Source organism: Ammospiza caudacuta, chromosome 4, assembly GCF_027887145.1.
Source record: "Ammospiza caudacuta isolate bAmmCau1 chromosome 4, bAmmCau1.pri, whole genome shotgun sequence".
Lineage (NCBI taxonomy): Eukaryota > Metazoa > Chordata > Aves > Passeriformes > Passerellidae > Ammospiza > Ammospiza caudacuta.
Window position 1 is genome coordinate 10,475,051 of NC_080596.1, and position 63,256 is coordinate 10,538,306.

Sequence of the window (63,256 nt, forward strand, 5' to 3'; positions counted from 1 at the left end):
GGAAGTCTGGGCAGCATACCCATACTTGCCCTCTCCCTCCTCTCCCGGTATTGGCAAACAGCCCAAGGCACAGTGAGGAACAAAGTTATGAAAACTGTTTGACAGTCTAAGCTGGTACCTTAGGCAGTTGTAAATAATTTTCTTCTGGTTCTGCATCTCCCAGTGTATTTCTTGCTGTAAGGACCATAATTCATGAGCAGGAACAATTGAATCCACGCTGCACCAAATTATTTTCTGCTTTTGTCATAAAGACAGTTCTGGTAACTTTTCAGGTTGATTTATGGCTCTTCCTTATATATTAAAATTCTTATACAACATAAGAAGTTCTAGCTTGCAGTTTTGGCTCATGAAAAACAAAACTTAGCTGAATTTTTTCAGGTAATATGCAAAACTGCTGGCCTGCTTAATTCAATACAGTTCCTATTAGAATTATGTGAAGAAGAGCATAGAAGAGTCTTCATGCAAGTCTCTTCTGTTAATGTTATCTTTTTCTTTTGTTGAAATTATAGCAGAAATTGTGCAGTTAAGTTTGGTTTCAACTCACATATTTGTGGTTTTTGATTCTTAAAAGCTTTTTATTAGTTATCCTCTCTATGACATACATGGCTCTTTTCCTATTTTATTTTATTTATATTTTATTTAGTTATGGAGAGTAATCTGGTGATTACATTTTTGGTTTTTGGGTTGTTTTCTTTTTTAAAGAATCTTTCATCTGCCTCTAATGTTGCTGAACAGAAGGTTTTTATGCACTTCTTGCCCATGAAAAAGTGCACTGTTGATCCAAAGTGTTGCTGAGTGTGTATTTTCTTGCCATATAAGTAATATTTCTTTGGTAACTGCTACTAAGGCTGAATGTCTTGCTTCTGCCTTAGTTTTGGTCTCTTCCCTCTGACTGCTAAATGCATGTGCATGCATCCTATGGAGATAATCAGGATTTAAGTGACAAAGTACTGATGATGTAGTATGGGGTTCTGTTCAAGCATTTGCCTTCCTGAGGAAAGCAGGCAGCATCAGGCATTGGCTGCGTGGTGTAAAACTGGACATGAAGAGCTGTAGCATGATCTGAAAAACACATGCTGTAAAGCTATAGGAGCTGTAGTGGACTCAGTGTATTACTGGAACAGTAGAACCTTACAAAAATTACAGGGAAAAAAGTGAGGCAAAGTAGACTGACTCCCTAATGAACGGGGTAATGTTAAATTTGGGGGATTATCATTCTGATGCCCTGTGCAAAATATGTTTGGTATCAAAATTGGTAATGTGGAGAGATAGAAATCTTTTTAAATTATATATGCACATTTCATACATATGAAATTTCACAGAGTTTTGAAAGGCAAATTATTGTTTATTTAGAGGGGAAGATAACTTCTTTGCACTGTAATGAAATGCAGTAAACTTCAACACAAATACTAATCATAGTGTTTAAAGAAGGATCAAGTATATGTGGAAAAAGCTTACTGGAAAAAACCAAATTAATTTGGAAGACTTCATGCAGAAAAAGCATATGGAAACTTTTGAACTAGTATCCAAAGCACAGGGTTTATCTGCATAGAAGGTAATTGGATACTACAGTGTCTGACAGGTTGGAATGATTTCCTTACCCTTTCAAGAAGGTTTACTAAGAGAGAGCTGGAGTATAAGAGTGATTTAGCTGATTGAATTGCTGTATTTCCTTGATACCTTATAGTTTTCTTATTAGCATGGGAGTCATAGAGATTTTTGTGTGCCATGTGATGGAGATAATATTTACTTAATAAATTTTACTTTTAAATATACCATAGAATTGCATAGCCCCAGAGGAAAAGTAGTGACATTGAAAGTCTCATAGGAAATTTGGACTTGGATTCTTTCCTTCTGTTCCATTTTGTAAGAACTATACTTGTTACATCAACAGCACAAATGCAGACTGTAACCCTGCTTGCCATTAACTGCAAATCAAGTGGTTTTTACACAAGTTGTGGTGTGATTTAGTGACTTGGGATAATGTGGGATTTATGGTCAACTTTCTCAGCCTCAACGAGAGTGAAATACCTAGAAAAGAGGAAGGATGGATTTGTGGTGTAAGTATGAAATTGAAAAACAGAAGATCTGTTCCTGATTCGATGACAGATTATTTGATTTGTGGAAAAGTAATTTTTCTGTTCCTTAATTTCTGCTTTTGTAAGTGGCAGTGTTATTGACTGATTCTGCTGAATAGAGGACTTGATTTATTAACATTCATAATGTGCTTTAAGACAAGGAGGAAGCCAATATTAGGAAAGTGGACTCAAAAGAACTTATTTAATACCTTCCTCAAAGAAAAGTTAGTTGGCAGTAGAATACCCTGAAAGCAAAATCTTCTATTGATGTTCAATTCATAGGTATGTGTAACAATGAAGATAAATGTTAAATTTATTTCTGTGTGATTTCTGTCATATCTACCATATTCTATCATCTACCATATTTACCAACGTCTGTCAGCCTAAAATATCTGCCACTTGTATCTTTACAGCTCTTTTTTTTTTTTTAATTTATTTTTTAATATTACCTGTCCAGATGATGCCAGGGAGTATTCTGGAAACTGTTTCTGTTCTGTTAGTTTTCTCCCTCAGGAATGGTTATAGCAACAAAGAACATAAAAAAACCTGGAGTTCATTCTGCAGCAGAAGTTTGGAACACTGAGACTGCTGGGCACAGCCTACCCCAGGTGAAGTAAAAGTAAGTAGTGCTGTTAGAGAGGAGCAGGTCCCAAGCACACAAGGTTCATTTCACTAGACAAAACTGCAAATAAGCTTGTCTTCCACAGAACTGGCTTTCCTGTTGTTTACACATGTTTTTAGATGTTCCTTATGTTACCAGTTACATGTATGGCTCATGACAGTGATTCTTGATTCTTTAATGGAGTATACACTGCAAATATACTCTACACTGTACTGTTGTGGATTTTTGAAACATCACTACTGTCCTGAGCAGTGCATTGAACACGTTTCCCCATGTGTAGTTAAACTGCAGTGTGCCAGATGTCACTCTGTCACACTTTCTGTCCCAGAAGCAGCAGTTGCCCTTACCACCTTTACCCTCCCTGTGGCAGAATTAGCAAGCCCCTCTCTCAAAGCATTTCTTCACTCTCTGCTGCCTTATCACCAGGATTTGCATTTGTGCGCAGTCAGATATGCCTTCATCACTTATGGTGCAGGATACAGCAATAGAATATGTATCTGGGACTTGATTCCCTCAGAAATTATAGATAATTCAGAACCTAATGGGCTTGCTAATGGCATGGTCAGATGCAAGCTTTTTCAGCTGCAAGTATTTTCAACTCTTCCTCTGCTTTCAACACAGTGTATCTTATCAAGTTTAGGGTCTTGATTTGCATAGAAGGGTCTCAATCTGAGCTCAATATACCTCTGAGACTAGAAGCCTGGGATGAGGATCATGACTAATAGTGTGGCTATTTTGGCACAAGACATAAAGATAATTATGGAGGAATGGAGAAGAGTAAAAAAAAAAAAACAGGAAGGATCACTATGCTTGCATTAAATGAACACTTTTGCAGTCAAATTCACCTTCCTATGAGATTTGCCTTTTTATATAGAAGGATAGCAGCATAGCTATCCAAAATACTATCTTTGTCTGTGTTTCTGCTTCACTGTTGCTGATTTGCAGCTAAAAACCTGACTGTCATGTTATGTTTAACCAAGTGTCTAACCAGTAGCTTTAAAGAAACCTGCTTGGACACTTGTTCTAATCAATCATCTGAGTGCTTGATGCACAGCTGCTGGACTTCTATTGTTAGTTAAGTCTTGCCGGACATCAGGTCAGCCCACCCCATGGCATCAGCATTTTGCCAGACTTTCATACTGCTTCATTAAACATAAGGCACAAAACTGCTTTTTATTGTTATACTGCCAACAACTTCTCTATCTCCAGCTTCTATAGAGTATCTTGAGGCATACCCACACAACTTAACACACCTTTAACTCATCAAGAGATCTGGTTCTTTGACAGCTCACTCAGTAATCCTACTGTCATGGATATGAGAAACTGTCTTAACTGCTAGGAGAACACCACTAGTCATGGTGAACCATTGCCAAAACAAATGAATTCATAAGTGAGTGAATGTTCAGTTCCACTGATGGGTATGGAAGTGTAATATGTGATCTTTCAGTGATTGGTTAACTGTTTTTTTGGGTTGATGTTCCAAAACAAATTGTAAAGGCAGCAGAAGTCAACCAAGGGCAGACAATCTTAATTAGAGCAGGCACCATGTCTGACCAGCATGCTAGTATTAACATACAAGAGAGCCAAACAGGCTGCTGAGGAAGTCTTAAATACTCAGTGCAGTCTGGAGAGATTAAATGATCTTACTGCCATCTGTGAGTGAACATGCTTTAAAGGAATAGTGTGTGCTTTAAAGTTGGTGTGTGCATTCAGTACCATTATGCAGCATTGCGTTAAAGGAATTGATTTTACGACATGTCCCTTCGGACATGAGAGGGAAAGTGTCAGGTTGCCCTAGACCTTAATTCAGAATGATGTTCAAATGTTGTTTTTGGCACTTGTCCTGGACTTGGCAGTGGTGTAATCTGTGTACATTTTTCCCCCTACAAGTTGGAAAGGCACATGCAGATGCTGTTACCAAAGAGAGATCCCTGTGTCTATCACAAATAGGTTGTATCCCCTTTTGCCTATTAAATCTTGACAGTGATTTCACTATGCATGGTCTGTTACACCACATCACACATCCAAGTGAAAGAAAACAATTATCAATCAGTCAAGAGCTGGCAATCAGCTCTGTATTTCAGCAAGGATCTAACACAAGCCAGATGCTCTTCTGTCTTCCCCAAACAGCACTGTGTCACTGCATTCACTGCTTGGCTGTCAGCTTCTTCTGTGAATGGAGGGAACCAGGCTTGGTCCTCAGTGCAGTTTTTGTATCTGAGTCCTCTGGAGGGCTTGCATTTTATCTGAGCACAGGCACAAGCACCTTGCAGAATCATTCCCTTCTAGCTTCTAAAGTGTTTTTTCTCTGTGTCTGAAAAGTTCTGGGCTGATCCTGTGGACAGAAAGTTTATCTTGGGGATTGTATGGTCACGAAAAGATGAAAAAAAGAGGGGAAGGAGCATTTGAGGGGGTCTTCTGCTCAAATGTGAGCAGAAAGTGCTAAAATAATTCTGAGAAAAGGTGTAATTTTTGAAGGCTTACTAGCACAATCTGTATCTTGTACAAAAAATGGCCACCTTTGTGCAGTATAACTTGAATTATCTGTGAAGTGTTTTGAGGGTGGAAAATGCTCTGCAAAGAACTACCAGCTGAAATCTGAAACTTTAAGTCGTGGTTGGCATACAACTGCTTTCTGAAGGGTTTGGCTTTGTGTTATAGCACAATCCAGAGAAAATCCTTGTTTTCTGCTTCTAAGCTACAGCCAGACTCTTGTAGGGACAGCTGATGAGCTTTAGCCTTGATGTGGGCACAATTTAAACAAATGCTGCAACCCAGACCCAGTGCTTGACCCCAGCTGTCTGTAATCAGAGAGATTTCAGAACAACTCTGACCCTAAACTGGTGACAGGCTGCTATTAGAAGTGTCCTTTGCTAAGTCCCAAAGCTGTAGTTCATAGAAACCAAACAAAAATAAGGGCTGTATTTTAACATGTTAGTGGTGAGTACAAATGCAGTCATTGCTGTCAGTAGTGGTGCAAGCACATCGCATGCTGTGAGGTTAGTGCTTAAACTTGTCACTTGTTCTTCTGCACAAGGGCTCGACACCTGATGTCACACCTGAGAGCTATTAATAGGAGTGTTTGAGACAGAAGAAACCACATCCACCTTGTAAGTGTTTAAAAGAAGCTTTGTTGTTGGGAAGGTTTTGTTGGTAAAAGAAGGCCAAATCATAACTTTCTTGCCTTTAGACGGGAGCTTTGCCGAGAGGAGGGCGTAACCATCTTCCTTCAGGAAGTTCGAGATACAAAAACTCATGACAAGGAAGCCCACCCTTCCCAGTGCCCCCAGACCGGTTCGTGCCTCGCTGTCCGCAGCGGCTGGGGCTCGTTGCGGCTCTCCGCCGCCCCAGGTGTCCCACGCTCGCCAGGTGCCCCTGGCAGGGGAGGCGGCCCCGGGCGGGCCGCGGGCGCCTCTGCCGGGGTCGGGCGGCGCTGCCGCTCCCCGCGCCGCGCCTCCTCCGCCTGGCAGCCAGGCGGGCGGGCAGGGACCGGGAGAGGGAGAGAGAAAGGGAGGGTGCCGAGCTCGCCGCCGCCCCGGAGCTGTGGCAGCGCGGCCGGCCTGGGCGGCAGCCGGACCCCCGCCCGCCCGGCAGCGGGAGCGCCTCGGCCACGCCGCCCGCCCGGGCCCCCGCCGGCCATGGAGCTCTCCCTGCGGCTGCTCCTGGCGTCCTGCCTCTCGCTGGGGGCGGCCGGGGAATTTGACAGAAGGTAGGCGCGGGGAGAGCGTAGGCGGCCGGCCGGGCAGGGCGAGCTCGGCGTTCCCTCGGGGCGAGCGGAGCTAGCCCTGGCTCTCCCCTTTTCGATGTGGGGCGCTGCGGAGGTCCCGGGGCTCCCGCCTGGCACTGGCTCCCGGCGAGGCGGGGCGGCCGGAGCCCTCGGCGGGAGGCGTGAGGCGCTCCCCGGTGCGGGCCGGGCGGGCCGCAGGTGGAGGGAGGCGCGGGGCGCCGGTGCCGCTGCCGGGGCTCCCGCACGGCGCTGCCGACCCCAGCCGCCCGCCCTGCCCAGCGCCGCCGAACTCGGGCTTAGGTACGAGATAAGTTCATTGCTCTGGCGGGGCCGCGTCCGGCAAGAATTAAAAACAAAGCGCATCGCGTGCTGTACAGATAAAATTAGTTTATTGACGCCCGGAGGCACTCCCAGCGTACAGCGGCGTAGATCGCGGCTCAAGTTCTGACACGAAGCTCGGGGCGCGTGTGCCCCGTCCTGTCGTGTCAGGTGTCGCGACCGGCAGCGCTGCAGGGAGCGGGCACTGCGCCCTGCGGGACAAGCGGCCAGCGCGACCCCCGCCCTCCCCAGGGATTCTCTTTGTTTTTAATCGCATCTGTTCAAACGCAGCGCTCACGGGATTTCAGCCTGTCCTTTAAAGACATTACTGATTGGTGTCAATAGTTTGTAACTGCTTGAGGCCGTGGTATCTTTTCCTTGGAACAAGGGAAAACTACAGCGCACCTTTTATATTTAATTTCTGTTTAACAGGCCAAGAAGCTTTTTTTTCCCCCCTTTTCATGTTTCAGTGAGAAAATTTGCCATATATTGTGAACGAAAACAAAGCCTAAACTTTATGGTGGCCTTTATTCCATACTACAGGTTCCGTTTCAGACTTCTGAACTTCTGTTCAGTGCCAGCCTGGGAGTGGCAGCAGTGAGCATACTGCAAAGCGTGTCAGCTTTTTCAGGCTTTGCTCTGTTATCCAAACTATAATTTCTCCCTTCACCTATTGTTGTTTGCATTTTTTGAAGTGAACAGAGTATTAATGATAGAAATTAATACTCTGTGAGGGTGAGCTGAGAGTAGTTACTCTCTTCAAAAAAAGTTAAAAAAAATATATACCTCTGCAGGAGAGGTTTTTGCTGTTCTTTGTCCTTTGGGTTTTTTTGGTTGGTTGGTAAATTTTTTTTTTTTTTCTTACCCTAGGGTGATTTGAGCTTTTAAAATGTTTGATGGTTTGAACATTTAAAATGTTTCACCAGACTTTGTTGAACTGTCTTGTGCAGGTGGCCCAGACAAATGGTGCCGTCTGCAGGACTGTGTCGCTTCGGAAGCAGAATTGACTGCTGCTGGGGCTGGGCCCGGGTGGCCTGGGGACAGTGCCAACGTGAGTATCACTGCTGCTGGGGCTTCTAGTCACTTGTAGAGAAGGCTTGTACACACCTAGTCGTGTCTTTCACGTGTCCACACACATCCTTACCATGCAGGGCTAGGCTTTTGCACGTGTGCGCCTGCCTGACTTAGAAGGATGCTGTCATGTTAAAATTTTGTCTGTTTTTAACAGTGCTAAAAATGATTGCAGTCAAATAAGGTAAAGTGGAATTAGGGCAATGAGAATTTGGAAATTTCTTTTTGGTTTCTGCTTTGTTTTGTACTCTGATCTTATGACGTGCTGTAACTACACTGTGTGGTGTTGCAGGCACTGCAGGGTGATCATATTTCCATCCAAGAAGGAAACCAAAATTACTGATATTTCACTTAGAACATTGATGGAAATGTTCCAATTAAGTATTAAGCTCAAGTATTCTTTCAGTAAACCTAAACTAAGGGAATAAATCTGCCTGACAGCATCCTTTTACTGGGTCACACGTGAAAAGACACATCTCTGAGATTTTCACATCTATCTAGACTCTTTGATATGACTGCAGGATAAACCAGTAGATAAGTCTTCATCATAAGCTACATCTACAGTAGGAATTCTGTGGAGGAAGCTAGTACTGTGTAAAAATTAAAATTGTTAGGAGTGACATAGAGACCTCAGCTTGTTAAAATTACAACCTTTGATACTGGGGATGCTTACTCATGTGTTTAACACTCATACATGAGGGACATCCTGAAGTTTTTGGAGGAGCAAGCCTATAAACACTGGTCCTTAGCTTTTTTAATTTTATTTTTTTTTTATTTAGACACAAACGTATGCAGATGAGCAAATTTTCTGTCAAGCCATTTTCAAAATAAAACAGGTATTAAATGCTGTAAATTCCTAGTCTGCAGGGCAAATATTTGGCAAAAGATAGGAAAGGCATTGGAAATGCAACTCTCAGCAAAGGTTTTGTTCAAATCTGTAAGCAGCAAGACTGGTTTCTCTCTTCCTAAGTATGTTAGAGGCCCATAAGGTTTAATAGATATATAAGATGATTAGTAAAAAACTATGGAAAATACTTCTGCAATACAACATCCCTGATACTGTTTCTTTGATGCAGAGTTCTCAGGTTGATACCTCTCAGGCCATACAATGAACAATTTTGATTTTTAGGACTCTAGTAACAAGTAGTCCTTTCCTTGGTATGAATTTTATGAAGATGGAAGAAGACTATTTAGTAGTTTGATTGAGGTTACTCCAGAGGCAATAGGATCTATGTCCACCTTTTGCGATGCAGTTTTATTTGGTAATCATTGTGTGTTTAAATGTTTGAGGCTATGAAGGCTCAACTGGAAAATATAAATAACTGCTTTGTTTAAAAAAAAAACCCAAACAAAGACCAAAATAGTCCAGACTACTGTGTCACTTTTCTTAGACAAGTTGTCTTCCATATTGCGACCATAAATTACAGTTTATGTTTAGGTGAAAGTCAGTTTCTCATTATTACCAAATCTGATTTGAGTTTGTGTTTTTATGATATTGGGAGACAGAAGTTGCATAAATTTATACTATCAAAAGATTCATAATTAAAAATTGGAAACGAGACAAAAGTAATAATACACAGAAGGTATAATTTATTTGTTGTTCTTTGAATTCTGTCAGTAAGTTAATTTTTAGTGCTAGCTTTTCCAGATACTATAAATGCTTTTTTCTTTTCCTTAAGGCTAAAGGTAGGTAAATTGTCACCTCCTTCCATTGCATTTTAGTCCATTATCCACAAATTTGTCTCCATGCACACTTAGAATACATGTAGATAGGTATTTGCTGGGATCATCTCCAGTATTTGGGACCAGACTTTCAAAAGAAAACATTTATCGCTTAGGTGTCAAAAAGCATTTTCCCTCTTTTTATTTCTTACACACCGATAATTTTTTGAATTGCTGGGTCAGAAGAGTCTCAAATATTTAGGTGAAAATATTACTGAAACCATCAGCAGCTCCTTCTCTCTTCTAAACTGGAGACAAACTATTGGCAAAATAAAACATGAAATTCTGCCCCAGTTACGGGTGGTGAAAATTCCAGACATATCACAAAGCAGGAGATTACACTAAATGAGTCTCTCTAGTGCTTGCAGCCAAATAGAAAATCTGTAGTCAACTCTCCACCTTGGGAATGTGGCACCCAGTATGTAGGATTAACCTGGCACAGAAGGCAACATTCCTGGCCTCAAAAGAAAACTTGGGTATTTTACTGTACAAAGGAATATCACTGAAATTTTTCCAAAAAGTCGAGTACGTGATAATTTCTTCTGCTTTCTCTCTGGTCAAAGGTAAAGCTCTTAGCCCTGTCCCCAAAACGAGTGGCATAGATAGATGTCAGACTTTCTCCACTAGATGTACGTTTTCTTTGGTGTTTTAGTAGAAGTTCTTTTTGCACAAGGAAAACAAGTATAGAGTCAGGCTTAAAAATTAGCAGTGAGACCCAACATTTATAAATGTGTCCAAAAATGAAGCTTGAAATATTTAGGCAATAATGCTGAGCTCTTTATTAGTGAGTTGGAACTGCTGTTTTTCAAACCAACTTGAGCCATCTTTGGTATGCCTGCAACTGCTACAGCACCTTTGGACTCTCACCTGCTTACTCATGCATAATTTACCACACGAGCACTAATTATCTCTAAATTTATCCTTCTGACAACAAACGTAAGGGTTGAGACATGCTGGAGCCAGAGTGGAGCAGGCACACAGATACATGATAGGGTGGTCATAGTCCAGAGACCTCTGAACTGTGATGAGCCAAGGGCACATGGTCACTGATATACCTGGACATGTTTTCTGCTGTCCAGCTGAGCTGCTCCCCCAAGCACGTGTGGGTGTGCCCTCTGCCCACAGCTATTGAGAAAAAAATGTGTTTATTTAAACCAGCAGTGTGATTTAAGGTAGTGGTTTAGTTGTGACAAATGCTTAAGCCTGGATATGTCAGCTCTAGCAGAGCAGGAGTGTGGTGCAGCTTACGAGTGTCATTAAGGCCTTAAGGCTTGGTGACTCCATGCTCCTGATCTTCCATCCATAATCCATCCAGAGAGCTGCAAATGGAAACTGAACTGTGTTAGTTAAACTTGGTTTTGTGAAGTGTGAAGTTATTCCTTTTATGTCCTTTGATTGGCAAGGGAGTGCATGTGGAGCATAATCGTGCTTAGTGCTGCTTAGCAACGCCACTCAGCATAACTCAGCTGTCTTCTGCTCTTATAAACATGTAGGAAGAAGTTGAAATAGGGCCCTCCTTTAATTTACACTTCTTTCTTTACAACATCCTCTCTCCTCTTTACACCAACCAAGACTTGTGCACGTAGGTCTGATTTGTGTGTAAGCTTCCTTCCAGAGTCTGTCAGTGTCAGCTGTAACATCTCAGCCAGTAAAAGTATTCACTCTGCAGTGACAAGCAATTCCCTTCCCAAATGCCCTTTCAAATTCCAGTAAATGTGCTTAGAAGTTGTCCTTCAAACTGAAAGAATCAAGAACTTTGAATCAGGTTGGATTTTTTTTTCTTTCTTGTGGGTTTTGAATACCCAATTGAGATCCATGTTGAGGCAGCTAAATGCATTTTGAGATTGATAAAAATATGGGCGTGTTTTCAAAGGGTCTGAACAAATGTAACTCAAATTCATTGGCATTTCTTAGTCCTTATAAATTGAAAGTCCATCCATGCTTGTTTAGTGGCTCAGATTTAGAACTGTGCGTATCTTCCATCATTAACATAACTAAGTAGCTTTTCTTACATTTTGATTTGGTATTTAAAAGATTAGTTAATTCAACCTGGTGTATTGAAAGGCTAAATTGTAAGCAACAGAAATTATGTTTAAACACCAACTATTGGTGCTCCCATGAAGTGCCCATGTCATTGATAGGGTTGAATTTTTACACTGAGGAACTCACTGCATCAGTGGTCTAAAGTTAGATCTTAAATATCCCACTTGAAATTAGTCCAAAAATCCCATGTTGTTGCCTAGCCTGCTGGATTTAGTTGCACTTTAATTAGCAGGAGTGGGAGTAATAGCTGTAAGTGGGAATAATCACACAAAAGCCTACCTCTCTGAAAGATGGTATGTTGATAAAGTACCTGATGAAATATATGTAAAAATAGGGTTGTTGTTGTCTTGGTTTGTGTCTTACTGTTGTGCACGCAGCTGAGCCAAAGTAAAAGTGAGGGTAGAAGGAGTTGCTTCTAGATTTCTTTTCTCAGAGCAAGGGAGGTGACTTCCTGTGACACAGTATTTTTGCTGAAAGCAGGTATCAATAGTGCATTTTTAATTCCTAAATGCTTTTGCATTGTAAGGCAACAGCATCTGTGGTACTGAATGTGTTGTCCTAACCCAGAGCCCATTCAAGGGATTTTAAAGGACACAGGGACAACCAAGTCAGGACATAGGTCCTTGCACACATCTTGCAGAAATGCAAAAAAAATCCTTGTGGGTATTTTTGCCACTCATCTATCTAGATTCTCTCAAAACTGTTCTTAAAACTAATGGTCCGTCTGCCTCTTTTTTAGCTGGCTTACAAATATCTCTATAGTTCTTTCAGAAGCTATAAGAATAATTTCTGTCTCTGTGTGTGTCTTTCATGAACAAAATATACCTGCTTTGAACCTGGCTGTGTGTCTGTAGTTGATTTGGCTGTGTGTCTGTAGTTGACTACATATAACACCAGTTATATGTAGTCAAGGTACACTACAGATGTGAAGATTGTTTCAGAATTTTAGCTGCAGTTTAACAGCACAAAACTGGAAAAAGATAACATTTTAACATAGATTTTAAAAGTTCAGGAGTTTTAGAAGAAAAGCAATAGGAAGTTGCTTGGATTCTCATTCTGCATTACAGTTTGGACAACTCCTTTGCTGGAGCTGATGGCAAAAATGGTTCCTTTTGCTGTGTTAATATAGATAGATACAGAAGAGAAGACCACATCTGCAGCTTCTATAAACAAATGCAGATCTACTGTCTGACCCTCTGCTGACTGGAGTCTATGTGACTGTTGGAGTCAGCAGATTTTGTCTGACGGATGGAAAGTTTGACCAACAAAAGATGTTTAACAGAAATTAAATTTAACTGAACGTGGGTTTGGTAAGCAGTGATATTTGATGACTTCACCCATTTCTATGTGTAATTCTCCTTAAACAGTAAGAATATCCATGCAGTCTGTCTCCAGAAGAGGTGGTGAAGATGAGTGTGCTCTTTAAGAGAGCCCATTGGTTGTAACTCCATCTGGTTATCTCCTCATGCTGAGGTTTGAGTGTTTTGTACCTGGGAAGCAAACCCAGAGTAGGTCAACAAAGTAGTTTTCCACCACAATTAAAGGCCTAGGGACAGAACAGTCAAGGATGTATAAAGTCAAACCATCAGTTTACACCTCCCCTTAGGTTAGCAGCGTTAAAGAAGTGTTAATTGAAGGGTGTCAGGCTGGCATTTAGATTCAGCCAAACCTGGTAGAAAGCATATGATTTCAGGAAGTTCTAAAGAGCACTTGCAAGAGAGAGGAGCTTGTACAAGTTGATGTATAGCAGATGCAGGCATAGCTGAGTGCTTTGCTGGGAACTGTGCATGCTGCTGCCTTCTCACAACCCTTGGGAAGGCTCTTGCAGTGTCTGTGCTGCTGCTGCTGTCCTGATGAGCTCAAAGGCTGTGTACCTGTTCTGTGCAATCTCTTACAGGGGTGTGAGGTGGTGGGAGGGGGAGGAAGCAGTGTCTGTGCTCTCATTGATGCCTAGAAGGAGATTTTGTATTGGTAAAAATGAACTTGAAGATGATTTACCCATATAAATCATCCAACACATCAATGGGAGAAGAGGCCATGGGCAGCTTAGGATTTCTGTTTCCTGCATGTAGCATTGCTTTCAGTGGAAATGGCAATTCTGTATAGTCCAAGATGCACAAAATAAAACCATGATTTTGTCAATAATGACCTGTGAAAATAAGGGTTTCTAGGAGGCTGATCCACTAAAAGAAACATCCCTAAAGTCAGTAAGAGTTTTGCTACTGAATTTGGGGTTGCAGGATCACAGTCTGAATTAATGCTTTGTGTTGACAGTGTTTAATAAATACTGATATGGAGCATGTCTGCTTCCTATAAAATGACTAATGTTTTTGTGCATCCCTGGTACCTTTCAAAGCAAAGGCATTTTATGCAGAATTGCAATACTGCTTTACACTGCTATTCAAGAATAAAAATGAGGTTTTGCTATTTTTATTCAATTTTTTTTTCTCAGTTTAGATCCTTTATGCCTTTAAAGCATGACTTGACTGTGTTAAAGATACAGTATCCTTTTCCATTTCCCTACTGTATTCCTCATGCACTTCATATGTAGATTAGTAGTTTTGCAGCCTGCTTTTTTCTAAGGAAATGTCATCAGTAATCAATTTGACAATTGCAACTGTAGTACATTCGTAATTGCATCTTCTCTGAAAGCCCAGCAACAACCTGAGGAGCTTTCTTTCACTGTAACCAAGGCTAAGGGACTTCCTAGTTAAAACCAATTTAAACAAGTATAAGTTGCAATCATAGAAAAGCCTGAAGTGTTGGTCACACACTACTTAAAATACAAAGAGCTGCTGTTGCTCAAGTCCCAGCCTGCTATCACAAGGCTGTGTAGCCTAACAAGCCATGCTGCTAACATTAAATTTATAGGCAAATAAATTTATTTCAAATAGCCTGAAACATATATCTGTGTTTTCATCTTATTTAAGTTTTGTAGCATATCTTGTTTCATGTGGTAGCAAGAGCTGAAAAGGTTTCTTTTAAAGTAAGTATTACTTTTCATTTAGATGACATTACATTTTTAAATGTTATAAAAATTACCAGTAAATTTGTGTGCCAACATGTTTATTGGTTGCAGATGTTCAGATACATATAAATGGGTGTAATTTTAATTGCTCTCAAATTAGCATCCAGATGCTAGGCCTTTGTGTTTGAGCTGTGGAGACAGTGTTAAACTAAAAATATATACTCACACTTAAATGAAAGGATACTGTGTCTTTAAGAAAAGCATTTGTGCTCTGTTGATGGAAATGTTGAACCTGAACCATGAAACGTGGGAATTTTTACAACTACTTACTGTATGAAGTTTGACAAAGTGTAGTTCCTTAGTTGATTGAATAAGAATAGCATCACATCATTATATTTAATTACTCTTATGTATCAGAATGTGTTTGTTAAATCTCATAAAGAGATACTGATGTAGAATATTTCCATTTTTAAATGTGTACTAGAATTTTTTTTTATTTCAGAAAAGCTCTGAATGTTGAATGTATGTAATTCTCCAGGAATGTAACAAGTTGATAAAAACCACAGCCAAGTCCATCCTCCTTACAGAGAAAAAAAAAAAAAAAAAAAAAAGCTGGAATTTCTCTTTTGGATTTGTTTTGCAGCGTTCTACGTCTTAAGGCAGAGAATAGCCAGCCTAAGGTGCCAGCCCAAAGGTTAGCTGAACATATTTCTTGAAATAATTTTGGCAAATTTATGACTTGGAGTTATGGCCTTGAAGTCATAAGTTTACATGAAAATTTTAATATGTGACAAGAAGGTAATTTTTTGTTGTTTTTCATTTTTTAAGCATTTGATTTGGGGAAGATGAGGAGGGAAAGAAATTAACAGGGCTATTTTATCCTAGACACCTGTACAATGATATACTTATTTTCTAAAATATGACACTTTTTCCCTTTTCACTCCTTTATTTTACCCTCAAGCCCTGTGCAGTATTTTTCCATTTCTTCAAGTTGTTTGTACTACCAGCAATGCATTTACAAGCTGTCAGATCTAGGAGGCCTAATTTGCTTTCATGGCATTGAATCATGTGCAGTGAGAGGCTATTTTGGAATGGCTGAGGCACTTATTGCCCCCCACTGCCTGCTTTGCACTTCCACTACAGGTTCTCCTTCCCAGAACATGGAAACTTTACAGCCCTTGGTCTCCAGCAGTGTAGAACCTGGCAAAATGAAATCAACATAGTTTACATTGGTACCCAGGGCTGTAGTCTGCTGCTGCTTAGGAACTGATGTGTCTTGTTTGTTCCTGGCCCACTGGGGAGGTTCCAGAGGACTGGAAGCTGGCCAATGTGACCAGTTCACAAAAAGGGTGGGAAGGAGGATCCTGGTAATCACAGGCCTGTCAGCCTGACCTCAGTACCTGGTAAGGTTCTGGAACAGTTTATACTGAGAGTCATCACACAGCACTTGCAGGATGGCCAGGGTGTCAGACCCAGCCAGCAGGGCTCTAGGAGGGATGGGTTGTGTTTGACCAACCTGGTCTCCTTGTATGAGCAGGTGACCCTCCTGGTGGATGCAGGAAAGGCTGTGGATGTTGTCTGGTTGGACTTCAGCAGGGCCTCTGGCACTGTCTCCTACAGCACACTCCTGGAAAAGCTGCAGCCCCTGGCTTGGACAGGAGCACTCTTCGCTGGTTCAGAACTGGCTGGATGGCTGGGCCCAGAGAGTGGTGGGGCATGGTGCTGCATCCAGCTGGGGGCCTGTCACCAGTGGTGTCCCTCAGGGGTCTGTGCTGGGGCCAGTTCTGTTCAATATCTTCATTGATGATGTGGATGAGGGGATTGAGTCTTTCATTAGTAATTTGGGGCTGACACTAAGCTGGGAGTGTGTGTCGATCTGTTGGAAGGTAGGAGGGCTCTGCAGAGAGACCTGGAGAGGTTGGATGGATGGATGGGTGGAATCCAATGGGATGAAGTTTAACATGTCCAAGTGCCGAGTCCTGCATTTTGGCCACAACAACCCCCTGCAGCATTATAGGCTGGGGACGGTGTGGCTGGACAGTGCCAGGCAGAAAGGGACCTGGGGGTGCTGGTTGGCAGCCAGCTGGACATGAGCCAGCAGAGTGCCCTGGTGGCCAGGGAGGCCAAGGGTGTCCTGGGCTGTGCCAGGGATAGTGTGGCCAGCAGGAGCAGGGAGGTCACTCTTCCCCTGTGCTGGGCACTGGTGAGGCCACACCTCGAGTGCTGTGTCCGGTTCTGGCCCCTCAGTTTGGGAAGGACATTGAGATGCTGGAGCGCATCCGGAGGAGGCAGCGAGGCTGGAGAGGGGCTTGGAGCACAGACCCTGTGAGGAGCAACTGAGGGAGCTGGGGGTGTTTAGCCTGGAGAAAAGGAGACTCAGAGGTGACCTTGTCGCTCTCTGCAGCTCCCTGAGAGGTGGCTGTGTCAGGTGGGGTTGGTCTCTTTCTCCAGGCAGCGCTGACAGAACGAGAGGACACAGCCTTAAGCTGTGCCAAGGGAAATATAGGTTGGATATTAGGAGAAAGTTTTCACAGAAAGAGTGATAAAGTACTGGAGTGGTCTGCTTGGGGAAGTGGTGGAGTCACCATCCCTGGATGTGTTTAACAAAAGACTGGATGTGGCATCCAGTGCCATGGTTTAGTTGAGGTGTTGGGGCAGGGGTTGGACTCCATGATATTGAAGCTATCTTCCAACCTAGAGATTCTGTGATTCTTTTTGCACTCCCGGTGGGAGAGGCATGAGTCTCAGACAGGAAGGAGCAAAGCAGTCAGCCATTCATCTCTGTGAAATCAGCATTGTTACTGTGATACAGAAGTTACACTGCTGAAGCCAGTGGATGTTTTATATTCGAATAAACAAAATATCAGTAGGACCCAGTTGGTCTTCTGTCACCACACAGAGACACTCATGCTATCCCATTTCTACCTGTTGGAATTCTGTGAACACATAGAAGAATTCAGGCAACAAACAGGCGTTTGAGATGATAAGCACCATTCTTCAGGCAGTTTTAGTGAACCACTTGAAATGCAAACACGAAGCTTGACAAAGCATGAAATATTTCTTGCTTTTCTAATTTTGCGTGTGTTAGATCAGATTTCTGCTGATTTTTAAGAAAGAGTACTTAAGTGTATAAACATTAGATCAACTTCTACTGACTTCATTAAATCCTATTGATTTCAGTGTTACCCATGCTAAAGTTATGCATGCTCTGTAGTGTTGTTCTGAATATCAAGGCATTCATAAGTCAGAGTCTGGATTTGTCTGTGTGGTTTAGAGACACATTTGGCAGCAGTCATATTCAAGGCAAGAATTCACTGCAGTGAATGGCCCACACTGGTTGCAGTTTGTCAAGTTAATGTGCTGTTACCAGAATCAAAAGTGCAAATTGAGTAACTGATTTACTCGGGTAAGTGTTAGAGTTGTGCATGAAAAATAAGGAGCCACTTACTTAATGGAATGTATGTTTCAGATAAAATGTATGAACATTTTGACAGCATGAATGTCACAAAAAAGGGCAAATCATTTCTGGAAAAATATTCAGGCATTAGATATTACCGTTTTGTCTGATGTTATTGACAGTTTCTAGTTACAGAAGCTGGTCAAGGACATTTATTATCTTCCCTCAAAAAATAGATTAGGAAGTGTTGTGCAGATGAAATTATCTGAAAATTAATACCCAGTTGTCCTAGTCAGGCTTATTAATCTCTGCAGAGATATATTCTGTGACTATTAATTCACTTACTTGGGAAGCAAGCACTTTTTCAGAAGCAATTCCCTAATGTGAGTTATGGGTATGATGTGTTTTTACCACCTTCTAGTAACTTTGAGGTGGGATAAGCTTTATGCATTCTCTTACAGTTGTGAGTAATTGAAGTATATAGTTGAACAAAAAAGAAATATGCATCTCTGAAAGATCTACAATGATTTATTTTATAAATTAGCTCATCCCCTTGGGATCCTAGATCAAAATTACTGTGAATAAGGTAGTTTCATTTTCCTGAGCATGTTTAATTGATTGCATAATTTATAAAGAATTGCAAAAAGTAAACAGAGAGAGAGATGTGAGCTGCAGCTGACTCTGAGGGAGAGAAGTATTATGGAGCTTGGTGTTGTGGTCTGTGAGCATCACAGGAGGAAGGCACCCAGGTTCAGGTGGAGGAGACAGCCTAGAGGAAAGCTTCTTTCACCTATATGCAGGTGTTGTTAGAAAACTGGCACTGTGGAGAATGTAAGAAAGGATCCGAAGGTGGAAAATGTGTTCTGCAATCAGCAGTGTAAGAGGATCCAATGAAGTTTTGTGAAGCTGAATACACTGTGTAATCATTTCTGGGCTGCTGCACAAATTAATTGCTGTGCCTGGGCAAATTGAATTTTAAGGAGCTGGGATCTGGAGTCAGAATAAATAGGGGCTGTATGTTACTCAGGAAGAGAGGGCAGAAACAAGGCCATTCGGGCAGATGGTTAGCTTAGTTTGTTTCAGATGCAGGTATTTCTGTGCATAATTTAAGGCTTCAGAGAGATGAAAAAGAAGTTCAGAAACTGGGAGGCAAAGCAGAGAAAAAGAATGTAAGAGTCATACCCAATGCTGTTTTAATGAAAAACATAGCTAGGAGTGTTAGAAGACCAAAGGGAATTTTAATTGTTAGGAATAGTCCATTAAGAAAGCTGAGGGATTTCCATTGCTGGCTGCAAATGAAGAGGAATTAGTCAGGTAGGAACCAGGCAGTGCAATCTTCTGGTAAGGACTCCACCAAACAGTGTTTGGTAGTCAATAAAGAGATCATTAATGTTAAAATTCTAGAAGAGAAGGAATAGAGGGGACAGCATGTGGTAGTCACCCATGCCCTCAAAAGTGGGCAGCTTATGCGGGTGATCTGACAGAGTCTGAGGTGCACTTCCAAAGCAGTTGTGACAGAACTGTGTGCATTGAGAAAACACAGATCAAATCAAAACATCCCTCAGCATTACAGACCCATAATGAAGTTGTTGAATGTGTTTTTCATTTGTTGTATTTGTGCAACAATTAAAAATAATAATTCAGAATGGTTGAGTAATGCTTGGATAATACCAACAGCAAGCAGTGGCTCAGAAGATTGGTGGCTTCTGGCTTTTTCACGAGCATAATGCATGCTAGCAGCATGTGCACTTCACCAGAAATTCTTTCTTCCACTCTTCCACACTTGAGAAAAAGAAAAAATCAAACAACACATCATAAACCCAAACCACTTATTCACATTTCAATTCCTCGTGTTATTTTTACAGGAAGTTTAATTTGTCCTGAAGTTTAAGTGAGACTTAAAATGTGGTATTTGTCACCTTATTTTTTGGGGGAAATGGTAGTTCTTGCCAACCTTGAAAATAGGTACTCACATTTATGGCCAAATAAAAGGCCCTAGGATACCTCCTTGAAGTTAATGGGAACTGAGAGTAAATCTTCACATCTGACCCAAGAAAAAAGCATTTAAAATTATCCAACTGAAGTGAATAATCATGACACCAGAGATTTTTTTTTTTTTTTTGCTGATTACCTCTTGAATGAATTGGTCAATAAAGTGAAAAGGAAAGTTTAGTTATAGTTTATTCTGTGTCACAGATAAAAAAGCAAGACTTGACTAAAGATGACAATTGCTGTGCTTAGGATTTTTTTTCTGTCCATGTCAATCCACATTCCTACCCAATGGGAGTTCAGCTTAACAGCTTTCAGAGAGTAATCCTTGGATGTGGTAGGTCTTCTTTGATACTGGTTCAACAGTAAATTAGCAGTCTCATTTTGAGTGGCACTTGTCTATGCCAGCATAATTTTAACTTTTGTTTACAAAAGTTACTAATATAAAAAGTAGAAAGTTTTTACTGAGTTTTGGCAGTCCTTTTCAGACCCCTCTGGATTTCACTGCCCTATGTTCATAAAAGAGTGACTTTCTCAACTTGGAGTAACCTTTCTGTCTACGTTTCCTTCTTTCCTAGTAGGGAAGCAAGTGTTGCATAACAGGCTAAAATCCAGGGACATGGGTTATTTCAGTCATTGTAAATGTGGGTCACTTGGAAGGAAATGATGGTTTATTGGTTGTGGAGGAATTCTTAAATTCTCAAGAGGCAACAAGTAGTAATTGGGAGACTTTTTTTCTCCATTACTTGTGAGTATACTTGTTTTCAAAAAAATGCAGACACTCCATTTGTCTGTGTGTGAATGGAGTGACTGAAGTATTCTGTTCTGTTGTATCTGGAGCTTTGGAGGAAAACAAGAAGAGTGGAGAATTAAAGGACCCAGTCACATCAGCACATGTAGTGTGTGCTCTGACTCATGCCAAACAGCTGAAATAATTGTCTGCTATTAAAAGAAATGCTGAAAGTCTGGCTTAAGCTTATTTTTGTACCTGCATCTGGTTGTTGCCAGTGTTCAAATAGAGATCAGTGAGTGGATTTACTGCCTTGTATGGGCAGCTTCTGCTTTGAATAAGGATTTTCATGATGGAGATGGCAGAGCTGGAGCTCACCCACCCCTCTGGGCCTGGTCATTCTGGTAGGGCTCAGTAGGGACCCCAGCCAGGCATGCAGACTTGGCTGAACCATCTGATTGTTTATTCCTGAGCACCTTGCAGAGCCCTGATAAAGTTAATTGGAAGATGCACAAGTTTTATCCTGTGTGTGGCTTGATTCCTCGTAGGAAATGCCATCAGATTTCTCTGTGGTGTTGGCTGAGCTACAGATGTTGTTAAGCTTACTGCAAAGCATTTTTTTCCTGTATATAGAAATTCTTCAGTTTTAATATTTTATTGAATTTCAGCTGTGTCTAAATAAGATTTGAAATGGTGAAGTAGCCCAAGTTCATAGAATGTCCTTTAATAAAAAGGTTTTCCTCAAGAACTGTGTTTGGCAGCAAACAGATGTTTCCAGATACCCACTTAATGTGCAAAACCCCCAGTGTTTTATGATGACTGACTTTATGGACAGTGGTTTGCTAGTCATTTGAAAGCTTTCCTTGAAATAATATAGATTTTTGTCTTCAAGTATGAGATTTTTTTTCTCTATCTGAGCTGCTGCTAATGTACAATCTCTGCAGTTGAGGGAGGGACCAAGGCATAAAAAATTCAGCTAAAACTAAAGTTGCCACAGGTTCTTCTAACAGTTACTGAACAGTTATACTTTACACAAAGTGATCCCATGATACTTCTTGTTTCTTAAAAAGAACTGATTTAAATAAGTGTATCCCACTTCGCAATACAGATCTTTAAAGTGCCGTTGAAAATTCAAGCAAGTTTCCAAAGCATATTTATAGTAATTTCTTTTTCTCTACTGTAGTTTAAATTGCAACTTCTGTTTTTCCCTGGTTGCTTTGAAGTTATTAAGTTGTCTTCATAGTTCTCAGTTTGCCACCATCACCTCTGATTAGACCTGGGTCTGTGATGCCAGGAAGACAAAAATCTCTATGATTACTCTTAACAAAGGAGATCCTTTTTTCCTGTTTATGGCTGTAGTGATTAAAAAAGCAGTGAGTGTTTCCCAGTACAATGTTCTAGAAGTGTCTCATGGTGGATCAGATGCTCTTCAGTCAGACCTGTCCATTACCCAAGGACAGACTTCCTGAAGTAGTCCTTACTTTTAGTAGTCTATACCCTTTTAGTAGTCTGAGCAGCTCCTCTTCCTTACACTACCATTGAGAGGTGTTTCTAAATATGAATCTCATTTATTTGTTTCCAGACACTGTTTGTTAGGGGAAAAAAAATTAACAAAGATCTTGCATTTCTGTTGCCTTTTAAGATACTTCTTAAAAGTATCTTAAAAAGTTGTGTGGAAAGGGACTTCACCATCATACTAGGAAGATCCATCAGGAGCAGAGCTGTAGATTTAAAAGAAGGTTTTATGGTCTCAGGATATATCCCTAATTATGTATACACTACACTTAAACAAAAAAAATGCCTGATAATAATGGGAGTCCTGAAGCAGTCCTAAATAAAGGCAGTCCTAAAACTGGAGCAAGCTCCTCCTATGCTAACAGTTACTTCTCTGGATATATTTGTGGGAATTTCTAGTTCTGGATGCTTTGAATCTTATGGAGATTTTCAGAACCTCAGAGAAATACTTGGATGGTTCTTCCACAACCAAACTAAATATCTTGTTTTTTTAAAAAATTTTGTTTAATTTAACCGTGTTAAACAGCTTGGCTAGAAGGCAAATTACATTTTTTGAGTGCATTCTGGGAGATTTCTGTTAAATTATGTCCTTGATACATCCAGTTTTATGATACAGCCTGTTGTTGTCGGATTAATATTGCATCTGGATCTGGTTAGTTACTTGCAAATTCCAAATGATACTGTTACTTTATAAAATGAAGCTTAAGCTGGCGTAAACAGATAAATCCTGGTTACAGGGTCTTCAAGTTATGCCACCATCTGATTTCTGTCTATTTTGTGTCTATCTTACTTTAGCAGAGAGCTCAGCAGGATTGTGTATCTGCATTTTGTCATATAATGATAAACAGCATCTTAGAGCATAGTAAATACTGCATTTTTCCAGTAGGTTTAAAAAGTAGGTTTAATAATAGAAAAACATTTCTAATGCAAAAGACTTAGAAATGCTGTTTAAAATTTCAATCTGTCAAATGTTTTTCAGTTACACAAGAAAATATTCCTGTTGGCTAATCCTACATCAGCAAAAATATATTTGTGCATGAATTCTTATATTTCTTCAAAAACAATGCTTTTTTAATTTGTCATTGAAGCTTTGAAAGTTTGTTTTATGAATTTTGTGTCATATTGAGAGAGGCGCCAAAAATGCCTTTCTGTTATTTCTTGGAGTTCTGTATTTATTTTCTGCTTATGACATAGACAGTACTTGTATTTGTTAGGTAGTTGCTGTATATTTCAAAGTAATTTGAAATAATTCAAATATTCAAATTATTGAACTATTCAATAGTTTCAAAGACATTTCACTGTCAGCTGTGACTGGAGTAGAAAGATAATGAGTATTCCTCTGTTTGCAGCTATATGCCAGCCAGGGTGCAAACATGGTGAATGCATTGGGCCAAACAAGTGTAAGTGCCACCCAGGATACACTGGAAAAACCTGCAACCAAGGTAAGAAAGAATTTATTTTTGTAATCATGGAAGTATTGTTGATCTCTGTACCCACCCCCACCAATGCTGTGTGTGTCCCCAGTGTTTGAAAAGTAATGAACTCATATACCAAGTCTGTCACTGCTGCAGCAAGTCTGATATTGGGCTGACTTTTGTAGAGAGATTGACATCTGCAGTGGGATGACACAGGGGAAAAATTGCTTTCATTCAGAAGAAATCATTGAGATTAATATATAGGATGTAGTTACCTGCTCTTCTTAATCAGAAGCAAATTATTTAAACCTTATGGTCAGGATTGTTGCTTTTTATAAAGTCACAATTTTCAGATTTGAATAGTGAAATAATATTTGTTTCATTAAAAACCTCATAATTAATGCATTCTCATTTTATTGTTCCTAATCCTGAACTAACAAGGTTGCATTAAACCATTAAAGGGTTGGTGTAAGGATGAAGTGTCTCTTACTGGATTATTAAGTTTCATTGTTTGGATTTTTTTTCTCAAAAGTTATGTCCAAAGGGTGTAATGGTATAAAGATCATAGAGTATAAACAATTAGAGAATTGTAATATGTGATTTTTAGACTTTGATGGTTAAGACATGTTAACACACAAATATATCTCATTTATGTCTCTTGCAGTTGTCTCAGCCTACAGGAAAATCTGTGTGTTTTCTGAGTGCTGAGGAAAGTGGTAGAAAAGCGTGATATTTAGAATGATTTTCTTCTTTAAGGATGTATTCTGACATTGCTAAATTTTTATGACATTTTGATTTTTAAACTAAGTTATTTTCTTTAAAAAAATATATATATATATTCAGATTTACTAATCCTTCTCAAACTCATGTGAAAATGTGTGTTGTGTTTTTCTGTTTTCTCAAAAGTTTCCATCATCTCTTATATTATCCTGTCTTTTTTTCCCCCTTACTCTGGGCTGACATTTTAAAGGATGTGTTTTTTGATTTTATTATACACATTTTCATCAATCCAAAGCCATTTTAGAAAACAGTGCAGTGAACTAACAGTTAGATGTGTGTGTAACAGTTTTTATAGGTAGTAAATAGTTTAACAATATTGAAAGAATGCTTTGCAAATTGCTGGAGGCTTCAGTCTTGAACTAAACTATTTTCTTGCCACTAAATGCTAAGGAAGGAAAAATGTGATGGGTTATCAAAGGAAGAACTTTGGGGAATGTTGATGAAATATTCTTGCATGATGCTGGTGACAAAGCTGCCTGGCAGATGTAGGTGAGGTTTCTGAGATGCCAGCTGAGTGTGGTGCCCCAAATGTGCACCAGTTCAGGTGGCTGCTGCTGCTCTACTGCATGGTGGGGCCCTGGAGCTGTTCCTGGGGTCATGATCTCTGTTCTTGCTGTGTGCTGATTCAGTGTTTGGATGAGACTTGAAAGTGTGCAGTGAATGCAGTCTGCTTTTGCTGGCAGGAGATTCAAATGGCACAGGATAAATGTGACCTATTTTGTTATAACACAACACCTTAATACAGCCCCTGCCCTGTTCAGCCTGTGGCCCATTTTCTCAATCCTGTTCTAGAATAGTAACAGGAGTAACAATGTTGGTAGAGGAGATGTTGGAGTTCCCTGCAGAGATAGAAGTGTTTCTAGCATGTGTGAATGGTTCTGGGCTGTAAAGTATGCTCATGTTCTTAGTGAAAGGCGTTCTTTGAGTACAAGCTCTGATAAACAGGCTTTACATCTCTTCTTTTTGTGTGCCCCATGGATCAGGCTGTGTTCCTGGGACTGATCCAGGAGCTCAGCCAGTCTCACAGCAGAGCTGTTCGGCCCTGACTGTGTGATGATGCTGGATGCTTGTCCTTTTCCAGTGGTGCTGCAGCTGCTGTGACAATCCTTACCTCACTTTAGATCACTCTGAATTTAAGACTACCTGATAGTTTTTTAATTACTTTGCTATCCTCAGCAATCAAATTTCAGTGACTGCACAAGAGCTAACCATGTGTTCTCCTTACAGCAGTCATATCTCCTGAATAGCTTTAGTGTTTCCCTTCTGGCTTTTTGATCCCAGCTTTACAGCTGTAAGCAGTGAAGAAACAAACAGAGCCACTTGAGAGAAAATGCTCTCTGCCACCTCTCTTAATTTATAGTGATAACAACAGAACTCGTGCTTTCCGAATGTGTTCATGAGAAACACTTTTCTGGTAGCTGCTCTTGAAGAAAATACAGATAATATTCAGTGAGACAAATACAAACAGTTGTAACTTTTGCTAGCAATCTAAAGCACATACAGGTTAACTTTTTTTGGCTGGGAAAGGTTGTCTTTATCCAAAAAATCTGCTTTTCTGTAACTTTCAATTCTCTTACCTTGCTTGTTCTAGGAAAATGATGCAAAGTTCACTGCTTGAAATTCTTGTCAGCACTTGATATGTATGTATATTTATTAAGTGAAGTAATGCATATTGCCATGCTTTTATTATGCCTTCTCCCTATCCAGTGAAGATGTGCAGCTGTACACAAGTCTACTTGGTCAGAGCAGGGAAGCTCCTGTGTTCCACCCTCATCCAGCAGGAAATGTAGCAGCGAGGGCTGAGGTGCTCCTGTGTTTCAGGTGTTGTGCTTCTCCTCTCTGCACGGCTTCAAACAGGAGTGCAATTTCCTGCAAAGGGAGTGGAGGCTGATGCACCCATCAATGGCTGGGATGTGAAAGCTGAACCTGCAGTGCCCTTAGCAGGCAGAGCAAATAATTGGTTGTATTTCCTTGGTGCTGTTTTGTGTATTTTGAAAAGTTTTGACTCTTCCATACTCGTGGTTGTCACTTGCATTGTTTCTTTCCTCTGCTCTTCTTTCAGAGCCTGGCTATATTTCTTTTCTGGGTTCCTGTGATAGTGATGGAAAATGTTTATCAGGTTAGATAAAGACAAAACTGTGACTTAGATGAAGCTGGAAGTTGTAGAAAAGGAGGGCTAAAAAAATTCAATTTGGGAGCTGTTGATTAATCAGAGTAAGTGAACAGAACTGTTCAGGTGATAGAAATTTCTTGTGAGGTTGACATAGTAGTGTAATTGCAACTGCTGGAAATGAAAGCTGATCTACTGTTTATATTATGGTGATAACAGTTTAATTTTTCTACTTGATTTCTGGTCCTTGGCTTTCTATTTTCAGAGGTGGGTAAATGTGATATTGAATGTTTAACTTCAGTGTTGCCTGATCCAAATTACATGATAGGCAAAAAAGGCAGAAAAAGTCTTGAGTGCTGAAGTCTGCAGAAGCTAATTAAAAGAAAATAGCAGAGGGCATTGAATCTGCTTAGAAATAAGTGGCCCATTGTTGGGTGTGCACTGAAGTTGGTCCAAGACCATGTGTGGTGCAGTGCAGCAGTCTAAGGAGTCACATCTGGGTTTGCCAGCATAACACTCTGTCCTTTCCTTGCACTCACATTTCATTTAATTCCTTTAGATATAAAATACCTGTGCTCAGCAGCTTGTGTTTGTTATAAACCTGCTTCCAATAGTGGCCAAAACAGTCAGTCTGCTTTTATGTACTCTACTGCCTTGTGTTACTTTGAAATCAAGAGTGCTGGTTTTGCATTGGCTGTGCAATTGTAGGCAATGTGGGAAATTAGAATATTGAAAAATGAAATTCTTAAATCCAGGACAATGAATGGACATTCCCACAAGGAAATTAAATGGATTTGTTTAACTTTTTAATAGTGTTGCACTTTATGCTATTCTCATAGTATGTCACTAATAGGTGTCTATTTGTCAATACCAGAGCTTTCATTTCTGTACTAAGAATATTTTGTGTCAAGTGGTGGTGTAGAATTCAGAGTCCTGTAAAAGGATCCTGTATTTTAAGGCTCATAATGTAATTTATACTCTATGCAGGGTGATATACTGGGAACAGTCATAAATTCTTATTTTCAGCTTTGGGTCTGTGGTCATAACTCTGGAAGTAAGTGCATGACAGTTCTTTAGTAGTCAGGAGTATCTAAACTTAGGACCTGAAGTGCAGTGGAATTTAAACACCAGAACTTAACACATGGCAGTGTTAAAATCCTGCCCTGTCAACTTAATTACAGTGTTGCTTTTCCTTATTCTGTCCCTACTTCTAGTTACATATTTTATACTTAGCTCTGTTATGCCTTTATTTTGTAAAATTATTATTTTTGTAGAAAATAGGAAGAATACAGATATTTTAGACTAAGAGAACTTTTTTTTTCTCTTACTTCAAAATTATGGTTGTCAGTGAACTTCAGTATATTCAATACTATGGATTCCTTGGGGATACATCAAATGCTAACTGTTTTTGAATGTAACAATGACTTTTTTAACAGACACATTGCATGCATAATAAATATGTTTATAGAGCTATACTTTCTGTACTGTCTGTCAGGAACTGCCTACTTGTAGTATGCTTTACAGAAAAATGAAAAAATATCTTTTTTTTTATGCTGCCAAGAGAAGTTTGCCTTTCAAAACATGAACGTTCATCTGCTTATTATTGGAGATTTTTATGTAAACCTTTTTTTCACATGAAGGTTTCCCCAATGAGAACTTGTCCTTGCCCTGTAGCATAATCATCTGCTGCATTTCCATTTGACCTAGGCACATACCTGTAGTCACAACTCCTAGAAGACCCTGCTTTCACAGGGCAAAATGTACTTTCTTCTACAGCTGTTTCTCTCAAACCCAGAAGGTATTTTCTTGGGAGTATGGCTTTGGTGCCTGTTGTGAGAAGAATACTCTCCTTGCAACTCCTGAAACTTTTTCCAACTCCCAAAGAGTGAGAGCTGCAAAGGGATGCTGTCTCTGCAGCACGTGGTCCCCAGGAAGATGGCAGAGGTGGTCGTCTCTCCTTCTTTGTCATGCACAGGTCATGCCCTTATTTGGCAATCTTTCCTCACTGATGTCCTGCTTAGGCTCACCTGATCTTCCTCACCACTTGAGGAGAAAGTATTCCCCTTCAGGTTTCCTGGAAACATCTTGTCCAGCCTAAACAGGCAGAAATGGAAAATTACATCCCTTACTGCTGCCCTCTTGCAGAAGAGGGGAGCAGGAAGCATTCTTGTCCTTAAACATGCTGTTCTTCCTGAGACCTTGGGAAATGAGCTAAGGGGAAGGGTTCTGGGGAGGGCCATGTCTGCATGATGCTTGCTACTCCTTCATCCCATGAAGATGGAAGCAAAGTAGGTCAGAAGACAACAAGTTTAATGATACATGTAAACACTGTTAGGAGCTCTCAGGAGCAGCAAACAGGCAACATCCTTACAGCTGAATTTGGATTACATCTCTGATTTGTAGTGTGATACATTGATGGCTCTGCATTTTAGCAGTCAAAATGCAATGGAATATATTTCTCAGTATTAGAATGCCATTTAAAAATATTTTGCCTGAAAAGAGTAAGGTAAAGAATGTTACTCTCACAAACCAATGGATTACAGAGTTTCATGACGAATTTCAAATCCAAATATTAAGAACTTGTAAAATTCCAGGTAGTTGTCTAGAATCAATGGTTTCTCTAACTTCACCTCTACAGTGAATGTAACTTTTCTCACTCCATTTACTACATAGTTAAGTTTTCTTCTTCATTTCTGAAAAGCAGTCAATAAATTACTGACTTCATTGCAACCAGAGGTGTGTTTATCTTTCTGGTTCAGCATCTTAACGCTGAGCCTTTGCCTCTAGTCCATAGGAGGCATCTGTCACCTCCTCAGCTGGCACTGTATGAAGTGGCTACTGTGTGTGTATCTATGACATGATGGGAGCCTCAAGGCTTACTTTTCTGCTACATGGATTGAGTGACACTTGATATAATGGTGCTTAGGACAGGGAGATGGCTCTTGGCAAACTCTTGGAAAAAATGGCAATTCTCTGTCTGCAAAAGACCAGACAGCATGGTGCAGTATTAGAGATTGTAGTTGATAACTCATTTTTTAGGTCCTCACTGACTGGATTTGTGAATAGATTTATTATTTTCATCTTTGTTCTCATCTTTGTTCATCACTATGCAAATAACTAGCAACAATAATAAGTGAAAAATTATTCTGGCTTTTTCAGGCAAAATCAACACATTCTTGGAAGAGAATTCTGAAGGAAATCGTCTTTTTGTTTGAAGTTCTCTCTACTAATATGGAAACTGTAGGCTGAAAATTTTCAGTTCAAGCCATGAATTTTCTATTTAATTGTAAATCTGAAATGCTAGCCCTCATGGATGGTCCTTGACAAATATAGCTGATGTCAGATACTTTCTTTTAGTATTTTTTAGATGATAAGGATTGAATTTGCTCTGTGAGATTGTTTAGAGTAAGTTGGCATCAGCTTTCCTACCTTCCTCTGCCACTAATTTTGAAGCATGATCGTGAATCACTGAATTGCTATCAGAAGCACTGATAGTGATTGCAGAGTGATGTTTGCTTTCTCTCTTCTCCTTCCTCTTCCGAGTGCTGCCTGGTCCTGGACATGGCATCAAGTGAATAGTGGCAAGACATGGCCAGCCTGAGCTTGTGTGTTGCCTAATGAAGCAGCTGGCACTTCATCTGATGCTAATACTGTCATTTTTGAAAAGACATCTATGAAACCAAACCAAATAAGCTGCTTGGCTGGAGGGATGAACGGCGCTTCGTGCAGGATGTTTTAGACGCTTGCTATCAGCTGAGCTGCGTATAAAAAGCTAATTGCTGTATTTTTCCTTCTTTCTCCAGCAGCTTGAACTGGCAGTTTTTCCATGCATGTTTTCTTCTCCCACCCTCTTCCCTTGTGCCCTTCATTTCAGATCTGAATGAGTGTGGACTAAAGCCGCGGCCGTGCAAGCACCGCTGTATGAACACCTACGGCAGCTACAAGTGCTACTGCCTGAATGGCTACATGCTCATGCCAGATGGAACCTGCTCAAGTACGGCCAGCCTCGCCGCTCGCTCTCTCCCAGCCTCCCAAAATCCCTGCTCCAGTTGCCCTGGACAACTCCTATGAAATGAAAATGAGTCCCCAAGTAAAAGATTAATCCTGCTGGAAATTAGGCAGCTGCACAAGATGAGCTCTTTTTTTGCCTAGTTAAATTAGGCTGAAAAAACCAGGAACAATTGTTTTGATTTTTATTAGTTTTATTGAAAGTTTCCCCCAGAGCATTCTTCAGTGCTGTAAATCACTGCTAATTGGCCTTTGAGGACAAGTGCTTGCAGTTTTCATTGCAAGACACCTGCTTTCTGCTGCCTTTTGGCCTTATGAACGTAAAATCTTTAATGTTGCAGATGTTGGTTGTTTGACTGGTATAAAAATTGTACTGCCATCTCTCTGGGGATCAGGTTCCTACTTGTTCCCGTAAAAACAGTTACTTTGAATATCTGGACAGAGGAAAGGGGAGAGAAATTATCTTCAATTGGAGATACCCCATTTTTAAAATGGCAGTAACTGTCCAGGAGAGTCTTTAGTACATATTAGGCTTCATATTCTGGGGACTGTAACACAACTTACTACAATTGTGGTAGTTTTCTTTTTTTTTTTTTTTTTTTATTTTCTTAGAGAAGTAGTTTGTGGAAAGAAAAATTTTACTAGCAGATGTTTTTTCTCTTTGAAGGATACAAGCATTTTCCCACTTTTATCATAAATATGTGGTGTCTTAATTCTCCAAAATTCTCAGTCACTTTGTAGCACTGATCATGATCTTTATCTGAATGTGTTCAATCATTTTTCTCCAGATGCCCTTTCTTGCCTGATGGCAAACTGTCAGTATGGCTGTGATGTGCTGAAAGGAGAGGTGCGCTGCCGCTGTCCTTCTCCAGGGCTGCAGCTTGGGCCTGATGGCAGGACTTGTGTAGGTACGTGATCAAATGCAGATTTAAAAACTTTAATGTTTTTTTTCTCCAGAATGCTTTTACCCTACCACAGAATGCAGTCCAAGAGAGTTTATCAGAGGTACTTAGAATGCATAGAACAGGCAGTTTTAAGTTGCTAATAATGAGAGTAGTAATAGGGCTGTTGCTTAGGTGCCCTTGTGTCAGAGATTGCCAGTGTTTTCAGTCCTGCAAGTTTTGTTGTCTGCCTAAAGCCCATACAGACTCCTTGGTATCCAAGCCCTTGGCCCTTGCCACTCCTGCTACTGGGTCATTTTAAGCTATTGCTAACTCCAAAATACCTGCCTGCATAAAAAAAGGAATGGGGAGATCACATTTCCTTCATACCCAACAAGATTATGCCTGGAGCAGTGGGTAGAGGGTTAATTTGTAAAAATCACTGATATCATAGTGGTGCAAAGTGAAGGTCTGTGCATGTTCCTAGTATTAGTGGGATTAAATGTGCTGCCTTTCTTCCGTACTGTGATAACTCCAGGTTAAAATAAACACAGGAACTTAGAGCGTATGAAATATTTTGTTCCCACGTTTGTGAACATGGAAAGGGTGCTTATGGTTAATCAGACTCTACTATGGTCTGAAGAACAGTGTGACATGTGATTTCATCAGTCATTAACTATGCATCCTGAGTGGGATATGATGCTCTAGTGATTTCATTATTTATATTCTATGAAGTGCTACAATTCTATAACAATTCCATCAGTAACACTGAAAGAATGTAAGAAAATGGGGACATCCTAATCATCCCTTTGGATATCTTGGCTCACCGCAGGGTAGGTGTTTCTCCAAGTGCCTGACCGATGGTGACCAAAAATTTGTTGGCAGAGAAAGGGACAGGCTCTGGATCTTCTGATGGGAAGAGCAGGCTCCACACCAAGTCAGAGGCTTTCTGAAGTGCAAGATTGGCACATCTGTGCATGGAAAACATGGAAAGAACAGGACCTACTGTTGTTGCATACTGAAGGGATTAAGTTGTGATAAATCCTATTGTGAATATTATGGCAGAGAGATCTTTGAAAGGTATTTGTGCCATGCCATAGTAAGCTGAATGATTTTAGGTACAAATTCAAGAAAGCTACACCAAGTAAAGAAATTTGCTAGAAAAAAATGCTTGCAATGTTCTCCTAGTGTTCATTTTTATATTCAGGAAAACTTCATACTTTGAAATAAACAAAGGGTACTTTAAAGCCAAAGACTAACACTCAAACCAGTATTATGAAGCTCTTTGAGTTCTTCAGTGCAGTTTTCAAAAGAACAATTTTTTTCCTTCCCAGAAAGGCAAAGAACTGTGTACCCACATTTTAGTTGGGTATGCATCATTCAGAATGACCTCATAACCTATTTCTAAAATTTCCACAAGAATTTGAGAGCAGCCTGGTACGATACAGAGAAAATAGTTACACCAAGAGATGTCTGTTCTTCCTGCATTGTAACATAATGTTCTCCCCTTTTTTGGTAAGAAGTGATTATGACATGCACCCTTTCTGTGTTATTTCTCTTTCAAGTTTGAATTGCAGTTAATACACCTCAAAGAGCTGAAGCTACTTGGGACTAAGGCTGTGCTTTTCCCTCATGTTTGTACAAGCTTGTCACTGTTGGGGAAGTTGTTGGCTCCAGCAAGGGGCTGGATAGTGCTGCAGTACAAATAAAAGTGTAGGTGGTGGTAAGAAAATTGAAGTGTGCATTGCCTACAGCTCATGAGATCCTTGTTTGAGGAAAGTCTGAAAGACAGCTGGGAATGCAATGCCTATTTTTAGCACAGGTGGAAATTTCTCTGGGCATTATTCTATTCTTAGTTTAACACTTGCTGAGCATTCCCTTGTTTAAAATGTTCCTTTCAGACAATCAGTAAAGAGCCACAAATTTGGCTATAAAGGTAAATCATATAAACTAAATGACAACAAAGTGAAAAAAATAATTCAGGAAAGTATTTGGTGAAAATGTGGATTAAACAGCTAATTAGTTGATTAATGACTCTTGAATCAATAAATCAATTGGTCTTGCCAGATTTTTGGGTTGGGATTTTAATTTAATGAAATGAGCCATATACAGATTTCATCTTTAAATGTTCTGAAATTATTTAAAGGCTGAAAATAATGATTTTTCACTATAAAATTAATTATTTCCTTTTTGTGTGTGTTTAGAAAATTGAAGATACAGCCTTGTAAACCTAAAAATTATGCTATTTTAAAATTATTTAGGTTATTTTGTGCTTGGTAATTTGGTCATACTTGCAACAAGAGAGAGAAGCAATTCTGCTTCTCTGGTGGACACTGACCCTCACACTGATTAGGTGCTGACCATCACACTGCCTCGTGTGCCTTTGGAGCAGCTCCCTGATGCTGATGTGAGCTCCAAATCCCCCCTCCATGCCCTGCTTTTCACAGGAAGCAGGTATGAACCACAGCACGTTGCAGCAGGCCAAGGGGAACAGCTCCACAGCTTTTGGTCCAGGCATGGATTGGCTTGAAAGAAGCCACAGTCACTGTACTGTTTGAGAGCTGCACCAAACTGATCACAAGCACTAGCATATCATCTTGTGGCTACTGATCAAAAAGTGGATTTCCCTTCAGCAATGAGCATCCATGCTCCTCTCATTATATGCAAGTGGAAAGCTGTTACATTTTTCTGTATTTTTGCATCAGTTTTGAACAGTGTGTTGATTAACAGTTCTGTCACGTATCTCTAGGACATATAACTGCCTACTACTTCTGCAATAATTTAACATAATTTTTGCCTTATGTGAATTTGCAAAAATGTGAATTAATATGAATATGTACAGAGGAAGAAGCAGGACATGCTACATTAGGTTTTTAAAGATCATAATCCATGCCATGATAAAGTATATTCAGTGGCTAATCTTGTTCTTACTGAACTACTTTTTGAAGCTGTGGTTTAAAGATTAAAAAACCCAACCAAAACCAACAAAAAACCCAACTAACTCTTAGTAATCAAAAGTCTTGAACTTGCAGCCTTGAAATAATATTTTAATAAAGGATAGAAAATTGTGACTTGTTGATGAAATTGTAATAAGAAGCATGGTAGAGTTTGTAAAACTTAGTAGCATACTCAAGGCCTAAAATGTTAACAATAAATTCAAATCAAGAGACAGATTTATAGGAAGATTCAGGCATGTGGAGAGGTGCCCAGTATTGGCCTTGTTTTCTTTCCCATTGAGGCCTTTACTGCACCATTCCAGCAATGCTCCTGATGGAGAGAGAGCAGTCAGGCGGGCCAGGAGTGTGGGAGCTCAGGGGTTGAATCCTTTTACTGCTGTCCTCAGTAATTCTTCATGCAGAGTGGGACAGTGCCAGCAGGAGCTCCTGGGACGACCCATCTGGCCAGTAATTCATGGCTTTAAGTCACTTCTCTTGGCTGTGGGAGCCCAGCTTGGAGAGAGGCTGAAGCTCCATCTCCCCCACTCAGGTAGCTGCCCTAACTAACCAGCAGCTTTGTGGTAACATATTTTCTGTGCACTGGAGGAGGCTCTGCCTTGTTCAGGCCCCTTTCACAAGAGCAGCAGGGCATCAATCACTCGGCTTTGTTTTGCACTCTTGACATCGGCAGCTGAAGGGCTCCTTTTGGGAAAAGAACTGCGTGGAGAGCAAAATCTTGCTTTCCCATAGATCAAGAGCCTGATAGAGCTGCAGAGCAAAAGCTTGAACTGTGCCCTGTAGATAACCAGCAAACACGAGGAGCTGCGTGCGTCAGAAGCAGCCAGGCATGGCAGGTCTGTACTTCAGTGGAGAATTAGTGTTTGAGCATTCAGCAGCCTCTGCTCGGTGTCCAAGGGCTGCAGTGACTGGCAGCACAAGCAGCTTTTGTGTGTCAGCCTGACCTCGTCTGAGAGCTCCCCAGGCAGGGAGAGCAGCAGTGGGTGAGCATCAGCTGCTCCCTGGGCACCTGCCTGTGACCCAGAGCTGAACTGGAGGGCACAGCCACAAGTGCTCATGAATTACTGCTGGCTGACCAAGGGCCCATATAAAAAATACTTTGGCTATTCTTTAGCTTTCCATTATGTGAAACTAGTTTCATTTGAACACCATACATTGTATTTTAACTGTTACAAAGAGTAATACAGTTCCTTTGTTTCCACAGATATTGATGAATGTGCTACTGGGAGGGTTCTCTGCCCACGATTCAGGCACTGTGTGAATACCTTTGGGAGCTACATTTGCAGGTGTCATAAAGGCTTTGACCTGATGTACATTGGAGGCAAATACCAGTGCCATGGTAATAATAAGCTATTTCTCACATGCATGTAATAGAGTTGTGTATTTGAAAATGAAATTAATGCTCAAAGAGGAATGCTTATTTATTATGGCTGAAATGTTGAAGCAGGTTGTTTTACACTGCATTGGTATTTTAAGAAAGGGTGGATTATAGAAATAGGCTGTGAAAGAGAAGGCATGTATTTGGCCCACATTCTTGCAACTGGTTCTTGTGTGGAAGTTAGTGGGGAGAACAGAGGTGATGACCGCAGGAATTCCTTTCCAAAGCTGTTTTTTCCTCAGGGTTCACTGTTCCTGGCAGTTGTAGGCTTGGAGCAGTGTATGAGCTAAGGCTGTGTCTGAGCTGTAACACTGGTGTGCTCCATAGCATGTCCCAAGATCCAAGATAAGAAAATGTGCACACCCTATCCCCTCCCAACCCAGACTGCCCAGCTTTCCTTCCCCTGCAGACAGGTGGGGAAGAGGCAGGAGTTGGGAAATAACCTGTTTTTGTCTGGACATGAGGCTGGAATGCAGCTGGTGTGTGCCCTTCAATGAAGATATTCCCAGGTCTCTCTGCCTTAGTTTCACAGGGTCTCAACTGGTTATCATTCTTTCACTGAAAAAAAGAGCATGTAGAGATAATTTATGTTTGCTTAAGTATCTTTTTTCAGAGAAATTCGTATTCAGAGGGCTAAAATTTGGAGATTTTTATTTGCATCACTGACAATAAATGTGGATATGGCATATAAAATGTTTCCAGCAGTTTCTACTTGATGTAGAAACATCTATACAGATGTACAATATAGAAAGAATTTTATGAAGAAAAACTGATTTAATATCTGTGTGATTAACAACATGCGTATTCCTACACTCTTTTTTTTCTTATTCTGTCACCTGTAAGAAGTGGTTGTTAAAATCGTGATTTTAAAGATCTCAGCTGCAATCTACCTGTGGCATGTGTGAAGCTGATGCTAAGGTAAAAGCTGAGCAATACCAAAGTTTTCCAATAGTCCCTATTTTCCCTAATGTTTGCATCACCACATTGATTTGTGACTGTCTATTTTCCTTTTCCCACTGGCAAAAGCTTTTTTGAAATTATTTTTTTAAAACCAAAATGGTATTAATATTTGGGGTTTTTTGCAGGGATAAGCAGAAGGTCAGGTTTCTGTGAAGCAAATTATTTTTTAATGTAAATTTTCTGTTGCAGATATAGATGAGTGTGCTCTTGGCCACCACCAGTGTGGTAGCTTTTCACACTGCTACAACACTCCAGGATCCTACAAATGCAAATGTAAAGAAGGGTACAGAGACAATGGAACAAACTGCATACGTATGTAATGCTCCTTCTAAAACAGAGATTCTGAAAGTTTGTGTCCCATTTTGTAAACTTTAAGGTACAGCTCTGTCAGACTTGATTTCTCTTAACTATTTTTAATACAAAATAAAGGGCTGGTGAATGTATTTGGAGTTTTTTAGGTCTTAGCATGCCTTGGTAAAAATATCTTTCCCTGAGACATTTTCATAATTAGAAAGAAATTCACCTCTCCCTATTCACAGCTTGATTCTAGAGGTTGCTTCAGGATGAGAGCAACTGAGTAAGCAGGGTAGGTCTGATCAAACAGATCATATTATTCATGCCCTGTTGTTATGTACACTCCACAACTGGCCCATTTCAGCAGCTCACCCCATCCACTCCCTGCTGCTTCCCAGATGTGAGAAGAGCCAGGAAGGAGGGTTTCTCTGGAAGGATTTGCTGTTGGAAAATTCCCTTGGCCCCCTTTCTCTTGGGAGAAGCAGCCACACCCTTGGTACAGAATAAGGTGTTGGGGCTCTCCCATGTTTGACGTCCTACAGGAGTGTGCAGCTCTTTGACATCTGCTGGATCTTTTTGAATCTGCATTCCTTTGTGGGTCTTTGGTGACTCACTGATCTCTTTAAAGAGCAGCACCATTTTTCCCCTTCAGCTGTAGCTGTCATGGTAAAAGGTGTTCTCTCACATCCTGAGTGCTTGCAAGTATATGTGGGCACATTTCATGTGTGTTACTGGGACATGGTCCTAAGGGGTGTTTTATATTTTAATATACTTTAAATGTCAAAACTGCAGGGTACTCAAAGAGATGGTAATAAACAAGTGGCCAGAGGGAAAACATTTTTACCTGCTATCATCAAACAATTCACTGTTTAACAAACAGTAGTTCTTTATTTTAACTGTGTGCTATACTTGAAATGCTTATACACAAAATATGTGACTAGAGTTCTTACTGAGCCTTTTAAGATCTCTGGTGAGATGTAAAAGGCTCATTAACCAATAGAAAACAACAAAACATATTCTTGCGTTTCATGTCTTCAGAAACTCTCCTTGTGAGACTAAGTTAAAATTTGGTGTCCTTTCTGAAACGTTGGAGGAAATGTTACTGTGGGCACTGTCTCTGGGGTGAAAGTGGTGCTCAGTCCAGCACCTTGTTTTTATGAAGACTGAAAAATGTCATAGTTTCCTGGTGTTTAGCAAAGAGAAGGATCTAAATGAAGGCTGACTTCATTCAGTCTCTAAAATAATTCTGCTTATTGACAAAGAGAAATGTTTAGAAGGAAAGGTCTGCAAGAATTTTCTTAATCCAAAGGTATCTGGCCATCTGTGATCAAAATGCTTGTAATGTCAGGGTCTTAATAAACTTGCTTCCACTCCTGATTATGGACTTGTCCAGTTTAGGGGGCTGCTTAACCCATGGCTTCCTGCCCATGCTTTTTTAACCAGCAAGCTTTTGTGTAAGTTTTGCCAACTCTGAAAGAGACTTGATGCTGGAGAGGATGTGGGATGGAAGTGTCTTGACCTTCAGTCATTCTAAATTATCTCTAAACTGCTGCGGTGCCAAGTACAACCTAAAGGGATGTGATAATTTAGCAGTGCTGATGCTAAAGTATGTTTCTAACTGGAAACCTTCAGAAGAAAAAAATTTATTTCATCCAAGTATTTCTGTGTCACAATGAAAGAGATTGTTAAGTTTCTGAGGTGAGAGGCTGAGATGTCCATTTTGGTCCCATTTTGATTCTCTTTGCAGTTATTCCTATTGTTCTGATTGAACTACCTGGTCCATATCACATATTCAAGACCAACTGCACTCTCCCTGAGGGAGGCAGGGGTAGAATGAGCAGGATTGTTGATGCTGAAGGCACAACTCCTCAGACCACTGCCTGTACCTGCTTTTGTTACAGAAAGGCCAGTGACCAGGCCAACAGCTCGTCCTACACCTGTGCCAACAGCTCGTCCTACACCTGTGCCAACAGCTCGTCCTACACCTGTGCCAACAACTCATCCTTCACCTGTGCCAACAACTCATCCTTCACCTGTGCCAACAACTCATCCTACACCTGTGCCAACTCAGCCTGCACCTCGACTGACACCCAAGCCAACCATGAGATTTGTGCCAGTGACAAGAAGGCCGGTCATGACACCAGTGGTGAAGCCTCCACCTCCAACAACACCTCAGCCTACAACAGTAATACCTACACTACCACCACAAACAACTCCTCTGGTAACAACTGAAGAGCCTGCACATGTTCCCATTGAAACTACAACTTCCCAAGGAGTTATAGATGACAACAGGATCCAGCCAGATCCTCAGAAACCCCGAGGAGATGTGTTTAGTAAGTAATTTTCCATATGCCTTTGTTTATCAAGGCTGTGGATGAAAGCATGCACTATACTATGTTTGGGATTTTTGGAACACTATACCATTGAGAACAAATAAATGAAACTGAAAATGGTTATATGGTAAAGCTGCAAAAGTAGTTATTTTATTACCTAACAAAAGTTTGCGATGGAAGTTCTGAATCAATCAATCAAAAAAGTGTTTATTTGTCCCTCCTGAAATTACTGAGTCTGTTGTCCTGTAGAAGTATGTAATTATGCTTTCAGATGAAGGTTTTAAAGAAATGAAAGACATTTTATTGAAAAGGATTGAAATACAACATAACTCATAAAGTAGTCAATGGATTTAAATTCAGAGAATTGAGAGTCCCTCCTAAACAAAGTGTTACCATAATTTTAAGAATGGTAAAGAAATGGGATCATGCCTGATTATCTAAAGACCTCTATGTGACCTCTTTTGTATGGGTTCAAATACTCTCAGATGTTCATGACTAAACAATGGGAAAAATGCACAAAAATAGCATAGAGGGTAATTTTCTGGACTGTATCTGTGGAAAGGGATACGTGAAAAGCTGAAGATAGTAAAGATTCTAATAGCATGAAGACATGTAACTTTAGGAGCTCCTCTGAAGTCTACAGTGCCATTGTGCCAGCTTTAGTGCATACCACAGGAGACATTACTGGCACTTACAGAGCTGTGCATATCTGCCAAGAAATACTCAACACCCGATTTCATCTTTAGTTCTGCGGCTAATTTTAGAGATGGGGAGGGTGTGTTGGATCAGCTCTCCAACTTGTTGTACAATCAAGCTGCTGAAGCAATGTAGTAGGAGGAAAAGTTTGCTGTCTCAGAGCAGGTGCACAAGCTATGTGGGAGTTTTTTTCTGGTTGCTTTGTGATCTATGTGGTAATTTCTTGGGCTTTGTTGTTCCAGGTCATTACTCAGTGAAATATTTTGTTCCTTGTAAAAGAGTTTTCCCTGTGACATTTTATCTGTTGTAGACAGTTAGAAAATGGAGAGTGAAGCTGACAAAAGTTAGAAGACAAATTCTGGTATTGCTTAATAGAGTGTACTTTTGGCTTCATATTCAATTAAAAATATGGACATATGTTTATGTGAAATTTTAAAAGGAAATATAATAAAGATTTATGAAGCTTAATCTAATGGGACCCAACAGTTAAAGATATTGTTTTGTGGAAATTATTGTAGACTCCAGCATTATGCTTCCCACGTGTCTGTCTCATGTTGCGAGTGGTCTCTAGAATACTAAAGCAGAGGGCTAGTGTTCAGTGTTCTGAATTTTTGTGAAGTCATAACAATCCTCTATGTAAAGCTTATTATTTACAATTAGTCTTTCTATATTGTCCCTAGAGGGATTTTGAAGCTAATGCTTTCAATACATGTGTTTCAGATGAAGGAGTTTGGAAAATAGGAAAGTGAAAGCCTTTGAAGTTTGGCTTGGTCTGACTGCAGCTTACATTGTGGTACATATAACAAACACAGGACCTTTGCAAAGTGTTTATCAGCTATTGGTTTAGGTCAGCTGCCACACTCTGACGTTTGTGATATACATACACAGCTTCAAAGGCTTCAGTGCACGGCACAGCAGGACTGAAACAGGTCAAGCACCAGCTGTTCCTGGCCTCAGCAGGTAATACAGGGACAGAGAGGCCTCAGATCAGGTCAACAGATGTCTGTCTTCAATCCCATATAATTTTTTTGGGTTACCAGCAAGAGACACACTTGATACACATGTGTGATGTAACTATGTGACTGAAAGGTTATTCCACTTGTGCTCCCGATGATGCTAGTAGTGTGCTCTTCAGTGAAGCTGGTGTCTTTTTCTCTCCTCTCTCTTATCTTTTTCTCTCCTTTCCACTCTGCTTTCTGCTCTGTTTTCCTCTCTTTTCTCTTCTGGACACTTTGAAAGTATCATCTAGGTAGTGGTTACTGGAGTGGTTACTCCTACTTTCTCTCTGTGTACAAGTGTTTGTGTTGGGAGTGCTCAAAAGCATTTGTTAAGGATTTGAAACCTACAGTTTAGTGCAAAACAGTTCAGTTTCAGAAGAACGTGCTACTTTCTCAAAGAAAGCATTACTTGTACAGTAGGGTGTTTCTTCGCCTCTTGAATCCTGTTACTGCAGAGGTTTGTGGGGAAGTTTATTTCCTCATGTGGGACATACAGAAAAGCAGGAAGAAAAGTTATAGCCCTTATACATTACTACAGTGGGATGCACAGAGCCTGGGTCTGCCTCTCCTCAGTAGTGCACTTGTAAGGATAACACAGAGATACTTGGACATCCCCAGATGCCATCACACCAGGGTTCAGCAGCATGGGAGCATTATGGCAGGTACTGCATTACTGGGCTGGGCTGGGCTACAGACATGGCTGCATGAGTGCTCTTGGCCCATGGCAAAGTGAAGTGAGGTGTGTTACCTGAAACGCCTTTCATGTTAGCTTACAGATGTGTGCAGGGGGTTTGAGCTCAGGTTCCTGCTGGCCAGCCCTGCTCCTGCTCCAGGAGTGTGGGAGAGCAGTGCCTGGCTCTGTTTGGCTGCAGCTGCTCAGGGTGAGGCACTGTGAGCTCAGGACAGCAGTGCTCCCACCAAGTGTAAGCCTGTGCCTCTCCAAAATCATTCCTCACAGCCAGACACAATGGTAACAACCATGGTGTTAAGACAATACAGGATTTCTAACTGGAATAACTAGTAACATTTAACTAGCCTTCAACTTGCTTCTTAGCTGCTATATGGATGTGCCCAGCCCTCCCCACCTCCAAAAACATTTCTGGATTTTTCACTTGCCTCTGTATTTCTTCAGGGATTGGGAGTTTTGAACTATTTCCTTCAGCTTCTTTAAAGCTGTTTCTGTTTTAGTCTCACCTACATCAGACATCTTTGTAGTATTCCTGGGCTGTGGATATGAGCTAATTTTGTTTTGCTTATACTGAGCTTCTTTAGGTTCATTTCCTCACATCAACTGCTTCCCCGGATGAGACAGCAAAGAAGTCAGTTCTTGAAAATTAATTAGCACTGTGGTTCCCATAAGCCTGCCTGGAAAGAGAAGGAAAAGCCTTGCTCTTTCTGCCTTTCTTTGTTTCTCACTAGAGAATAGAGAGAGCAATTAGTAGTCTTGTAACTCTTATTTTCTTGTAAAACAGGGGAGAAAATCAAGTTAGATCCCCTCAGGTCATGAACTAGGATTTAACCTCAGTTTTGTAAATCTTCAAAAGAATTTGTGTCATCTTAGGTGTCTGCTTCCTCCTGTGTCTCCAAGGGTTGTTGTATTCCAAAGAGTCACAAAAGATAGTGTTTTATCACACAGGGATGGGCAGAACCCAGCATAGAGAGCACCAGCAAGCACTGGCAGTTCTGTGCTCAGAGAATTCACAGAATCTCTAGGTTGGGAGAGACCTTCAAGATCATTGAGTCAACCCATGCCCCAACACCTCAACTAAACCATGACACCGAGTGCCATGTCCAGTCTTTTGTTAGACACAGCCATTAGCATCTGCTAAAGACCTTCAGGTTGTGTTTTCAGCTAGGTTATCATGCACATTTCCCTTTGTATTTTTCCTTTGTTGTTATTTGACCTGCTGTTCCACACAGAGTCAGCTTGACCTAGGATTTCACTTTAGAGCTCTCTTGAATATGCTGCTCAACTTAAAATGAGCTGAGGATAAGAGAAATTGCTTTGTTCAGAAGTGACAAAGAGCACAAATGACAATTTTATTAAATGCCTTTGCAATTTTTGAAAGGTATTAGATTATTGCTTTTTTTTAGATGCTTTACTCCTTTTCTAGAAAAGCTTGCAGTGACTTTGGGGAGCTGCTTTTTTTAGAGAACAAAAAAATTTGTATTTTTTAACATGGAATTCCTACACTTGGCCTTTGAACCACTTAGTCAGATGCAGACAGTGGAATCTGGCACCAAGGATAATCTTCTCCTGATATGGATATGGGGGGAATGGCAATGAGAGAGGAATGCAGTGATAGCTTAATATTTAACTATTTCAGCACTGATACAAACTACAGTGAAGCACAGAGGAATCTTTTCTAGTTATAAGTCTCTAACAAATAGAACAAACTTCTCAATAAGCCTGTGAATTTCTGCTGCCATTGGGATCTGGGTGATAAGCACTAAAAGCATAAACTTAAAGCATAATACTAGATATGAGCATTGCAAGAACAAACCCCCTTATCTATATTAAAAGACAGTTCAGCAGTTTTCCTTCTTAGCTCTTAGTGGAGCTGAAAAGATTGGAGTTAGGAAATGCTTCTCTTAACAGCTATTAAAAATGTAAAAAATTGATTAAAATTGGATTCTTTCTTTTCTCCCTTTCAGTGACAGCAAAGTCCTTAGTGCTGTAAGTGCAGTTTTGTGATCCTTGAAGCTGTTGAAAAAAGGGAAATAATAAAAGCAAAGAATTGGGGGTTTGTTATTCCTTGATATCCTTAGACTAGCATTATTTTACAGCAGTATTTCATTTGTCTTCACTTTTCTGGCACCTTTTTAAAATGTATTTGTGTTTATATTTAAGCATAAGGGATAGGTGCTTTGTTCCTGTTGGTACTCTGGAGTTCAGTCATGAAATCTAGGAGTCTTACCAGTCTCACCCTCAGTCAATCTTCCAGCAAGTTTTGTCCCTAGATCTGATATGCAAGATTCTGTTCACTCCTTGTTTTAGCTGTGTTTCTCTGAAACTCACTTGGCACTTTGCACCTCCCAAATGGATGTTCATACAAAAGCAGGCAGGTCACTTTGCAGAAAACCTTCTGCAAAGGTAAATACCAAGATGGTTGATTTTGGTAAAACTTACTTGTAATTGCCCAAGAAATGCAAGATTGGACTGCAGAGTGGTGGCATGCTGAGACTGTTGTGTCTCTCCTCATATGTAAATAGTGCTGGAGAGGGTGGCATAGTCCATCAGAGCACTTCCTAAAATAACTCTTACTGCAGAATTTGAATCTGTGGAGTTTTAAGAAATATTTTCTGGACACTGTGGGTGTCTGAACAAAAGGGTGAAATGTGCCTCTCTGTTGCCTCTTCTTTTTAGCCCAGCATATATCAATATCTTCCCTGGAGAAAAGCAGAACTTATTCTTGTTTTCTCGGTCTGACTGACTTCTGGACTACCCTTACCCTTATTTCTACTAGTTGTGTGTGAGATCTCATCACTGGTGGGAGTTTTTTTGCAAGTGGGATTTAACAGCTTTCAGTCGTAACTATTCAGTCAAAAAATCTTTGTCCTTTTTTGTTGTTGTTCTTAGTGAATGGGAAGCAGTACTTAGTCATGAGTACTGTGTGGAGTGGAATTGTACTTACAGTGCAAAATCAGGTTTTTTCTGTAAGCCAGAGAACTGCATTATTAATAGTAATAACAGTTACTGTTACTATTACATGAAGTTGCAGTCAAGGTCTTGGTTTTGTAGCACCAAAACAGCAATTATTTGTTTATTGCAAACAAGCTGATATATATACATGTACTTTCTTATACTCCCAATCTCACAAATTAGCAAGTTAATAAAAAAAAGCTGTATTGCTTTCCCAAAGGTTAAAAAGCCCAAAAGAAATCACTCTTATTTATTATTTAATAATTACAGTTATTTAATATTCCCCCCAGATTTGTGCATCTATGAAGAAGTTAGCTCATGAACTTTGAGAATGTGGCAGTGTGGTTGTACTGGCTCACTCAGAGCTTATAAAATTCTTCAAGTAAAAGAAGCCAAGTTTCTATTTAACAAGCTTTATCAAACCATTGAAGTTAAGTGAAAAGCACACTGATACGCTATATAAAGTACACAGAAAGGGCTTGGAAAGCTTACAGAAAATAATTGTACCAAATACTTTCTCCCACGATCACCACTGAACCTATTGGTTGTCATGGCAAAAAGAAGTGTACATGTGGGTCATATTTAGAGTCCTGCATTTCTTATGGTAACCCTTGTTTCAAATTGAGTGCACATTCCTGTAATTAGGTCCAAGCACTGAAGTGACTCTATTAAAGCACTACAACACATTCTTCTAGAAGTTAGTTAAAAAAGTGTGAGGAAAAGGACTCTCAGGGAATTTTTGGGAAAAAAAAATTTGCAGATCTTTACTTGTTGGCAGATATGTCAGCTTCAGTTTGGAGAATTCTTGTGTGTGTGCACAGATGTAACTCAGGCTTATAGAAAACATCAATGCATTAGAAGTGGTACTCGAAGAAGTAAACTGAAGTAGTTTACAAGATAATTTCCTAATATTTTTTGCAGTATTTTCCATAAACAAGGACTGTGACAGACTGGGAAGAGTGTGCAGGAACATGTACCTTAAAACTGTGACCCCTGAGTATCCTACAAATCTTCAAGCATGGCAGAGAGTTTCCTTCATGCTCTTTGCCACAGTGCTCATTAAAAACCTTGTCATTACCTGCCTGTGAACCTGTGGTCTGAGCCTTTGGTGCTTGCTGTGCTGTGCTCAGAAGTTCTGAAACTGATTTGTTCTCCACAGCACAGAAAACAAACAGTATCTTCTTCCCTTGGCACAGTCTGAGGTGAGGAAAGGCAAGGTGGTGCTCCCAGGGTGTGCAGCATAGATGTGCTGGTTCAACTGCCCCACCTGCATAATTCAGGGTGAACAATGGATTTATATAATATTTGTGCATAGATGTTTTGCAAGGCAATTATTGGCCTAGGCTGTGGGGACTGTGCACATTTATGAATTTTCTTTCATGTTAAAGCTCAAGGTTTTAAAGCAAAACAGCCCAGGTGAAACAAGGCAGCAAAAATGCTATTTACAATCAAGGTATCTTTAAAAATTAACAGTCCTCTAATACCCAGCCTTAAATCTGAAGCTGTTTTGAGCATTAATATCCTAGACTGCAAATATACATAATCAAAAATCTGCAAGGGACTAAAAAGAAAACAAAAAAAAAGGAAGACCTAGTGATTCAAATAATGACTATTATATTTGGGAGTTCATCAGCTTACTACACATTTTGAGCTTTTTCACTATTTGTTTTTGTTATATAAAATTTTTATTCAAGACCTCTAGTCTAGAATAGTACTTTAAATATATATTGGAGTTTGCTTATTTTGTCCTAATTTCAACTTTTTTTTCCTTTTCTATCTTTTGGCTTTAGAGGAGCTCTTGTAGCAGTGCTATTTTCATGTTGACCTAGTGCAAAAGAGGTTCCTTCTTAACCATGGATTTGATTTTCTGAAAACAAGAGTCCTTTCAGTTATCTTAATTCTTCTTGTTCTCACTTGTTCTATAGAGACATTAATAGTTATTTTAGCACTGCAAATGGAAAACATGCCAAGTTTTTAATAGATAAGACGCTTACAAATACCTTAGGTGTCAGAGGTGCCTATAAAACCTGAGGACATGTCTGAAACACATTACTACTGTTATGAATTATGCATTAGACCTGCCTCTAAAAGAGGAATTTTCCAAGACAGCTCTATTCAGTGCAATCTGTTTATCTCTGGCTGACAGCTGTCCATCAGGCAAGAAATCTGCTTGAAACTTACTCAAACTGGCACAGCATTTTCAGAAATACGTGGGAGTCTTTGTAGCCACCTGACTTTGGCAGCCATCACTCCCACAGATAGCTCATAAATTTCAGGTTGTCTAATTACCTCTGGGCCCCTTAATCACTGAGAGCTGTTCCTTCTCCTCCAGCTGGGAACAGCAGCTGAAGCACAGGCTGTGCTGGAAAGCAAAAAGTATAATTACAGTTGAATTCCAGCTTCCACTAGAGCTCCTCCTTCCCAGCTCCCAGTACAACCCTGATAATTGTTTTGGGAGCTCTAATCCTTTGCAGATTGATGGATGTACCTTCAGCTGTCTTTCAAAGGTTAAGTGCTCGTGGGGCCTCTTCCAAGTGCTGCTGCCTCCTCTCGAGGTTCTCCTGTAAATGTCTGTGGAAGGCTTGTGTGAGGACTTTCATGTGGCTTTATTTCATTGAGAAACCACTGTCTCTGAAAATGCATTTGGAGAGGAATAATGTGCTTCAAGGGTAAAGCTTTCCCCCCTGGTTAAAAAGGAGCTTTCATTCAAAGAGCCTTTAAGAAATTTGGAATCACCTTTTACAGTGCTTAGGTAAATGTTACATCATAAATCACATAGGCATAAAGTTTATGAGACTTTGTGTTGAATATAATTAAATGTATTGAAATCTCCAGGAAAAGCACAATGCCCAGAGCTGCTCTGCTGGTTTTTGTTAGAGATAAGTTAGTGACCTACTTCCTTATCTCATTCATTTTTTCTCACAGTTCCGCGCCAGCCTGGAGTGAGCAATAATCTGTTTGAAATACTTGAAATTGAACGAGGGATTACAGCTGATGAATTTGAAGCAAATGATGACCCAGGTAAAGACCATGTCTCCTATTTAGGACCTAGGGTTTATGATTTTTGGAGATTTCTTGGTGGTTAATATATTTTTCAAGACTCTTATATCTTATGCCCCTCTTTTAATCTATGCTTTATAAAATCATGTAAAACTAACCCTTCTTCTATATGAACCTTACACTTTTATTTCCTAAAATTTCACCACAAAAATAGCACGAATTCTTAATAATACAAAGGTCCTTTTTATTGTTTTAGTATTTTTGTAGATTCTTTTCCTAGGGCTCCTTCTTCTACACTTAATTTTTATGCTTACTTGCTAGTCACTGGGTAGTCAGCCACATGGGAAATTGAAAACCAAAACAATCTGAATAATTTCTGGGTTTATATGAATAATCTCCTGCTCTGTTCTGCCAGGTGTGCTGGTGCACAGCTGTGATTTTGACAGTGGACTGTGTGGATGGATCAAGGACAAAGATGATGACGTGCACTGGGAACCAGTGAGAGATGTTTCAGGTAAGTGATCTGTGTACAATCACACCCTGCAGTTGAAGAGCCACCAAGGCTTGAGGTTGATGACAGTTCTGCTTGAGGACAGATCACACAGCTTCTGTTCCCTTTAGTTCTGGGGTATATTTCACACTGATGTCTCTTCTGTGTATAAAAAGCAAAATTGAGGATTCCCAATGTGAAAGAGCAATTGAAAGTTTACACTCTTATCATAGCTGACATCTTTAAAATAGGAATCTCTGTGAAGGAGTAGTAAATATAGTCAGCAAAAGTTTGTCTTAAAGGAATCTGAAAAAAATGTGGACTAGAGAACAACTTTTATTTATAGTGAAACAAAGCTTGTTTTCCAAACTACCATGTAAACATAATTATTTCCCTATCACTAGCAAAATTATAGAAGGTACTGGAAATAGTCTTTGTTTTGCTGCAGATAAAATGTTCTAGTTTAACCTCGCAGATTGCTGTAGCTTAGAGTAGAATTTGATAAAATCAATCTGTATATAGGAAAAATGTAAAGTAACTGGAAGGCAGACGAGTGAAATGCTGTAACACGGAGGCTTCTGAAGAAGGGACTGTTTGGGATGATAAAAAGTGACATTACCCCAAAGGTTAGAGGGCAGTGTGTAGTAGCTGCTTGCAGGACAGGAGGCTGGCATCAGCGCTGGTGCTCAGCCGCAGGAAGAGCCCTTCCCTGTCCCCAGCCCTGCTGTCCCAGGATGTGGATGCGTTTTGTTCCCTGTTGATTTTGGTGTGGCACTGCGAGGCTGCTGCCCTTGCCTGCTCCCCTTCCCCCAGAGCAGTGCCGGGATTAGACACACATCCCTGGCTCCCGTAATGACGGGATTACTGCGGCCCCTTTGAAGCGCACAGAGCTCACGGCATGGGCGGAAGGAAAGCGCTCTCAGGCGGGACAGTGGCCACGGTAGGATGAGGCAGGGTGAGGGCGCTGAGAGCCATTTTCCTCATGCAGCACCCTGTCAGAGCTGTCTGGCCACTGAAGGGACTGTCATTTGCCACCGCAGCAGGTGACCTGGCACCTTTCCAGGCTGTTGGGCTGGCTCAGTGGAAGTGCTGCCTTCACTGCCTGGGCAGGGGTCCCCCAAGGAGGCTGCTCTGGTACTTCAGGAGCTCCTTGTGACACTTGAAAAGCCCTGGGAATGACTGGGAGAGCAGAGCTCCTTCCTCCTGCCGGTGAGAAAACAGGCAGCTGACTCCTGCCTGCAGAGTGGCACTTAAAAAAAATTATATGCAATTCATGCCTTTTATGAAACAACAGATTTAAAAATCCGTTTTTTCTAAGTCAGTCACTCAAAGCATATTCATTATCTGTACTCAAAAATTGTTATTTATATATACTAAATTCCAGAACTGTGATTTTTAACTGGCTCTTTTTTGTCAGACTTTTCCCCTGCATTGCTTCCCAGTAGTCAGGGACAAGCTCAGCTTTTTATTTCCTGTGTGTGTTCTGCTGCTGTTGACATAACCTGTTAAAACTAGTCCCTTGAAGTCACCCACCCATCCACCCACTCCCTCCAGTCTGGAATACCTTACTGGGAGGATTTATTTTCACAGCTTGTTCCTGACTGCTTGCTTTCACCTTGCAAAGTTTGCTATATGTTGGTTTATCAGAGTCTGCATTTTGAAAGGTGCTGTGCTGAAGCATTGTGAGCTTATCTTGCATGCAGAAAATGCTGATCTGAGGGGACCTTTTCCTGCAGGGGCTTGCCTACAGCTATGTTTGCTTTGTGCTTACCTAAATCTGTTTCCTATTGATTGACTTCAGCCACAGTAGCTTTCTGAAAATGATGCACTTAATAAGTCAGTCTTCAGCAAACAGGTACAGTTATTTAAACTCTGTTATGCTTATTTTAGCAATTAGTGACCTTGCTGCAAAAGCAGTGCATTAAAAAAAAAACAACAAAAAACAAACAAAAAAAAACCTCCCTGAGATAATTCCCACCAAAAGGCTTTAACAGATCCTTGGACAAAGGATCCATTGGGACAAATGGATCCACTTCATGGCTAAATGTTGATCTAGGGCCCCAGACAGCAGCATAATACTTTGCTTTGTTAAATCTCATTCAGACCAAAGAACTTAAAAACTCATGCAGAAGTGGTGAATTGGAGACAAGGTTGGCTTTCCTTTTAAGTGTGTGACAAGCTGTGGTACCTGGTAATTAAATTTTACAGCTTTTCAAGGGAAAGCATTGTGACTTTCAAGGAGAAGCTATCAAAAAATAATGATCTGTTTGAGTAGTTACAGGGACACAATTAAAAATATTTTTCTATCCTGTTTAACTGTGTACGTCAACAATCTTACAAACCCCCAATATTTCTAAATCTTTCATTTTAAGTAAGGAGCCTAAAAATGCCACTTTCTTAATGAACTTAAGGTAGAGGTGGCATTTTTTGATCAAAAAATACATAAAATCTGATCACATAAAGAAAATATATTCTTAGATTCAGTGTAAGATAAGGTTTTTTTTTTTTTTTTTTTATTATTATTTTTTTTTTTTTTTTTTAACCTTTTTCCCTTTGGTTATTTTTAGATTTTAAAGGTTTCACCCACCTTGCAAAAGTTTTAATGAAAAGTACAAAAAATTCATACATGTCTGGGTTTTCTCCAGGATGTGAAATCTCATTTAGTGGAGTTCTGAGTGTAGGTGTGAAAGGTGCCTTTTTTCTTTCTAGGTTTAATGGATACCTGAGATCCTTAGCTTCTCATGTTCTGAGTGTTTTCTGGAAGGCACCTTTACTTCATACGTGATAAGAGATAATAATAGGGTTTGGAATTGAGTATGTATGTTCACTGACAAGTTCCTACTGTTAGAATTTGGGGTTAACAGCCATGTGGAAATCATTATTGCTTCTTGCTTTCTCTATCTACCAGATTTAGAGTTTAAATTACAGTTGAATAAAAGAGGCTATCAGGGTTGCAAATGGATATGCTTTGAGATTTACCCTGTTAACACAGTTCCCAAACTAAAGGAAAGGGACAGAGCCATAGCTCAATTCTGGTCTGATAGCATGATACCATGATAGCATCTATTCTGGTCTCTGTTATCTGTCCAACAGCAAAACGTTGCAGCTTGAAAGGTGCATGCATTTGCACAGTGTTTTAATGTCACTGTGGGTTTAAAATCATGCAGTGACCAGGGGGTTGTCAGAAATTACGGAATACATGAGGTTTTTTGGAGAGGGGAGTATTATTTACTTTGTCAAAAAGAAATTTGATGGGCAACACCCAGCCTGGTACTAATGTAGAGAAGAGCAGCACTGTAAATCTTACCCTGTAGGAGGCAGATGCACTGGTTCTAGTTCTATATGCCTTATTTTGCACTCTCTGGACCTTGTTTTACCTTTATTTATTTTTAATAACTCTTGTGAGTTCAGTCCTGCAACCCAATAGCGTTAAAAGCCCCAAACAAACCCCCAACTAACTGCTCTTTCCACTGCAGGGGGACAGTACCTCACCATCTCTGATCCCAAAGGGAAAGAAGGAAGAGTGGCACATCTTATCCTGCCCTTGGGCCACTTGGCTCAGGCTGGAGATTTGTGCCTGTCCTTCAGGCATAAAGTGCCTGGGTTGCACTCTGGTGCCCTGCAAGTCTTTGTGAGGAGAACTGGTGCTCATGGCCCAGCTGTCTGGGGGAGAAATGGGGGCCATGGCTGGAGACAGACACACATAACCTTACCAGGAGCAGGCATCAAGAGTGTGAGTACTGATCCTTGTGTTGCTGTTTGGGTTTGTGCATGGAAAAGCTGAGGATCTTTAAATGGTGCAGCACTGCAGTGTTCATCTTGTGGGTTCAGTTTTACTGTTTTACTGCTTTGGTCTCTGCTAATGGAATCACAGTACAGATGAGAGTTATTGTGCATTTTTTAAAATTAGTTTTATGTATACAAAAAAAGAAATCCTAGCTATAGAAATATAGTATAGGCTACTCTATCATTTCCTGAGCTGCCTGGTACAGTCCATTTTAAGGGAATCACCACCTAGGAAAGAACAGCCTCATGGACAGAGGCATACTCTATAGAGAATTTTAAAAAATGCCTGTATCAAGATTCCTCATGAGCAATGTTTTGAATAATACAGTGCCATGAAATAGGAAGAATAATCCCCTGTGGATTGGTAACTGGCTAAACCAGGGCAAAGATACTGAAAGTAAGTAATTTTTGGTAATGCAGGGAGATTACAAGTGCAAGCACAGATGGTTTTACGCCCTTTAGCATGCCTGCAGCTGATCAGGCTGAGAAGGTGGATAATGACCTAACAATGCCCATAACACAAAATGGTTTAGTGCAATGAAAAGAAGGTGCCTGAAGTGCCATGGAGAATCTTTTAATACCTGGAAATTTTAGAAACATTGTGTGATTAAACTGGTATCAAAAGCTCTATGTTATTCTTCAACCTCTGAAGGTAGTTTTTATTTCAGATCTGAAGAAGTGGCTTGGATATTTCAGGGCCTGTTTGACTTAAATATCAGGTGCTCTGAAAAGCTCATACATATAAAGTTCATGATGGGAGCAGGCTGCAAGACAGACACAAGTGTCTACCTCTAAAATGAATATTAAGGCTGTAATTACTGCAGATAATTTTCTAGAAAATTTACCTCAGCAACAGTAGCAAAGACACCTGACTTTGTTAGCTGTCAATGAATGTTGGACTGACAATGAGGACATTTGTAACAGGTGAACAGTATAGCTGCAATATTCTTACCCTTTTTTCCCCCCTAAATTTCTCACTTCTGGCAGTCCCCCTTTGCACTGTCCCTTCCTCTCCTGCCCCCCTGGCAGTAGCTGTCAGCATGGGCACCCAGGGCTGCTGACCTGAGCCACTGGGACACTCATCCTAAGATCAGATACTTACCCTCTGAAGTAACCAGAGAAGGCCTCTGCCAGAGGGAAATTAGGAAGAAATGTGGAAGTTTTATTGTCTAGCTAATTAAAGCCCAAAAGTAACTAAATGGTAGTGATTTTGGAGGGGCCTACTGGAGACCTGAGGAAAATTTGAATGAAGACCATAATCTTTCATCACACTTTTTAATGAATTATTTCTGTGTAATTTTTTTTCATACCCCACTCAAATTGTTCTATTTCTCTTTCTAGGTTATTTTCAGAGGTGAGAAAGGGAGAGGAAGAACTGGAGATATTGGACTAGACGATGTGGTCTTGAGGAGAGGACGCTGCTCTGAAGAGCATTAGCCAAGACAATGAACCAGCAGTCATCTCCTCTTGCCCTTCTCATGCAATTCCTCCACAACTTTGAAGCAGAACTGCATGGAAAAGAAAAAGTGGGAGAGCAGCAACTTCTTAGTGGTCTGCTAAGTGCAATCTCATGGAAATTTCACTTAAATACATGGAGAGCACCTCCCAGGACTGAGGAAATGCAATCTCAGGCTGGTTCTTTCTATTAATCCTTACCCCTAAATCATATATTGTATGTAATAGCTTTGTTCCCTGCTAAGTCTGGTGAGTGCTAACAGAAAGAGCACTTGTGAAAAAGGGAGAATTAATTACAAATGGTAGCAAAAGAAAGCTCTATCTCGCAGTTTGTGTTAACTGACAGCCATTATCATCCCATACTGCTGTCTTTCATTGATTAATTTGTGTGAGTCACAAATTGGATTAATGAAAGCCTGGACCTGAGCTATGGCTTACTGCCACTGACCTTTGAAGAAAGGTTCTCATATATGAAATAGCATTTATTTTGCTGTTGCATCTGTATTAACCAAAACCAGTTAGAGAGAGTAGGCATTGCATCCTGTAATATTGCTACTACTGTGTTTTGTGTATATGTGTATGTTTGACATATTTATGTTTTTTAGTATTTACAGACTGTAGTTGCAGGGTAACTGGTAGCTGTACTTTGTTTTTGTACAAGACAGGAGTTCAGCATCTTCTTCAATACTGCTGGTCATGCCAAATTATCAAAGTCAGTTAATGGTGCTCATTGAAAAGTGCTGGTGCAGTTTTTCATGTTGTAACGTCCTGAAGGCAAAAGACCAAATGCTCACCTGATGGAAACTGGCATCTGAAAATGCTCTGCAAGTTTGCACAGAGCTCACAAGCAAGCCCTAAAGGGCTCTCAGTCCTGCAAGGAGCTCCTGGTTCAGCTGAAGCAGCCAGGAGCAGATGAACTTAGATCTTGTAAGGTTGAGCCCATTGACAGTGCCGGGACTGATTCCTCCCACAGGTGGCACAAGCCCACGTGAAGAAAAGGGGCAGCTGTGTACAAACCATTCAGACCTGAAATGCCTCCAGTGCTCTTTGGCAAATGTCCATACTCTGCCCAAACTTCTGTATATAACAAGCATTTTATTCTTTAGAACAACTGTTAGCTCTAGTGGGAACTGAGTATTTATCAAAACTCTGGACTGATTTTATAGTTAGGTATCATGCATGTGCTGTGCAGTTTCCCAGGGAATTCTTCTGTTTGGTTTGGAATTTTTTAAGTGGGCATCATGATCACTGCTAGCAATTCTAAAATTGACAAAGTAATTGTAACATTTAGGAAAATGGAAAGAGGTTGGTAAAATGTTGTTAGTGATGCAGCCTTAAAGCTTAAAATAATCCATATATAAGAAGTCAACCTCAGTTCTTCTGAATACTTAAATATAGTGTAAAATAAATGTCAGCTGCATAGCATGTTCAGTCTTGTACCAAGTTCGCAGACACAAATTTGCAGGCCCATTAGAGATTATATTCCAAATCCCTGTTCCTGACAAGGTACAAGTCTGAAAATATTTTTTCCCATTCATCCCCTAGGACAAAATATGGTGTGTAGAGCAGAAATGTATGTCAAACAGAAATTCTCCTGCAAAACTGTATCAGCAAATATTCTGAAAAGAAAAAAAGCAATGTGTTTGTAAACATTAAATTTTAAACTATTTTGCTTTGAATATGATTATGATCTTTTTCTCTTATGTTATTTTGTGATATGTCAGAAATATCTGTGAATAGTTGAAATACCTTGTCCTTATTTTAAAGTAATCAGTAAAAGAGACTGTTACTTGCTACTAATGAGGAATCTTGTTTTCATTTTTAGACAGAAAGTCTCAGTTTTCATTGCAGTGAAATGAAACAAAAGATGACAATCCCAGAGTGAAATAGCTCTTATTTACCAGTTTTAAAAATCAAAATACATTTCACTCTAATATGAAGAGAGCACTGTATTTATTATTCAGAAGGAGGAATGGCAATTTTCAACCTAACTTAAAGAGCAGTCTCACAGGTAATTTAAGAGCTTCTGCAGTATTAGATGTCCATTTTACAAGAAGGAGCAGCTACCATAATTCCTCACTCTGATTCAACCAGCACAAACTGCTCTTAGATGCCAAGGAATATAAGATTAACAAATTTTAGTCTGGTTCATCATACTACTACAGGCTCCTGAGATTAAGATTCCCTGCTTAAAATGCAACTCCTATCAGGGGTTTTCTGCCATTTTTACAAATGGTCCCTAGAACCCAGAATCTGGATTAATTCAGAAGGAAGACAGCAATAAGTACTCAGGTGACAGGGGAGGATTCAGGTCTCTGTTTTATCGATGCATTTCATTGCTGCAATAAAACAGGGACTTGTAGAGCCTTGTGACAGCTGCAGGACAAGGCAGGAGTTCAGCAGTGGCTTTGAGCTCTGTGGGAGCTGCTGTGGCTGTAGATCACTCACCTCCAAACTCTGTGTGGTGCCTTCTCTCCATCTTTTGGGTAGACAAGGTGAGGTCACTCAGAGGTTCTGTTGTGAGGATCCTTCTCCAGTTCTTGCTCTCCAGGTGCTTTTTAGGCAGCTCCCCCCAGCCACAGAGCTCAGCCAGGGCTGCCCTTTCCATATGAGCCTCAAGAAAGGGATGAAAATATGGCCTGAGGTCCTCCTATGAAGTAGATTATAGTTTTGGATTTAGTAAATAGGTAATAGAAATTCCTGCTTAGATACTTAGGCAAGCAGAAGAAATTACGCTAAATTAACATGAAAAAAATTATCAAATATTTAGCCTCTTGCCAGTTTATAATTGAATGTTCTTAAGACATATTCAACAAAGAGAATGAAAATAAGATTCTTTATAAATGACAGGTACTGGGACCAGTGGCAGGTGCATTTATGAATTTGCTGACATCACAATCATCAGAATGAAAGCAACCAAGACAAGATTTTTTAGTTCTAGATTCCATTCTGTACAGTGCCCTCATTTCTCATCAGAGCCATGCCATTAAATCACTAGTAAGTGATTTTAGTGAAGCCAATTCATTCTGAAGAAAAGCTTCCCTAGTTTCCTTCAATAAATTACCTGAGGCTTGGAGGTCAACATTGCTTTTACCACAGTTGGAGATTACAATAACTGCCCTCATAAGACTCAGGTAGTCATAAGAAGACAACACTGAACAGAAGAACACTTACGACAGCAGCCTTCATCATCCAGCTCTGTTCTGCTGGAGAAAAGCTGCCACAGTAGCAGCTGCCTCCAACTCATGTGCCAAGGTCTCTCTATTTAGAAGTTATTTCTCCTTACAAAGGAAGCACAGTATTTATCAGAAAGATAGCTTGATCCAAAGTCTCTTGATTTCAGGAATGCATTTTTTGTGACACTCACCTTGAAAGCTGTTTATTCTGGCCTTAAAAATTTGTTACAAGAAACTATAGCTGTCTTTAAAATTGTAATTGTAAAGGTTACACATACAGAGTTATTAATAAGCAAGTGAGGTCCAGTTAAATACTATGTAAATTTTTGTTTATATAGATCTATCTCTCAAACGCCAAATTATTGAAGTTTTCCTGGTGTTTAAAACACTTCCTTACCTGCTGTTTTATTCTGACATCCTGTAGTCACAGAGCATTTCATGACTTCAGATTTTCCACATCAGTTAAAAACAGGAAAAGAAGTCAGAAATGCATTGGTGTAAACCTACCTGCAACTTTAGAAAGAAATGCAGAACATTTTAGCGGTGAGTTTCAGTAATGATTTGAAAGATCACTGCATTAACTTTCAAAGCTTGAGGAGATTACTTTCTCAGACCCCACCTACTGCACCAAGCAGACCTAGGGATACATGAGGAATTGCATTTGGAATGTCTGTAATGCTCCATTGTTTAAAATGCCAACAGACCAAAGACCGTCAGAGAGCATAAAGAAAAGTTTTCAACAGCACAGATTGAACCACCTCTAGATTTCAGAAAGCAGCCCCATGTAAGCTTTCAGGACTGTAAGTCCATTATGAATAAAATCACACTCTAGTGGCTCTGCTCTTACCAATTCTCCTTGTGCACTTGTGTGACCTCTTCCAAACCTGTGGTCAGTGTTTGAGCAAGGAAGCCAAGATCCATCTGGCACACGGGATAAGGATGCTTCTCTCTGTGACACAGCCAAATCCTGCTTTCCTCTGACCATGAGTTACTACAGCTCTTTCCCAGACTTTTTTTTAACTTAATACTTTGAATTTTTACCTTCTTTGCAGGGCAGGATTAGTCCTCTATCACATTTTCTCCCCAGTTTTAACTTGCTGTGCATTTCAGCAGCCCATGTTCTTGTTTCAGACTCTTATCCTGAATACTCTTGATATATTCATTTTGAGTTTGCCAAACACCTGTAAAGATAAAGTATAATGTGTACTCAGAGAAGGATTTTACTGCATTTATATGCTACACCAGTGCTGAAATTTGAGATTGGCACTCTCAAGGAGTTTCAGGAAGACACCATCACTGTTTTGATACCACAGAAACAGCGGACCACATCACCTTTTCACTTGCCGTTTGCGCTGCCCCCATTTTAGGTAAAAAAATTATAGAAGTGGACTCAGCAGATTTTTTTCTCTGTCAGAATGGCTCAAGACAGAATTCCTTATGTGTGAAGCAGGATTACTGTGGAATGCATACACTCCAGTGCCAGTGTCTTTGAACTGCAAAGAACAGAAAAAAAAAAAGCCTTCCAATGAAAATTGACTTTGATTCTCACACCCCTGGGTTCAAGTCTAGCACAAAAGCAAGAACTCCTCATTTGGGAGCTCATGTAATGTGTGCCACCTCAGCTGGTGATGACACCACCAGAATCCTCAGCAAAGATCATCCTGACATCCAGCACAATATAAGTAGAGAGCTAAATGCAAATAAGTGGTGAGCAGTGCCTGTTACATTTTAAATTAGAAAAATAAGTGCAAGAAATTTGATTAAGAGGATTCAGAGGGGTGTCTAAGAAAGATACTTTGACTTCTATTCCTCTGAAGTTCTGAGTTGGCTCAAAAAATGTTGGCATCTTACCTGAGTTTCCTGGATCACTTGGAGGACCAAAGTTGTTGGATCACTTCAAAGTTTCCATGTCCCAATGCTGAGTGTTCTCTCTGAAATTCTTCCATGATTCTCGCTAATACTGTAGGGGAATCCTTTAGCCATTCATGAATACACAGGGTTTGAAGCCACTGGAACTGCCCTCTAGTAATAAAGTTCACTAAAAACTCTATGGTGCACATCAATTCACATAGGAACCAGGAACCCCTGTTTCATTAGAGAGACCATTAAACTGTGGGCAATTCAGTCACTCTCCTGCCATATGCAGGTTCTGTCCTGATTTTAAAGATATTACAGTTGGGTGAGCTCTGTTACTGAAGGTTGCCTCTTAGAAATGAGTGATGTATAATTACTCTCAAGGTACATCAGGCAGTTTTGTGGGGGGTGAGGAGACCTTGGCATTCTGGCAGCTCATCTGTGTATTAGCAAACAGCCCTGGCACACTCACTGTGAAATTCACTGTGAACTGCTCTGCCAGGTTTTTTCGGAGTAATTTGCTTGCCAAATAAAGGTATGTGACTGCTTGAAGAAACACCACATTAATACAAAAAAAAGGCAGAGAAAGTACATGGTACAGCAAGGAATGCCTCCATCACCACATGGCCTTTGATCAGATTGCACTGGCAGTTGGAGAGCTAGACAGGAATTGTAAGGATTCAGCTACAGTTTGGCCACAGAGCTCCAGCCCACAGCCTCTCCCACAAGTTCTTCATAACTCTGTTCTTCATCTTTCATTCAGCCATCCCCTCCCAGGGTACCACTTTGTCCAAAGGGTGTGCTTGGCATTGCAGCAAACACAAAGGATGACTACTCCTCTCTGTGCCTGGCTGGGACCAGGTGGTCCCTAATGTGTGGAACTCTTCATTTTTCTCTCAGGTTTTGCCAGAGGTATCAGCTAGGCTACTAAAAAGACACTGGGCAAATTCAAACTTTCATGTGCCCTAATGAAGGAAAGGAGCTTTTTCCTCCCTGATATGGAAGTTTGCTTCCTTCCTAAAGAGAGACCCTCACCAGAGGAGACCCATTCTGTACTACTCACTGCACTTGCTGCTCCAGCTGAAACCCCATGTTCTGCAACTGGGTCAGAGTCTGCAGGTAACAAACCACACAAACTCCCCCAAATAAGAAAATATGCTGAGGATGCAGCAGACAGATTGGAACTGTGACGCTTCAAGAAGCAGCTATGCTTGAAACTACAGGAGGCACAAATGGGGAATGCAAGAAATCCTGCAATTTGCACAACTGCAAAATAACTGGACTCCATTTCTGGCCCTGAACTGACAAAGACTTGTGAGTTTTCCAGCAGCCAGTGTGCCTGGAGCAGCCTGGGAACACAGCATCTCCAAACCATGTGAGGCTGCCAACAGCAACTCCAAAGTAATCCTGCAGCATGCAAAATATTATGTGAGGGGGATTTTCAAACCTTGCTATTAAAAATATCCTTGGAATGATGGCTCTGTCCTGACACTCAATACACACAACCCCTGCTTCATGTTTCAGTGGCAACAGCTCTATTTGGGGAAGAGAAACATCTTGCACTCATAAGGGAACTGCACAGAGCTGCAGCAGAACAGGCACAGGCTCCTGCAGTGGTCTCAAGCCTTGCCCACCAGCCTTTCAGCTGAGGGGATCAGGCTGCTTGTGAGCTCCCTGAACACATTCAATGATGAGTAGAAATTTTCTCTGTGTACCTCCCCACACCCTTTTTCATACTGCTGTAAGAAAGGTGAGTAAACTGACCCACACGACAGATCAGAGAAGTGAGCAAATGCTGGTATGGTGCACCAGAGCAGGTAAGTGCCATTCATTGAACTCACAAATTCTCCTGCCACACACTGTCCTCTTGGCACCAGCCACAGATACTCAGGTCAGACAGCCTAACCTGCAACTGCAGCTAATTCAAAGCAGTCGCACATTTAAAGGCTTCTGTTATCCAGCATTATTGAAGGGGAGAAACTTTTTTAACAGGTCTTTGACTTCCAGAAGCCTGGACCTTTTTCACTCATCCCTTTTTCACCACAGAGTCAGATGAGACATTAAAATGCTGCTCAAAGAAATGCATCTGACATTCTCTCCTGAAGAAACTGCTGGACAGGGCATCTCAGGGCCAAGAAACCCAAAACATATTACAAAGGAACTTGGGCAGTCATGAGACAATCAAGTACATCAGACACTGATGAATTCACCACGCTCCCTGGGCTATTTGTATGTGGATTATCTCAGCTTCTAGTTAATTTTTAACAGGCCCCTGTCCCTTGCCAAACCATTGGGAAACTCACTGCATGTTCTCCAGAAACAAACATCCAAGCAGAAGTTCAAAGTGGATGCTGTAAATGGAGTTTTTACTCAAAGTAAGAAATATTGCTTAAAATCCTATTTCTCCTTTATCTGAAAATGAACATCAAAGAACTTAAATGCAACATCCCTCCCTTCCCTATCACATTCTACTGTGCACCAAGCTGTTTTTCTTCCTGCCTAGGTGCAACCTGTCATTCCTGTCTCATGTGCAGACCACTGTAAGGGCTCCAGAGTAGAGTCTTCAATTAAACAAAGCTACCAATGTTCCAAGACTTTTAAACACTGCATTTGCACCAACACAAACCAGGACAGCATGAGGACAAGACAAAGGCAGAGCTCTTGCAGCCTCGTATTTCAGGACTACTACTTTGCTGCAGACCTTCTGGTGTAGCCCACAGTGACATCCACCTATCAAAAGCTCTTCAACAGAGCTGCCAGCAATTGTATGAACGCTATACCTGAACACTCTTGCCTGTAAAATGCCTCCTCAAGCTCCAGTCATTTGAATGCTTTGGGCTGGTGCAAAGGTTGTGCTGCTCCCTGCCAGCCCCAGCTGAGGCTCTGGCTCTTGGCAGGACCCAATGCTGCCACTACTGCCCCAGCTTCAGTGAGGGCTGGAGCCTCCAGGTGTGAGCAGCTTCAAACCAAGTCTTCACAAATCCCACTGGAAGAATTCCCATTTGCCTCTGAGATCCCAGCTGGGCAGTCCATGAAGCACCAGCGCCTGAGTTTACAGTGCCAGGGTCGGCCCAGGAAGGAGCTGGGGTGCTGGGGGTACCCTGCACTGCCAGCAGATCAGTGGGCACTGGTGCTGCTTCCCAGCAGGACCAAGTCCTTGATCAAGCAGCCAGGGCTGTGAACTCAGAGCTGGAGTGTTTCTTATCTTGTCCATGGTAAATGTGTGTGTGTGCTTTGGGTATGTGCCCACCACAGCACACCATGGGGGGGTACAGCTTCCCACCTTCATCCCCCACACTAACTTCTCCTCCTCCTCTTCACAAAGCTTTCAGAGTTTCTCCAAAAGCACTTTACCCTCCAGTTTGTTCCAAGACCTCAACTTTTTTCTCTCCATCTCCCAGCTCTCTGCTGCTGCTGTGGTCCTGAGCTGTTGATGAAAAGCAGGCTATCAAAGCCTCTCTCCTCAGCTGCATACTTTCAAGTTTAGGCCTCCCCATCTACAAGGAACATTCAAGTTAGGTATCAAGCACTGCACCTGGCAGCGTTTTCCAGATCCTGCCCAAACAATAATAAAGTTTCTTTGCCTCAGGACCTGCTGAACCCAAACACTGTTTTCTCTGGCACGAGAAGCTAATTTACTTCTCGAGATAAATATTAAGCAAACAGGATTTTTTTGACTTTAGGAAAAAAGAAGCTAGAACATTTTCCTGCAGCCACAGTCACACCCCTTGTGCCTGTAATGCTGAGCTATTTTTAAAAATTCATTCCTGTGGTATTTTCCTAATAGCCATAAAGCAGCAGGGCATTCTCTAAAACACACTTGGCTATTATTACTCCTTCTATGCCTTCTGACTATGGCCTTCCAAATTCAGATAGATTAGCCAGTTGTCAAAAGAAAAAATTATTCTCTTTGTAGCCTTTCCTCTATTGCTTATTTTCCCCAGGCAGCAGCTCAGATCTGGCAGAAAACCAACTTAGCTCCTGCCCTAAGACTCCATCAAAAAGTCATGTCCTGAATGTTGCAACTTGGGATTTCTGTATACTAAAAAAAGAAAACAAAAACTTGTATCTTTTGCCAGTGTTTCAACAAAAATCTAGTGAACCGAACCCAAGTGAAGAACTGTAGCCCATCCATGTAATAACACTCTCAATACCCTAAAAAAGTGAGATTAATATTTTGAATTGAGCAAGGGCCACCAACACCAGCCATTTAACAATCATTTCTACAACCATACTGTTTCCTTCATCCAGGAGATGACAGGTAAAATGAGTTTGTGACCTAGCTAGTAATTTTTTAAAAAGCACAGAATCCTCAGCAAGTGATGATACAAACCCATATCAGCATGAAGACCTCTTGTTAAAATAGCAGGCAGAGACACAGAGCACTTAGCTGTTCTCTCTCCTCTGTATTTGTTCTCTGGTATAAAATGCAGAACATTTTTTCTAAGTCTATATAAATATAAACAAAGATTTAAATTAGGACAACTATCTCTTTTTCCTGATTTCATCGTCTGAACCCTCAATTAAACTGCTCAGTAAGTATCTAGTTTCTATTCATACCCACAATTTATTTCTGCTTGCCCATGGTCCATGCTGGGGGAGAGCACTCCCAAGCAACCAACCTCTCACTCCCAGCTCCTGACCCCATTTCTCTTTTTCCATCCTTTTACATGTTCCAGCCTTCTGGCCATCTCCTAATGCTGAAATCAGCATTTCTGAGGCAAGAGAAAAGGCAGCACAACATGCCCTCATGAAGAAGGGATTGCCTCTAGCCATGTCCTGTACCTGCCTGAGCCATGTGCCACCCTTGCTGCTGCCCTCAGCAATGTTTGTGAGGCCACAAGATGTGGCCAGCTCTGGAGCAG

General features: G+C 40.6%; 1 protein-coding gene across 4 annotated transcripts; it reads left to right on the forward strand.

Annotated features, from left to right (window-relative positions):
* Window positions 1-5,510: 5,510 nt before the first annotated feature.
* NPNT (nephronectin) lies at window positions 5,511-55,136 on the forward strand. Of its 4 annotated transcripts, none has more exons than XM_058803441.1 (13): window positions 5,511-5,640; window positions 5,738-5,810; window positions 7,696-7,796; window positions 23,530-23,622; window positions 30,360-30,479; window positions 31,282-31,401; window positions 35,533-35,667; window positions 36,856-36,978; window positions 38,862-39,293; window positions 47,556-47,651; window positions 48,046-48,144; window positions 51,597-51,853; window positions 53,248-55,136. In XM_058803441.1, exons 3-13 carry the CDS (start codon window positions 7,709-7,711, stop codon window positions 53,341-53,343), a joined length of 1,659 nt encoding a protein of 552 aa, XP_058659424.1. In that variant the 5' UTR covers window positions 5,511-5,640; window positions 5,738-5,810; window positions 7,696-7,708; the 3' UTR covers window positions 53,344-55,136. The 4 variants fall into 4 exon arrangements, with proteins under 4 accessions (XP_058659424.1, XP_058659422.1, XP_058659423.1 ...); XM_058803439.1 differs by lacking the exons at window positions 5,511-5,640; window positions 5,738-5,810 and adding exons at window positions 6,205-6,409; window positions 15,193-15,243; XM_058803440.1 differs by lacking the exons at window positions 5,511-5,640; window positions 5,738-5,810 and adding an exon at window positions 6,205-6,409.
* The last annotated feature ends 8,120 nt before the right edge of the window (window positions 55,137-63,256 follow it).

Bases quoted from the DNA above. Each gene is read 5' to 3' on its own strand.
- NPNT (XM_058803439.1), top strand. From the start codon at position 6,339: ATGGAGCTCTCCCTGCGGCTGCTCCTGGCGTCCTGCCTCTCGCTGGGG. The intron at 23,623-30,359 runs GTAAGAAAGAAT...CCTTCATTTCAG, and splicing joins TGGAAAAACCTGCAACCAAG to ATCTGAATGAGTGTGGACTA. The intron at 39,294-47,555 runs GTAAGTAATTTT...TTTTTCTCACAG, and splicing joins ACCCCGAGGAGATGTGTTTA to TTCCGCGCCAGCCTGGAGTG.